The sequence below is a fragment of the Anolis carolinensis genome, chromosome 4 (assembly GCF_035594765.1).
Source record: "Anolis carolinensis isolate JA03-04 chromosome 4, rAnoCar3.1.pri, whole genome shotgun sequence".
NCBI lineage: Eukaryota > Metazoa > Chordata > Lepidosauria > Squamata > Dactyloidae > Anolis > Anolis carolinensis.
In genome coordinates this window covers 177,924,390-177,996,478 of record NC_085844.1, presented here as the reverse complement: position 1 = coordinate 177,996,478, position 72,089 = coordinate 177,924,390, and the positions used below count along the sequence as shown (strand labels likewise).

Below are 72,089 nucleotides of genomic sequence, written 5' to 3'. Positions count from 1 at the left end.
AGGTATATAGAAATAGAAATATAGATATATATATAGATATAGAAATGTTTGAAGTAACTTTGCTATGTATTATAAAACACTCATAATTGGTGAGTTGGTACTATGACACATTCACTTTTTTAAAGCTTTGGTGTTAGTTTATTTTTCTAAACTTATCCTGTTGTTTCTCTCTCTCAGCATCTGAAAGCAGAATGCCCATGGAAATCTAGCATGTTATTAAATTCATAATTTACACAACTAGGATTTCCACTTTGATTCAGATTTTTTTCACGTTACTTACAGTATGTTTTCTTTAAAACTTAAAGTCTGGTTGTAGCACTTTATAGAATAAAAATTATGCTTCTAGTTAAAATGTGGTATAAACTGCCTTGAATGCATGTTGGGGAAAATGTGGAAAACTCAAATGAATAAAATATTTTCTCAGCAGGTCTAAATGGATGTTATACAGGCAGTCCCCAAGTTACAATCATCTGACTTACAATCACCTCATAGTTAAGAACTGGAGTGAGACAACAAATACTTCGAATGAATCATTACAAATCAAAAACAGTAGCTAGTGCATACAAATATTGGTAATCCAATTTAAAATAACTTCAACCAAGTAGAGTGGGACCTCCGTATCCACAGAGTTTCTGTTCCAGGACTCATCACAGATGCAGAAAAAATATCACATCCTATATTGTTAGATGATAGCAATGTGAATGACGTTGCCCTTTAGTAATATGGAGTGCAATGATCCATAGTCAATGGAAATTGTAAATCTGGATCGCACGGATCTAGAGAGGCAACTATATTCATTTTTATATTCCGCATTTAACTGTCCTGCAGGCAGGCAACTCTCCTGTTCCCCAGTCACACTCTGTTGCAGAACTGACACATATGTAACTAGACCTATAAAAGGTTTAAAAATAAATATTTTATGGCATTGTCACCTGAAGAGTAAACAGACTTGTAGCTTCAGCCACATGCATGTATTAGAAAAAAAAAATAGATGGGGGAAGCATCTGATGTTAATTAGAGCTGTATTCGTTATATTTTTCCTCAACAAGGAAGACTGACAAATGCTCCATTTCATGCAAACATGTGTTTTCTAGCTCTGGATAATGTGGAATACACTTCGGCATCCACAAATGCACATGGACATAGAGTAGTTTTATAACTCACAGTACACTGATATTCTCATCAGGATCAGCAAATATTCCACATTAAAGTATTCAATGGAAATTGTTTTTCGTCTGCCTGGATGGGGATTAAGGCAGTCAACCAAGTTTAAAGCGAGTAAATGACAAATAATATCTGGTTCTGGATCCAAGTGACTTGTTACTATTACAGGTACCAACTGACTGATTACTAAACCCCCTCCTAGGACTGCATCTGTTGTGGAATATTCCTCAGTACTCAGAGAGGGAATTGATTTGAAAGAACAATGTAGGGGGGGAATAAAGCCTACTGTGAATTAAAAAGAGGGAAGGGAACATGCTGATCTCCAGATAATGTTGGAGTGCATCTCCTATTATATCCTGCCAGCAAAAGCAAAGTTAAGGGATGTTGGGAATTGCTGTCCAACAACATCTAAGACGGCTATCCCTGACCACAGATTACAAAACAGCAGGGTGATTTAGTTCCTTAAGCAATGAATTAAGACTGGCAAACAGGGTTCCAACCACTGCTCAATCAGAGAAACCCACCGGTTAAATCACACCCACTTGGATAAATCACACCCACTCAGCCTAGGAGGAAGACAAAGGAAAAACCCCGCTGAACAAATCTTGCCATTAAACCCCCATGACAAATTTAGCATACAATCACTGGAAGACAGAAACAATTGAAGGCACACAACTATTAGCAGCACAGGATGACACTGCACTAAAACAACCCTGACCTGGATATAGACTGCAGCAAGATGATGACATCAGTTGACTTTCCTGTCTGTTGTTTGGATTTAACAACTTCATTTGAGTCAATTAGACTTTTAAAGAACTTAACTTCAGCTAGACTCTTAGCAAATATGCAGTTAAGGTCATAACATGTCATCAGTCATGCCTGCCAGACAGATCACACAGCTAAAATGTAATCAAACTAAGAATTTATGCATTTACATTTCAGTCATATGGAAAAATACAGTCTGGTTTCAAATGAAGACTGACCAACATTGCATAACAAATACCAAATCTAATCAAGTTTAGTAGTCATAAGAAAAGTGGCTAAGATCATACTTGGTTTCCTAAAATCACAAAACTGACGATTATGAAGATAAGCTGTTGAACAGAAATGCTTTTTAGATCTTCATTTCTCGCAAAAGTTCAGACCCATAGCAATCTTAAAACTAAACCAATAGCATAATTTAGTCAAATTTAAGAATTTTAAAATCCTACTGATATCAATAGAAACATTACATCTGCATTTCACCATGTCCCTGTACAGTCAAAAGAACTTTAGAAGAACCTAATTTTAACTAAATCATATCAAGCTAATTCACATGACTTGTCAAGATCTTAGATTGGATACACATTGCAATCAAGTTTCCTGCCTTCCAGGTAGAAAAAGATCTAATTGTTCGTAGTGTGATTTGTTTTATTTTGTCAAAAATTTAAACAAATCTTGCCAAGAAAACCCTGTGACATATTTACCATACAAATTGATAATTCTTTAATATTTCAAGTATTTAAAATATTTATATTAGATATTTTCCATTAAAAAGTATTTTAATAGACAAGCTTATGAAATGGGCTTTAATTTTTTAATGTTTTTGGCTATACTTTGTTTTTTCCAAGCTGCCTTGAATCCCATGCTGGGGGGGGGGGGGGCAGGGCATAAGTAATATTACTAAATAAAGTTTGTGTGAAATTTATCCTTTACAAAACACATCCTATAAGAGTTTGTACAGGAGGAAAAATATGATTAAATAAAATCTGAGCTTCAAAAAACCCACACATTCTATAAGGGTTAATACAGGAGGAAAAGACTGTCAAGACAACTTGAATGTTTCAAATAGAAGGGGGAAATAACAGGACATGAAATGTTATGCACACCATTTGGAAAAAGATTGCTGTACAAACCACAGCATTAACTCAGCACATTCCTTGTTCAGTCAGCAAGAAAGACAAAGGTCTCAGGATTCCCAAAACACATGGCAATCAAACACGTTAATCCTAAAAGTTGAACCACCAAAACAAGGACAAATATAATATTTATATTTCAATTAGCATCTGTACAAACATAACAATTTCTACAAATATCTAAATAACATTCAAAGAGCAAAATCAAATCCTGCTGCTATCATACAACAGATAATATGGACTGTAGCTTCAGCTTCCACTTTAGGTCAACCTGCAGTGCAAATATGCATGCCTATTCATAAGTAAATCCCTCTTGGTTCAGTGGAAATTATTAAATTGATATAAACATATAGCTGTAGGCTTGCTCAAGAAGGCAGTAATCCCAGTTATATATACTTGGAAATCAATGGAGCTTATAGCTAAAAAAAATGTTATTTCATGTTAAAATGTAGGCGACCTTGGGTAACCTCTTAATTTCAATTGCATTGTATTATTTTTACACAATTTGCAAAATGGTAATGATGACTTCCTGAATGATCTTGAAGATCAGCAACTATAGATCTATAAGGATATTATACAAAATGAAGGACTTAACATTAGCACCTGAGAAATACAGAACAACCCTATGCATGGGAGTGTTGTGTAGTTTCTGGGCTGTATGGCTGTGTTCTAACAACACAACACTCCAGTGATTATGGCCATGAAAGCCTTCAACGAACGGTATGCATGTTTACTCAAAATATATTCAACTGTGTTCAGTGAACCTTATTCCCAAGCAAATGTACTGTGGGGTGCATCTTGCATTATAGTGTGTACATTTTTTAGATCAAGAACTCAGACAGTTTTGACAATGAATTTTAAATGTCCACTCTATGTCTAATTTTTGTTTTGTGTAGTTGATGGAAATATGTTTTAATATGTATATTCTACAGAGCGTTTTAAAATGTATTTGATTATGTAGGAGAGGCGAGTAAGAAATAAAAATATTATTATTACGTACAGATACATTTTTCTATCTATTTAAAGTTATCTTTTGCATGGGTGTCTGCACATTCTGAACTTTTCAATTATGACACACAAGATTTAATGCAAGTAGACATTAAAATTTCCTTTTATTAAAAAAATACTAAAATTGAACTTCAATCTGAAATTCAGGCCCGATATATAATAAAAATAATAATAAATCTTTATTTATATCCCACTTTATTTCCTGTTATATTTAATACATCAATAATAAATATAAACATCATAAAAATAAATCTGAGAAACAACTACAATGTACATTCACATTTATATAGCATCATGTCGAGATATGTTGCACTTTGCTTCAGTCCATAACGTATGGTGTTTTCTGTCACTCCAGATTAATTTCCTTCACTAAAGGCCTATCTAAACAGGAAAGCTTTTAAGTGGTTCTTAAAAGAAGAAAGGGAGGAAACTGTTTTAACTTCTTTTGGGAGGGTGTTCCACAGGATCGGGGCGGCCAGCGAGAATGGCCTCTCCCTCGTCCATGTAAGCCACATTTGGTGGTGGAAGTGAGAGTAGGGCCTCCCCTGAAGATCTTAAGGAGAAGGCCAGTTGGTATGAGGAGATGCGGTCAGATAAGTAAGTTGGACCTGAACCGTTTAGGGCTTTAAAGGTCAAAATCAGCAACTTGAATTGGGCTTGGAAACAAACTGGCAGCCAGTGCAGGTGCTGTAGCAAAGGAGTTGTGCGCTCCCTGGGTTCAACAGCTGTAAGTAGCTTAGCTGCAGCTCTTTGGACTAATTGAAGTTTCCGGGCACTCTTCAGGGGAAGCCCCACATAGAGCCTGTTACAGTAGTCTAGGTGGGATGTATCCAAGACGTGGACCACCATGGCTTCTCAAGCTACTGGGGCAGCTGGCGCACAAGTTTTAATAGTGCAAGGTCCCTTCTGGCCACCACCGATACCCGGGCCTCCAGACTTAGCGATGAGTCCAGAAGGACCCCCAGACTACAAACCCGAGTCTTCAGAGGGTGTGTAACACCATCTAACACAGGTTGCCACCCTATACCCTGATCTGCCTTACGACTGACCAGGAGGGCCTCTGTCTTGTCTGGATTCAGTTTCAATGTGTTTGTCCGCATCGAGTCCATCACAGCTGACAGACACTGGTTCAAGGTCTGTGCAGCTTCCTTGGCTTTCAGTGGAAATGAGTTATGTTGTCTGCATACCGATGGCACCGAACTCCAAAACTCTGGATGATCTCTCCTAGCAACTTCATGTAGATGTTAAACAACATAGGGGAAAGTATAGAACCCTGTGGGACCCCACAAGTCAATGGCCATGGGGTCCCACAGGTATCCCCTAGTGCCACCTTCTGGGTCCATCCTTCCAGGAAGGACTGAGTCATGGTAAAACAGTGCCTCCTAGTCCCATTCCCGCCAGGCTACCCAAAAGGATACCATGGTCGATGGTATCGAAGGCGACTGAGAGGTCAAGGAGAATCAACAGGAACACACTCCCCCGTCTAGTTCTCTGTGTAGATCATCTACCAAGGCGACCAAAGCCATCTCAGTTCCGTAGCCGGACCTAAAGACAGACTGAAATCTAGATTTGCCATAGGAAGATGAAAAATTCCTGAGTTTCTACAAGTTTCTCAAAATAATTTGCATGGTTCTGATTCTCCTAATCGTCAAAATGTGATTATGCATGTCAAAGAAAGTGAATGTTTAATGTAACGGAAGTAAATATTAACTGTGATACGCCATATAATTAACTATTGTTTTAACTATTGGTGTGGTTTGAGGCAATGACAGGTCAGAGAATCATAGGGCCCTTCCAGACAGGCCCTATATCCCAGAATCTGATCCTAGGTTTTCTGTTCATTCCAGATTATCTTGCAATGTGGACTCATATAATGCAGTTTAAAGCAGAAAACCTGGGATCAAATCCTGGGACATAGAGACTGTTTGGAAGGGCCCACAGAATCAGAGCTAGAAGAGACCACACAGGCATCCTGTCCAGCTCCCTGCCATTCAGGAAAAGCCCAAAGTACCCCCAAAAGGTACTTCTATAGGTAATATTTTTGTGATTGTAATAATGCCCTTCCTCACATCTAAAAAAGTAATTTGCATTTCTTAACATTTGAAAATATACATGTACAGCTTACCATCACAGGTCTGACCATTTTAAGTGAGGACCTTGTCCTAACAGCTTCAACAGCACATACTGTTCAATTTTGTACAGCTACACTCAGAAGGATTCAGTGAGTAAGTGTATGGAGGACTGTGCTCTTGCATGATATTAGATCAATTTCTCAGATCTTCTGAATTATACCAATAGTAGTAAATTTATTTAGAATCTAGATGAGAATAACCAAATAATCATTTCATTTTACCAGTTATGTTTGCAGTATGGGATTTGACATGTTGCCTAATAAATATGTACCCATTTAGAATCCCAATAAAAAGAGAATTACATCTTTCTGAAATTATTTGTATGGATACGGAGCAAGAGGGAAAAGCAAAATTACTTTTTAAATGATTAAACACAAAGCTTTAGATGCTGTGTTTTATGCCTGACCCAAAAGAACTAATAAAACTTTATCACAGGATTCTACATCATTAAAGATGCAATGCTATCTGTGTTTTACACAGGAGTTCATCCCATTACAAACATGCCTTTCAATATCATGGGCAGGTATATTGTAAGAAAAGGCTGTTTTATAACTATGCATGTTAATACATATATTTGGACTTAGATTGTTATCCTATGACTGAAAACAAGGAATGCAGAACCCTCAAGCAAAACACTAATGAGAAAACTGTCTTATTGACTGAAATTACAAAGGAGTAACATCAAAAAGGCAATGTGCTCAACAGACAAGGCCAACTTGCACTCAGTAAGAACTATCATTGGAAAAAAGACATATCTTCTTAAAGGTTTAATGTTAACACAAATGTCTTTCATTGTCACCCCTCTTTGGAACACATTTCTCATATCTCAAAGTGCCCTTTCACATGCTCAGTTTTAATGATATGATCCCACTATAACTCCCATGGCTACATCCAATGTAATATGGAAATAGTTAAAGACACTCCAGCATTGTTGCAAGGTCTACAGGTTTTATGCTGCGTCTGTGGTTGTTGTTATAGTTTTATAATTTTAATGGTTTTAATCTACTGTTATATGTTGTCGATTTGATATGTGATGTTTTATACATGTGAGGCACTGAATTTTGCCATTAATTATGTTGTGATCCACTTTGTATTATGTTGTGAACCCTAGGGGTGAGAAAAGTGGTACATAAATGCAATAAACAAATAAATAAATAAATCATTGAATATATAGTTTTATAAAGCACTAGCCCTCTTTGACAAGAGAACTCTACATACTTCTTCTTAAAAACTACAAATCCCAGGATACCACAAGCATAGAAGCATAGTAGTTAAAGTGGAATCGTAGTGCGACAACCATGTAGTGTGAAATGGCCTGGAACTTGTAATATAATGGCAAGCCTTTTTTTACGATTACAATAGATTATTTCCTGATTGGGGCAGTTCTAAAAGAGAGAGAGAGCGAACAAAGGTGATGAGAGATACAAACCCAAGATTTAACACCAAACACAACTGAAAAATTTATCTCTTTGTTTTCTTTCTGAGAAGGCATGCATCCACACTGTATAATTAATGTCTGACAGCCCTTTAAATGCCAGGGCTCAATGCTATAGAATCCTGGGAGTTGTAGTTTAATAATGCACCAGCTCTTTTTGGCAGACCTTGTAAAGACCTTGTAAAACTACAACTCCCAAGTTTCCATAACATTGAGCCATGGCAATAGTGCCAAACTGCATTCATTCTACAGTGTAGATCAGACTTGGGCAAACTTTGGCCCTCCAGGTGTTTTGGACTTCAACTCCCACAATTCCTAACAGCCTACCGGCTATTAGGAATTGTGGGAGTTGAAGTCCAAAACACCTGGAGGGCCCAAGTTTGCCCATGCCTGATCTACACTGTAGAATGACTGCAGTTTGATTCCACTTGATCTACCATGGCTCAATCCACACTGTTGATACAAAGGAGGGACAGCTTCCTGTTGTCTGGTTCTTGTCGTTATCCTCACACCACAAAAGCAGAGAGAGAGAGAGAGAGAGAGAGAGAGAGAGAGAGAGAGAGAATCACGAAGAAGGAAGGAGGAGGCGAGGTGGTCGGGCATCTTTACCTGAAAATCAGCCAGGATCATTTCTCTGTCCATGTTGGACGCCATTACAGCCGGCGGCGTCCCTTCCTCCTGCCTGGACCGTGCACCTGGAGGCGGCTCAAGGGGTGAAGGGGGAAGGAAGGAAGGAAGGGAAGAAGGAAGGGCTATGGGCTCATCGAAGGCGGAGAAGGCCGACCCTGGCGCACTGGGCCTCGGGCAGCTCCCTTCTCGCTCTCCCTCCCTCCCCTCAGCCAAAGGGACGTCGGCAGCCCTCCTTCCTTCCTCAGCGCCGCCGCTCAACAAGGCGAGCAGGCTCCACAGCGGCTTCCTCCCTGCCCTGGCAAGCGGCTGTCGCACATTTTGCCTGTCATTGAGGTCGCAAAGCGGCGCTTTCCGGCCGCCACGTGACTCGGGCTCCTGTCAAATGTTTGCGAGGCGAGCGCAAGGGGAGGGGGAGGGAAAGCAGAGCGGGAAGAGCGGCGCTGCTGCTGCTACTGCAGCAACCCGGGGGGCGGCGGGGCGACTCGAGGGAAGAGCCGCCATAAAGGGAGCGCGCTCAAGAGAGAGCTGGGATAACAACAAAGGATTCCCCGCAAAGGGAGACTTTTGCATACGCTGGAAGGATTGTATGTATGGGGAAGGGTGAATTGCATATTATACTGGGAGGAATGGTATGTGGGATGGGGGCGGGGGGGGGGGGAGGGTAGGACCATACCAAGCTTTGCTATAATGTGTTGTCGAAGGCTTTCATGGCCGAAATCACTGGGTGGCTGTAAGTTTTCTGGGATGTATGGCCATGCTCCAGAAGCATTCTCTCCTGACGTTTCGCCCATATCTATGGCAGACATCCTCAGAGGTTGTGAGGTCTGTTGGGAACTAGGCAAGTGGGGGTTATACATTTGTGGAAAGTCCAGGGTGGGAGAAAGAACTCCTGTCTGTTTGAGACAACTGTGAATGATGCCGTTAATTGATTAGCATTGAATGGCCTTGCAGCTTCAAAGCCTGGCTGATCCCTGCCTGGGGGAATCCTTTGTTGAATCGCATTAGTTGGCCCTGATTGTTTCATGTCTGGAATTCCCCTGTTTTCAGTGTTGTTCTTTATTTACTGTCCTGATTTAGCCCCCCCCCCTTTTTTTTTTTTTTTGCTGCCAGTGTGAATGTTGAATTAATTCACCTTGATTAGCATTAATGGCCTTGCCTTGAAGAACTTTGGGTTAGTTGATTTTATCTATTTTTATTCTTGGTATGCTTGGCTTCATGAAGAGAGGGGGGGGGGAGAGCAAGAGAGGGCAAGAGGCTGGAAACTAGGCATGCGGGGTTTATATATCTGTGGAAAATCCAGGTTGGGAGAAATAACTCTTATCTGTTTCGGGCAGGTGTGAATGTTTCAATTGACCACCTTGATTAGCATTGAATAATCTTTCAGCTTCAAGATCTGGCTGCTTAATGCCTGGAGGAATCTTTTGTTGGGAGGTGTTAGCTGGCCCTGATTTTTTTCATGTCTGGAATTTCCCTGTTTTTGAGTGCTGTTCCTTATTTACTGTCCTGATTTTAGAGTTTTTTTAAATACTGGTAGCCAGATTTTGTTCATTTTCATGGTTTCCTCCTTTCTATTGAAATTGTCCACATGCCTGTGGATTGCAAAGGCTTGCAGTTTCAACCTACATACTATCTACAGACCCACCAAAAAATCCAACAAAGACTACATACAGCAAAGGACAAGAGGGATCCTCTCGCCTCTGCAGGAGTCTACTGTATACCATGTTGCTGTGGACAAGTCTACATAGGGACCACCAAAAACAGCATTGCCCAGACATGAATCAAAGAACATGAAAGGCACCGCAGCACTTGATGGACCAATCTGGACACAGCATATTATTTGAGAACACAGAAATGCTGGACCATTCTAACAACCACACTGCCGGACTACACAGAGAAGCCATTGAAATCCACAAGCATGTGGACAATTTCAGCAGAAAGGAGGAAACCATGAAAATGAACAAAATCTGGCTACCAGCATTAAAAACTCTAAAATCAGGACAGTATATAAACAACAACATTCAGAAGACAGGGGACATGAAACAATCAGGGCCAGCTAGGATATAGTTTTGTTCCCCTCTTCTTTTTCTGGTAGGGTTTCTATGTCTACATTCTGTACAATGAGTAAAAGGCAGAAGGAGATGCCACTGGTGGAAATTAGGCCTGTTTAGAATGGAAGAAAGGCAGTGGAGCAGCACCTTTCAGACTAGTATGTTAGCATGAGCTTTCATGGAGATCAGTCCACTTCTTTAGATGCATGATATACATGTATGTTCACGTGTAAATAAAAATGAGTCTTAAAGGTGTTGCAAGATGTGTTTTTTTCCCCAGCTCTCTGTTTTCCTTTTTGTGCTACAACTAATACTGCTGGATTTTAGGGGTATTTAATTAATCTGCTACACGACCTATTCATTTTTCTGGTTTCTGGAACTGTTGAAGGTGCAAGAACTCTACCTAGAAAACATGGTCATGTTAGCTAATAAGTGCTGCTTTAAAGTCAACTGACAGTAAGATCCAGTATTATATTATAGACCACCAAAGTGATAGTGATTATATGGTGCATCACTTGATAAGCTCAGAGAAGAGTTACAAACAAGATTCCGTAGCTTCTGTAGGTTTTTTTTTTAAAGTTAAATTTCTTTGTAAGTTTGGGTAGCATAGAAAAAGGTTAATATCCCTGTGATGTTTGTTCTGCTTTCTGTGCCCCTGTTCAGAAGATTTCACCTCTCTTTCTGTTCCTGTGACAATTGATTTTGAAAAAATGTCTTGGTAGTGATAAAGCTTCAGTTGAGACACCTTTTCCCCATGATAACTCTTTGAGTATATGCCCAATTAAATGCACAATTCCAGAGGTTAGCCAGAAGAGACAAGAAACTATTTTTAAATAAGCAATGCATGGAAGCGGAAGAAGACAACAGAATAGGGTGAACAAGAGATCTCTTCCAGAAAATTAGAAACATTGGAGGTAAATTTCAGGCAAAAATGGGCATGATCAAAAAAAAAAGATGGCAAGGACCTAACAGAAATTGAAGCGATCAAGAGAAGGTAGCGAGACTATATAGAAGATCTGTATAGGAAGGATAATCTATATATATAAAATGATAAAGTTGTTTGCGCAGTGACTATAACAACAAAACTAAACATCCCAGAAATTTGAAATTTGGCAACACAATGCAAAAGGCTTGCCTCCAGGTTACAACAACACAACCACACCACAAAACCACAATCCAGACCCACAAAACTCACAACAACAAATCATGCGATAACAACACAACTAAACGCCCCAGAAATACAAAACTTGGCAACACAATGCAAAAGCCTTGCCTCCCAGTTGTAACAACACAACCACACCACAAAACCACACAGGACCCACAAAACTCACAACAACGCATCGTGACTATAACAACACAACTAAACGCCCCGTAAATACAAAACTTGGCAACACAACGCAAAAGCCTTCCCTCCAGGTTGTAACAACACAACCACACCACAAAACCACAATCCATATCCATAAAACTCACAACAACGCATCGTGACTATAACAACACAACTAAACGCCCCAGAAATACGAAACTTGGCACACAACTAAACGCCCCAGAAATATAAAACTTCGCAACACAACACAAAAGCCTTGCCTCTCAGTTGTAACAACACAACCACACCACAAAACCACAATCCAGACCCACAAAACTCACAACAATGCATCATGACTATAACAACACAACTAAATGCCCCAGAAATACAAAACTTGGCACACAACTAAACGCCCCAGAAATACAAAACTTGGCAACACAATGCAAAAACCTTGCCTCCCGGTTGTAACAACACAACCATACCACAAAACCACAATCCGGACCCACAAAACTCACAACAATGCATCGTGACTATAACAACACAACTAAACGCCCCAGAAATACAAAACTTGGCACACAACTAAACGCCCCAGAAATACAAAACTTCACAACACAACACAAAAGCCTTGCCTCTCAGTTGTAACAACACAACCACACCACAAAACCACAATCCAGACCCACAAAACTCACAACAATGCATCGTGACTATAACAACACAACTAAACGACCCAGAAATACAAAACTTCGCAACACAACACAAAAGCCTTGCCTCTCAGTTGTAACAACACAACCACACCACAAAACCACAATCCAGACCCACAAAACTCACAACAACGCATTGTGACTATAACAAATACAACATTTGACAACACAACTCATCCACCTCCCCAATCCCTACATTCACACTTGGCCTCCAAAAAAACAATTACAATAATAACAATGACAACAACAACAACAACAAGAATCAACACCATCACAGGCAAGAAACAGCCAGGCACTGAGGCTGAGAGGCCAGTCAGTGCTACACTGGGCCTCCAAAAAACAATTCAGTAGCATCTAACTTATCCAACGTTCATGACCACTACAACAACAATAATAATAAACACCTACACAGGCAAAACAAAAAAAGGACTATTGTACCACAATAAAAATATAAACCGCACTCAGCAGAATCAGACATTACAATTAACAACAAACCAAAGACAACAGGGATCTCAACCAATTATCAATCAACACAAAAATTGAAGAAGGTAACAGACTTCAAATGCTACTACTAATGTGAGTATAAAGAAGGTGGAGGTCACAGCATAAATACAACCTAATGTAGACTGAACAACACCACCAGACTAAGCCACAGCAACGCGTGGCCGGGCACAGCTAGTAATATTGAAGATAGCTTTGATGGCGTGGTGAGTGAATCAGAACCAGACATCCTGAGGAGTGAGTTTGAACGGGCCTTAAGAAGCATTGCTAATAGCAAGGCAGCAGGAGACAACGGGATCCCAGCTGAACTGTTTAAAATCTTGAAAGATGATGCTGTCAAGGTGATGCATGCCATATGCCAGCAAATACTGAAAACACAAAAATGGCCATCAGATTGGGGGGGGAAATCAATGAATATCCCCATACCAATAAAGGGAAATGCTAAAGAATGCTCAAACTTTCATACAGTGGCACTTATTTCACATGCCAGTAAGGTAATGCTCAAGATCCTGCAAGGCAGACTCCAGCAATACATGGAGCGAGAGTTGTCAGATGTACAAGCTGAGTTTAGAAAAGGCAGAGGAATGAGAGACCAAATTGCCAATATCCACCGGATAATGGAGGAAGCTAGGGAGTTTCAGAAAATCATCTATTTCTATTTTATTGACTATTCTAAAGCCTTTGACTGTGTGGATCGTGATAAATTGTGGCAAGTTCTTGGTGGTATGGGAATACCAAGTCACCTTGTCTGTCTCCTGAGAAATCTGTATAACAACCAAGTAGCCACAGTAAGAACAGACCACGGAACAACAGACTGGTTCAAGGTTGGGAAAGGAGTACGGCAGGGCTGTATCCTTTCACCCTACCTATTAAACTTGTATGCAGAACACATCATGTGGCGTGCAGGGCTTGATGAATCTAAGGCTGGAGTTAAAATTGCTGGAAAAAGCATTAATAACCTTAGATATGCAGATGATGCCACTCTGATGGCTGAAAGCGAAGAGGAGCTAAGGAGCCTTATCACCAAGGTGAAAGAAGAAGGTGCAAAAGCTGGGTTGCAGTTAAACGTCAAGAAAACCAAGATTATGGCAACCAGACTGATTGATAACTGGCAAATAGAGGAAGAAAACGTGGAGGCAGTGACAGACTTTGTATTTCTAGGAGCGAAGATTACTGCAGACGCAGACTGCAGCCAGGAAATCAGAAGACGTCTACTTCTTAGGAGGAGAGCAATTGCCAACCTCGATAAAAAAGTGAAGAGTAAAGACATCACACTAGCAACAAAGGTCTGCATAGTTAAAGAAATGGTATTCCTCGTAGAATGTGGGAGCTGGACCATAAGGAAGGCTGAGCGAAGGAAGATAAGACGCTCTTGAACTGTGGTGCTGGAGGAAAATCCTGAGAGTGCCTTGGACCGCAGGAAGACCAAACCAGTCCATACTCCAGGAAATAATGCCCGGCTGCTCACTGGAGGGAAGGATATTAGAGGCAAAATTGAAGTATTTTGGCCACATCATGAGAAGACAGGAAAGCTTAGAGAAGAGAATGACGCTGGGGAAAATTGAAGGAAAAAGGAATAGGGGCCAGCCAAGGGCAAGATAGGTGGATGGTATCCTTGATGTGACTGACTTAACCTTGAAAGTGCTGGGGGTGGTGACAGAACAAATAAACAATAAAACTCTTTCAGGAATGAATTTCCCTTCTGCGGGGTAGATTTCTCTCACTTCCTGTTTTCTCACCCCCATTCTTAATTATGAGTCATTTGTAAGATGTTTGTAACTCGGGGACTGCCTGTACTAACCATAAGCTTTAGATCTTTTTAAAAGATGGGCGTCGCTAAATAAGGAAAGGTTAGAGGAATGACAGACCCAAAATATGCAAGATTGTGCCCCCTCCTTCCACTATTGTACTTAAAATTAGTACCAGACATAATATAATGGTCTTCTCTAATTGTATGTTCTGTTTGTAGAATGCCTTCCACTTGGAGGCCTGGTTGCTGCTGCTGTTTTTGTTTGAGTGCCAAGTTATAATATAGCCTTTTAATAAAGCTTTTGTGACCTATTTCTTTAGCAAAATATAATTAGCAATATATAATCCTTAAACAGGAGTGATTTGCATAGTATATACATAATTCGTTCTTTCCATAGATATTGTATCTCCAGTTGTATTCTTCAGCAAGTCACTCTGTTTAAAGCAGTGGTTCTCAACCTGTGGGTCCCCAGGTGTTTTGGCTTACAACTCCCAGAAATCCCAGCCAGTATACCAGCTATTAGGATTTGTGGGAATTAAAGGCTAAAACATCTGGGGACCCACAGGTTGAGAACCACTGATTTAAATATTTCTCAGTCCTAAGACTCACCTTTTTCCATATAAACATCTCCCCAAAAAAACTCAGGTTGCATCTTACAATCCCAGGTGCTTTTTATGCATATAAATAAGGGTCTTTTTCTGTTGGTGGTACTCAAATTACTGTGTGTCTAACAATCTATGAAATATGGTATATCAGTGAGGAGACCACCAGAGAATGCAGTCTGCCATTAAAATTGAAAGGAAAAGCTGTAAAAATCTTCTCTTTCCTCTCAATTCTTCACTCATGCCATTATTAGAGAGAGAATAATCTGAGTTACATAAATTAAATCCTACTGATTTTGACAAACTTGTTTTTACATGACTGTGTTCACATTGTCTGGCACTGCAGTCTGAAATGCATGTACAGTAGAGTCTCACTTATCCAACACTGTCTTATCCAACGTTCTGGATTATCCAATGCATTTTTGTAGTCAATATTTTCAATACATTGTGATATTTTGGTGCTAAGTTCGTAAATACAGTAATTACTACATAGCATTACTGTGTATTGAACTACTTTTTGTCAAATTTGATGTATAGCATGATGTTTGGGTGCTTAATTTGTAAAATCATAATCTAATTTGATTTTTAATATGCTTTTCCTTAATCCCTCCTTATTATCCAACATATTTGCTTATCCAACATTCTGCCAGCCCATTTATGTTGGATAAGTGAGACTCTACTGTATATAGAATTCAGTGTCTGATATTGATCAATTTCTGGTTTCTTTGTGTGTGGACTTGATAGATTAACGCATCACACCAGAAACCTTACTAAGTGCTAGAAGAGCAATGGTCAACTATTGCAGTCCCTGGTGTGTTTTACTGAAAATAGTAGGGTATGTATAGGGATGTGAGCTGATACCAACTGAAATAATGCTTTTTACAGTTTTCATTTTCAGCCGTATTTTTTTTTTCCATTCTGGCATAATGGTGTAACCCTGCCTGTGTGGAATGAATGCGATTACCAAGCTAAGTGACAGCTCACTGTCTCCTGGTTTCACACATATTTCCTGACTATTATCAGTGAGGCCAGATTTACCTGCCAAGCAAGCTGAATTTGTCAAACAAAAGTGCTTTGTTTACACGGCTATTATATTCATGTATGAATGCAGCCATGCACTGTTAAGGCATAAAAAGGGGTTAGCAACAAGTCTTCAGTGCAGACAAGAAAATCTTTCTGCTCAGTTTGATTGGCATCTAAACAGTGTCTCTCTTTCTGATAATTTAAACATGAATTAGTCCTTTGGTAAAAAAAACAAGTAAAAGATTTAGCAAGCTCTCGGCTTTCCAGGTATGTGCTTAGACATAAGCACAGAGGACCAACACAAGAGTACCCAATGCAACATGTGTTGTTTAGATGAAACAAAGTACAGGCAGTCCCAGGATTACAAACATCTGATTTATAAACTACTCATAGTTAAGAATGGGGGCAAGACAACAGGAAGAGAGAGAAATCTACCCCTAAGAAGGGAAATTCACTCCTGAAAGAATTATGATGGAGAAAAGGTGTCTTCATTGAAACTTTCTCATCAATCCTTATTTCCACAACAAGCCAAATTTTTCAAAATCCAAATAGCTCAGGGACAGAAAGTGAACTGAAATCTTCTGAATGGGGCACAGACAGCAAACAAGTACCACATATGTGTTAACCCTTCCCCATGCAATCCAAAGCTAAAGAAAATATGTATCTTGCTGCAGTTACACTTTTAAAGTGTACCTGTTCCGACTTACAGACAAATTCGAGTTAAGAACAAAGCTACAGAACCTTTCTTATTTGTAACTTGGGGACTGCTTGTAATAGGACTGCCAATTGCAGATAGGGAGAATGGGCTCTCTCTGCCTCCTAGATTTGCATAGAAGCAAGAATTCCACCATGTATCATTTCAAATATCACTGGAGCACTGTGACGAAAAAGCCCTACATGATAACAATGTTACTTCTGTGTAGTACAGTGTTCCCTCACTTATCACGGGGGTTACATTCCAGTACCATCCACAATAAGTGAAAAGCCACAAAGTAGGGACACTATATTTATTTTAATATTTAAACCTTATTTTAGTAGTTAGGTGGCCTTTTTCTCCTTCGCAAGCCCGTTTTGCACGGGTGAGGCGGGCAGCAATTTGGCAGAGAAGGCTGTAAACCTGCAACTCCCAGGATTCCCGGGAAGCCAGTGAAGCCTTTCTGGAAGGGGGACAGGGCAAAAGCGCATGTGCGAAAGGCAGGCACCGCGGCGGTCTAGTCCACTGTCAGTTGCTTTGTGTTGTTTAATTGGTTAGCTCGATAGATACAACTTTTGATTGCATAGCATTAAGATCCAAGGCATTCTTGAGAGTGCCTTGGACCACAAAAAAAAACCCGCAAAGCAGCGAGAGCACAAAAAGCGAACCGTGAAGTAGCGAGGGAACACTGTATACGAGTCCTCTCGGGGTCATCATGTCTAGGCCAGTAAAAATAAATAAATTCTGCACTGCCGCCCTGAATATGGACAAACACAAGAGCAGAACTTTGTTTACCAGCCAATTGTGTGGATTTTTTGTCATGCCAGCACAGCCCCCATTTGGAATAAGTGGTACTGGCATGGAGATCCTAAATAACTTTAGGCTAATAATAATAATAATAATAATTATTATTATTATTATTATTATTATTTTATTTTTGTACCCCGCCACCATCTCCCCAGAGGGACTCGGGGCGGCTTACAGATATAAAACCAACATACAATAATATCAAATAAAAAAACACACAAATAAATTTAAAAGGCATATAAATAATATTGCAACACAATATCCCTTCAGACAACTTTTGTGGGGGTGACATAACACTTGAGTTGGTTCGAGAGTATGAACTTAGCAAGTAAAAATAATAGCTTTTGAAATGTCATTGACAGCAACATATTGATGAAGACCAAAGAACCGTTAAAACAAGTCTGAGATAAAGTTGCGCAGAAGCACCAGTCATGGCTGAGGTTTTTTGTTTTTTTTAATGCAAGCTACGAATATCTTCCAGGACACCATTAAATCCATTATTACAAAATGAAAGCAATATGACTCAACTACAATTCTGCTTAAATGTAGGGGTTCTTTGTTCCAACTGCGTTGCTATGGGTTTAGTCTTCACTGGAAAGAATACACCAAAAGCAGCTAAAGATACCATATATCTTTACTGTTCGGAATACAAGAACCTAGCACTACTGCCCACCTATATAGGGCCTAAGCTACGTCATAAATCACCCAAAGGCCCTGGGCCTTTCCCACATGCCAGAGCCCACCTTCTCCCATCTCAGGGCAATTGACTTTTATGGCCAGTTCATATGTCTTTGCAGCTTCGTGTCCTCCCTTTTGGCCAAAGGCCATGTGTTTTATATCAGGGCTGATAGCGTGAGTGAGTGATCATGACACTAAACTAGAGAAATCAATTCACCAAAACTCAGTGACTTTGTAAGAAGGGCATTAACCAGAGAATCAAGCGGCTACTGGTAATTCTGAAGGAGCTGGAGAGAATTGCAGCTAAGGTAAAAGAAACCATTCATGGAAGAACTGTCAACTAGATCAGGACTTCTTAAACTTTTTCCACTCGCTACCCTTTCTGCCTCAGATGTTTTATGCAAACCAAAGTAAGTTGATATATAAAATAGGTGTAAAATCAGATATTCAGTGATAATAAATCAGCATTTGCAAAGCTAGCTATACAGACTAATTCTTCCTTTTTATGAAGTACAGCTGTAAACACTGTATAACAGATTCATGTAAACGTCTAAAACAGCCACTACGTGGTGTTCAGAAATTTTTGGCTGTTGCTAAAGTTTTTGGGAACCCAACATTGAGCTAAGGGGACGTCATCTTGGGTCAGGAGCCACACTTTAAGAAGCATGAACTAGATGACCCACAAAGCCAAGCTTAAGAATGAATGGCAAGAATTAAGGCCATTGCTACAACAGACCCATCACAAACCCATTTAGATTTTTTAGAAGAGCATGTGGGAAATATAGAAAACATATGAGAAAAGGTTCTTTGATCTGCTTAGGCCAAAACTAAACTTTTGGGACTTTTGCAAAATTCTATGAAGAGCAAACTGCTCATAAATCTGAGAACATTGTTCCCCTGGTGAAGCATGGCAGTGGGTGATTTGGTTTGGGACAGTGAAAATGATTAGTATTGAAGGCAAGGAGCTATAAAAACAAATATAAAATAAAGTCGTGTAGAAGCAGCAATAATAATAATAATAATAACAACAACAACAACAACAACAACACTTTATAACCCGCCCTCTCTCCCCAAAGGGACTCAGGACGGTCTCCAAAGAATAACAAAAATGACAAACATTCAATGCCTAAAACAGACAAACAGCAATCGAGACATAAACATGAAATAAAATGAACTCAATAAAATTTATAAAACTTATCCGAAATTAAACCAAAGATTAAACTAAATGAACATAATATAACACAAGGAGTCATACCAATTAAAACACAATGTACTAAAAGCATAAAATAGAATTTCAAATCAGAGGGCTGAGGTGAGTATCCGATATCAAGGCGAGAATGTGTGTAAGGTATACTTGTTATGGTTGAGCCTTATGGCTCCGATACTGGGAGACGTGGTCGTAAGACTCCTCGAGAGTCAGACTCTCTTGAGGAGCGAGAGAGGAAACGGCTGCGGGACTTATTTGCAGAACCAACAGACGAAGATTCCTTTGAGGGTTTTACCGAGGGAATGGAGGAAGAGGTGGTTAGCTCAGAGGAGGATGACATGGAATGGACTCGTGTGAGGGAGGATTTGGGTGTCACCGGCAATGCTAGTGTGGGAGGCGACTGGCGGGTTGCAGGATCGGACCCGTGGACGAGTTGGAGGGATGGAACGGGATCCACAGCTGGGGATGCTGTGGGGCGTAGTCAAAGGTGTTTTAGCTCTGATGAGGATGATGATGATGAGGCACCTGGAATTAGGGTAACAGCTGACAGCGATGAGGAGTTGTAAACTGGCATAAAATGGGGTTTAGAATCCAGGGCTAATTGCGTTGGGCAAGGTAATCTGGACGAACGCTTGGGCTCTTGTTGGGAATTTCCTGAAGACGGGTGTGTTTCGTTTGCTGAATACGTAAGTTACCAAGGACACTGGGCATAGACGGTGGGAGGAACTGTGTGGGCTTTTGTTGTGCAACCTGTGTTTAATCTTATTAGCTTGGACCTCCGTCGTCTTCTTGACGGACATTAATTGCCTACTCTGGATTGACGCTGGACTGACTGACTGACTACGACCTCGGACTACCCCTTCTGTGGCTTTCGGTGGAATTGGTGAATTAGAGACGTCTGTACCTGGCTTTCGACCTCGGACCGGACTGGGACCCTGCTGACCGTTGCTGCCCTGATTGATGTGCCGGGATCCGGATTCCGTTTGTTGCACGGAGGAGTAACAACCTTAGTTACTCATTTGCAGCTTTCGAAGTAGCAGAGAGGAATCTGCTGCCAGCTTTTTATGTTTCTTTGAGTCTTTGTTTATCAACTTTTGTTTGTTCAAATTGCCAGGCTGAAGTAAGCATTTTCTGTTTTACCCGGATTAAACTCCTGTTTAATCCGGTTTATCTTTTGTACCGCTTTTAGTATCAGCGGAGTCTTTTTTGTGTATCTTTACACTGAAGGCAAGTGTTTGCCTAGTCCTTTGTTTCATACGGGCACTTTTTGGTTCTGTAACTTTAATAAACTGTATTGAACTTTATCTGGTGGCGTTCTGTCTTTGACAATACTAATCATCCTCCTCCTGACTTATATTTTAAATAATACAGTAGAGTCTCACTTATCCGACTTCCGCTTATCCGACACTCCGTATTATCCGACGCCATCTAGTGGCCAATTGGAAACATTGCATCCTTCACTCAATCCAAGGTGAGAGCTGTGGCTCTTTCCCTTTCGAAAAAACTGGAAGGAGGAAAGCGCATCTCCGAAGGGAAGGGAGGGAAGGGGGGTGAATCATCCCATGGGGGGCCATTTATATGCGAGGGAGGGAGGGAGGGAGGAGGGGGAAAAAAGGAAACGCATGGCTCTTCCTCCCTCTTTCTCTTGGTGCAGGCAGAGCCTCGTGTCTCCAAACCGGCCTTGTTTCCAAATCAATGATTGGAAGGAAAGAATGGGGAGGGAGAGAAGCCAAAGCAGCTGGCTGCCTTCTGTAATCTCCTTACCTGGGTGGGCGGGCGGAGGACCCCCCTTTCCTCCTGCACACACACACACATTTTGCTCCAGATCCCCCCTCTCTCTCTCTCCTTCCTTTTTCTCCCCCACGCACTCTTCTTCCTCCTCCTCCTCCCTCTTCTCCCTCTTTTACCCCTGTCAGCCTTGCAGCAACTTGCACTTCTGTCTTCCTCCTCCTCCTCCTCCTCTTTTAACCCAAGCAAGAATCATTAGAGGCATAGCACCCTAGAAACACAAGAGACCCCCTCCTCCCTTCAGAGGCTCTCCAGCCCAGCCCCGTTCTGCCAGGCTGGAAGGCACAAGCCAAGCCCTCCTCCCAACACAGAGCCACCCAGCTCCAGGTGAGATTCTGGAGACAGTTGACCAATATCAAATATTTAGCAAATTTTTGTTTCCCAGTGTTGCCATTGCTCTGCTCAATATGGGATTCTAGAGATGATTAATCTACAGTATATTAGTGTGTTCCCAGCTTCCAGGGGTTTTGTATTTCAAACAGGATGTTTTGGTGCTTAATTTGTAAAACCATAATGTAATTTGACATTCAATAGGCTTTTCCTTAAACCCTCCTTATTATCCAACATATTCGCTTATCCAACGTTCTGCCGGCCCGTTTATGTTGGATAAGTGAGACTCTACTGTACAAAATATGAAGATTTCTGATAACATTATTAAATATATTTTACATAATGGTATGAATATGGCTCAACTACAATTGTGGGCAATTTTAGATTAAAAGCTCTTTGAGTCTGCAAGGAACTGCAGACTCAAACCTTCCAGCAGGATCCTAAATATTATAGGAATGTAACACTGGGTGCTTTAATAATATGAACATGGTTGTTTTAAAATGGACCAGCCAAAGCCAAGACTGTTATTCAATTGGGAATCTGTGTCAAGACTTGAAAGTTGCTCTTCACCAACAGTCCCCATAGAACCTGACAGACCTGGAGCAGTTTTGCCAAGGAAGAAATTGGTAAAAATGCATGACCCAGATGCACATAGTACCGAGGAAGGCTTGCAGCTATAATTGCTGCCATGAGTGATTGCACCAAGTAGTAACACGGCGAGATGAATACTTAAGCAATCAACAAAATGAGAATTTCTTTTTGTTTACTTCGCTTTTGTGCTGCAATAAAAATATTTTTTGTGTCTTCAGTGTTGAGCATCTTGTGCATATCAACAAGGAGCAAAGCCAATTAAATCCATTTCAAAGTCCAGGTTGTAACATAACAAAATAATAGGAAAATCAAAGAAGTGTGTGTGAATAGTTCTAAACTGACTCTCAACCAAAACAATACATGGATTGGAAATGCCTGGTGCCAGATGTAGTGATTTTCATCAAGAATATTTAACTTGCTTGTACACACAAGTTTATAAAAATATAGGGAATAGGAAACGTCTTCAGGGTCAAATTTCAAAAATATCCCCAAAGGAGAAAAATTATTTCTGATATAAATGTATATACCATACATGTCAGCTTTTATTAGAACTGTCAGGCAATACAGTAATTACCTACTATGTGCTATATGTTGTAAATTGCCTCCATTAGTATTTGGTTTTAAATACATTTTGGATTGTGCGCAAATAAGTATATCTTTAACTCACAGAAGTCCACCCACACTTTATTACAATGTGGTTATTTAAATCAAACAAAAGACGTTGATTTTTTAAAAAAAAGAATGGGTGAAAGCCATTCAGTTCCTCTCAGAGCTTTAAAACAGTTGCATTTTTAGTGTTGCAATATCACCCACAAATATCAGCTATCACTGAATGTTACAGCTCCACTGGGCAATATAGAAACCGCCATTGGGAAGCAACTAATCTATTGGAGTGGGCCCAAAACACAAAGGATGAAATAAAACGATATGCACTTGCATCATATAAATCACATACAGTCTGGCGAATAGTAAAAGCAGATATAATTGTTTCCCCTCTTCTCCTTTAAAACTAATGATTTCCCAGAAAGTAAAGGATGCATAATTTCCCATTCAAATTAGATGGGAGTGACCATGGTGTTTCAGGTTAATTTTGTGCTATTAACTGCCACTCCTTGTTTTCTTACATTGTTTCTGTCACTGATAATTACTAGAACAAATCCTTTGGGCAGGGATCGTATTATTCAATGCTTAGTATAGTTCTTACATCTACCAGGTATGCAAACTGGAAGATTCTTGGACCTGTAGTTCAATAAATTCAATTTTCTAGCACATCATGGTGTTAAACATATAAGAATGTGAGAAGAGCTCAATTGGAACAAACATCTGATTCCAAGTTTTTGTTTCCACCAAATGTTCACAACAACCTTTTATGCTGAACATGGAAACAATAGGTACCATCTGGCTCAAATTACCTGGCAACTAGTATTCAGAGGCATACTAGAGGTATGTTACTGAGGTGGCCAATGGTAGCCTGGATTCTCTTATTAATTTTCTTAATAGCCTTTTATGGGTGGCTATTTAAGTGGTGCAGCTTCATACCACTTTTAACTTTCATGACTCAATGCTATGTAATCCTGGGAGTTGTGGTTTGGTGAGTCACAAGCCCACTTTGATAGAAGATAAATACCTTGTCAAACTACACTTCCCATTTTTCCGTAGCATTTTGTCATGGCAGTTAAAGAAATGGCAAACTGCTTTCATTCTGCAGACATAGATGCACACTACGTCATTTCAGTTTGTGGCCATCACCTTGTGTAGTGAACTCAAGTTTAATTATGCAAAGTGTGAACAAACACCTCTAGAATACTGTACTGAATCACCCATAATTTAGTTTCAATAGATGACTTTTGGCTCTGTTGTTGTGACATAGAAAAAGAATGCTTACTCCTTTCCACTATCGACATAATGCATAACTTTATAGAGGCCTAGCACATGACTCTTTACACACTTGTTTCCTAACATTAAATGCCCCAGATATTGTCACCTTTACTTACAAGAGAGGTGCTCCAGCCCTTGACTATTTGGTTTGACTTTTTCTGTACTTTTAAACATTCTACAATATACTTTTTGATGTGATGACTAAGAGTGTTGCTGAGTACTTAAAAACCCATGGCCCTCATTAATAGAAACAAATATACAGCAAATTTATGTATACTATAAACAAAATTAGATTTTTTATAAAATATTAAAATTTACATTTTTTAAAAGGCAAACCAACCAATTTCTCATTTCAGTAACATAAAAAATACTTTTGTATTTAATGTGTAGCCCAGTCTACAACATCCAAATAATTTCTATTAATTTATTCCAAATTATTCATCTTGCTGATCCAGATTCTGCTTCAGAATCAATTTATCTTAAATGACTCCCATTCATTCATCATATCACTTGTGCCTTCAAATTATTTTTGACTTATAACAACCCCAAGACAAGCCTATCACAGTTTTCTTGGTAAAGGTTTTCTGGGCTGAGAGCCTGTGACTTGCCCAAGGTCACCCAGTGGGTTTCCATGGATAAGCAGGGATTCGAACCCAGACCTACAGCATCAGAGTCTAATTCTCAAATCACTACACAGTTTTCTTAGATTCAATCCAAAATAAATATAATCATTCTCTCTGGGTAGTGGAAGGGTCAGGGATTCTTTTGAAGAAATTAAGTTACCACTGTGTCGTGGTAAACTCCTCAACCACCAGTTTTGCTTATATGTACCTAAACATAGGCAAGATGTCAATGGAGCTACTGGGGCTGTTTCTGCACGCTTTGTGCTGAAAGCATGAAAATTTTGGGGAGATAGAACGGTATATAAATAATTATTATTAAATAATTATTTAATAATTATTTTATTATTATTATTATATCAGAATGAAAATTATACAATCTCCATTAACAAGTATTTGGAGGATGGCTGCCCTCAAATGTGCTTCGATGAATATGTGTGGAAAGCATCAGTTTCTTCGTTGCATTTTGCTTAAAAATTAATATAAGCTTTTATCACACAGCTGACTAGTGGTGATATTGTCCAACTTTCTTTCCCTTTAGAAACTACAAACAGATCTGTGATTGTCCCCAAATAACCACGACTCGACCCCACCTCTCCTTGGTATTTGCTGAGAACATGTCTGGCAATGACCAAAATGTACACAGTATTTCAAGTGTGGTTGCACCATAGATTTATATAAAGTCCCGATAACACTGTTTCATTTCTGATCTTATACTAATATGGATTTTACCCCAAAAAATGGTGAATGTTTTCACTGAGTTGAGATAATGAGCTGATAGATCCTCTTAAGTGCTAGTCTACCATTAGAAAGACTCAAGTTCAAATCCAAACTCTTCTTTTAAATTAATGGGGATACTTTGGTTTGATCACCCTTTCCCAGCTTAACCTATATCCAATGGTTGTGGAAGAACATGTGGATCAAGAATAGGACTCCACAGTCATCTACATACCCACCGCCAAGACACTACATTTGAAAGGCCATCATACCTGGACAACGAGGGTACTGAAGGTAATATGGAAGAGGGAACTCAACTATGCGGCCGCAAACTTCTGGAGAAGTAGGATTAAAATGTAATTTATAAAAATATATTGTTAATAGCTATGGGGGTCAAGATACGTTGTCATTTCAGGCAATCCACATGTTATATATTAATAGCCTGAGCCTACTTCCTCAGAAGTAGCTCTCAAAGAACTGGCTTATTCCTGATGAAACATGCATAGAATTAGCCAGTAAAGCGGCAGTTCTCGACACATTGCAAGAAAGTAGTACTATAAAGGAATCAAGCACTTTGACAATGGTTTACATGGGAAGTGTTCATCTGACATATGTGATCCTTATGAGCAATTAGAGCGCAGTTTTCACAGCAGATGTCAACACTGGGAATGGATTTCAGGAAAGGAATGTTGTCAGTGCAGAAATCCCAAACTGTATCATGCCTTCTTTTATCTCAGATGATGATGAGGAGGAGGAGGACAATGAATTTATAATGTTCTTTTCATCAAAGGGCGGGACTCCAACGTAGACAATCAAGGACAAGGGCTAAAACACATCACTACAAATATATATGAAACTAAATCCCCAACACCAGCCAAACACTACCCATCTGATCAGCCACAGACACAATTTAGAAGATTAATCTGATGAATAATAATAAATAATAATACATCTTTATTTATATCCTGCTTTTCTCCCAAAAAAGGGACCAAAAGCAGCTTCCAACATATCAAAAACAGTATAAAATTAACAGCAATCAACACATATATAAGATATCAAACATCAATAAAATATAACAGAAACATAGACATTTAAAAACCATAAATAAACATTTATCATGAATCTTATCTTACAAAAACAGATAAGATCCCCCTCCAGCTGAAGGTCCAAAGGAAGACTATTCCACAGATGTGGAGACAAACCTTGAAAGGCTCACAGCCTTGACAGAGCTATGAGCATTGATGAGACAGACAAATACTACTCTGGCTTCATCTACACTGCCATATAAGGCAACTTGAAACTGCATATATGATCAGTATAGACTCATATAATGCAATTCAATGCAATTAAACTATTATATGAATCTACACCAGGCATTAGCAAACTTCAGCCTTCCAGGTGTTTTGGACTTCAACAGCTGGCAGGCTGTTAGGAATTATGAGAGTTGAAGTCCAAAACACATGGAGGGCCAAAATTTGCCCATAGCTGATCTACACTGACCATATGATGTAGTTTCAAACTGCATTATATGGCCATGTAGATGGGGTCTCTGTCTGCAGATCTTTGATTCCTAGATGGTACTCAGAAAGATTATAGCTTAGCGCCTTAAATACCAGAACCAAATGTTTGAAATGAGCCCTGGCCCAAACTGGTGACCTGTGAAGAGATCTACAGGAAAAGAAACACATGGATATTTAAAGTAACTTGGGCAGCACTGTTTGCATCAACATTGCAAACAAGAACAAGCTCCATGTGCAGTTTTATTATTTAAAAAACTGCATAATCCAATGTGCGAAAAAGCTGTCAATAAAACACAACTTCATATTCTCTAGCTGTAATTCTCATGCTCAGCTATTATATTACTGAATAATGCATGAGTAGCCATATGCATTCATAAAGATTTTTTGTGGGGATATTGCACAATTCTGCAGCAAGGTAATCTACAATTAAAGTAGAAACAGAGTGCTGCATTTTTATTTTAATCAGAAGTAAACTTAAACCGTTATTTGGTCCTACTAACTGAACCTGAACTGGAATTGAACCAAATGAAGAGGGGGTGAGCAGCAGGGCGGGGAGCACTTAGATCATCAATTAGGAAAGGTTCAATTGTTTTCTCTTCCAATCGTATATGAAAAATATTGTTCAAAGCAAGTATTATCTTGTTTTCATTATAAAACATGACTATAAATAATGAATAGACACCAGACGGCTACTAGAGAGGTCTGCATCAGTATAATGAAAGCAGAAGGCGACTTGTCTGGAACAGAAGAATTGGCGAAGGAAAGCGGTACAAGATGCACACAGCATGTGACAGCAAGCCTGAGACACCAATACCCTGCACTCAGAACGGGATATTACACTGTCTGGCCCTAGGTAAGACCAAGAAAAGAAGATGGCTTCAAGGTAATACACATTTCCTGTACATTCATTACTTGGGCCCAGATCTGTTTCAAGCCAATTCAGGCAAAGGACGTAGCTAAGTGATGGGGGAGGAGACCATTACCACTGCAATAAGAATTCAAACCCTAATTAAATGTTCCTTCAGTCCCCAAATTTCTGGCATTGCAGAAAGCGAGTCACTGGAAATATTCACTCCTAGAAATCTTCTATTTGCTGTGTTTGCATCCCCTTTTTAACTCTGCCTGGCTCTTCTCTTTGGAGACATACCGTTGATAAAGAAATCTTATTTCTTCATGAGGTGTATTTCTTAATGCTCAACGTATGTTTTAAGTTACAATATGGTCATATTGTATTTGTGGGACAGATACTGTATATGAAGTTTCACTTATGCACAGTTTCACATACAGTATTCACTTTGAGACTCCTATACAAACTACTGTACACGCTTTTCTCAGGACTTCTATCTTTCATCCCATTGAAAATAATATTGTTCACTATTTTCTGAGGTTTCCCATATCCACACAAAGTCTGAGAATGTATCCCCTGCAGGTAAAAGGATCGTATTATAATGAAAGGAAATAAGATACTAAAGGAAATTTTAATTGGGACAGGCAGAATTCATATTGGGAGGTATGCTCCCAACTACAATCTTGGGCCTATCCCCAAATGTTTTGCTAGTGGATCAAGTGACAAAAACCATTCTCCATAATACTATCCCCACCTCACTGGAGTTCTCAACATCCTTAACAATATGTTCCAGATATGTGATACGGTTATATATACCCTTGAATTACTTTCCACAAATAGTCAAAACAGCACTATTTCCCCACACTTTCTTTCAGCTTTCTCTGACCAAAAACAGAACTTCAGACCTCAGAATGCACTTGAAACAGAAACGGGTAAAAAACAAATACTCATATTGAGATTATTCCTTGTACTTTCAGAGTTTGAATTCATAACAAAGTGTCATAACTCCGTGTAGCAGTCAGGAACAATAGGCCATTAGACACCTTGAGGTTCTTGGCTCAGGCAACAGATGCTGGCGTGGTGTCACAGCTTGTTGCCCTAAACCTATGGCCATTTGCTGAAGAAGAGATCTGTGTGATTCACATGTTCATTTCTACACCTCATAGCTGGCCTGACGCAATCCTCTTCTGCAGTGAAGGGCACTGTCAATCCAACTGGCTTCTGCACATGAAATTAGGAGGGTGGGGAACCATCTTGCCTTTGCTTCGAACAGCAAAATATCTTGAGCCACTCCTAGTAAGTGCAAAAATTAAACTGGCAATTTAATGAAGGAGTAACAATTTGCATTAAATTCAATTATCTGGTAGCAGAAGTGTGCTAGAACAAGACATTCTTCTCTCCTCCCCTGCCTTTCAGTCCTCTATGATAAAATTTGTTTGCCAAGCTGACAGAGCAGATTTTGGGAATTCACAGGGGAGATCCTGCTGGAGAAGGGGAAATCACACATCTGTTCCACTGATAAAGGCAGTGCAGTCCCAAAAAACGAATGACACCATTAGATCCAACCACAGAGAACAGTTACAGGCCTGATATTAGCCTGCCTAAAAGAAAGCATAATGTATAATTAACTGAGTAGCTTACACTTTGACTTTGGTTCATGTGACCTCTTCCAGTCAAAAACAGCATTATAATTATTGTTCTGCAGTGAGCTAATCCACATTGATGCCACTTTACAGGGGGAAATGGTATCAAAAAGCACTAATCTGAAAGCTCATTGTGATGTTTGAAAGTTATAACAGTAGTTTTTCTGGCAATATCATGTATTTATATATGATAACTGGATCCCCTGGTGGTGCAGAGGGGAAAACCACTGAGCTGCCTGCTGAACTTGCTGACCAAAAGGTTGGCGGTTTGAATAGCAGGGTGAGCTCCCGCTGTTAGCCCCAGCTTCTCATAGAATCATAGAATCATAGAATAGTAGAGTTGGAAGAGACTCCATGGGCCATCCAGTCCAACCCCCTGCTAAGAAGCAGGAAATCGCATTCAAAGCACCCCCGACAGATGGCCATCCAGCCTCTGCTTAAAAGCCTCCAAAGAAGGAGCCTCCACCACGGCCCCGGGGGAGAGAGTTCCACTGTCGAACAGCTCTCACAGTGAGGAAGTTCTTCCTGATGTTCAGGTGGAATCTCCTTTCCTGTAGTTTGAAGCCATTGTTCCGTGTCCTAGTCTGTAGGGCAGCAGAAAACAAGCTTGCTCCCTCCTCCCTGTGACTTCCCTTCACGTATTTGTACATGGCTATCATGTCTCCTCTCAGCCTTCTCTTCTGCAGGCTAAACACGCCCAGCTCTTTAAGCCGCTCCTCATAGGGCTTGTTCTCCAGACCCTTAATCATTTTAGTCGCCCTCCTCTGGACGCTTTCCAGCTTGTCAACATCTCCCTTCAACTGCGGTGCCCAAAATTGGACACAGTATTCCAGGTGTGGTCTGACCAGAATAGAGGGGGAGCATGACTTCCCTGGATCTAGATGCTATTCCCCTACTGATGCAGGCCAGAATCCCATTGGCTTTTTTAGCTGCCGCATCACATTGTTGGCTCATGTTTAACTTGTTGTCCACGAGGACTCCAAGGTCTTTTTCGCACACACTGCTGTCAAGCCAGGCGTCCCCCATTCTGTATCTTTGATTTCCATTTTTTCTGCCAAAGTGAAGTATCTTGCATTTGTCCCTGTTGAACTTCATTTTGTTAGTTTCGGCCCATCTCTCTAGTCTGTCAAGATCTTTTTGAATTCTGCTCCTGTCTTCTGGAGTGTTAGCTATCCCTCCCAGTTTTGTGTCATCTGCAAACTTGATGATCGTGCCTTCTAACCCTTTGTCTAAGTCGTTAATAAAGATGTTGAACAGAACCGGGCCCAGGACGGAGTCCTGCGGCACTCCACTCGTGACTTCTTTCCAAGATGAAGACGATGCATTGGTGAGCACCCTTTGGGTTTGTTCGCTTAGCCAATTACAGATCCACCTAACCGTAGTTTTGTCTAGCCCACATTTTACTAGTTTGTTTGCCAGAAGGTCGTGGGGGACTTTGTCGAAGGCCTTACTGAAATCCAGGTACGCTACATCCACAGCATTCCCTGTATTGACCCAACTAGTAACTCTATCGAAAAAAGAGATCAGATTAGTCTGGCATGACTTGTTTCTGGTAAATCCGTGTTGACTATTAGCAATGACCGCATTTGTTTCTAAGTGTTTGCAGACCACTTCCTTAATGATCTTTTCCAGAATCTCGCCTGGTATCGATGTGAGGCTGACTGGATGGTAAACATAGCAGTTCGAAAACATAGCAGTTCGAAAACATGCAAATGTGAATAAATCAATAGGTACCGCTCCAACAGGAAGGTAACATGCTCCATACAGTCATGGCAGCCACATGACCTTGGACACATCTATGGACAATGCTGGCTCTTCAGCTGAGTCAGACATGACTAGATTTAATGTCAGGGAAAACCTTTACCTATATGATAACTATAATGAGTGTTTATGAAAAAATGAGTGATATGATTAGAATGGTGGAGGTGTTACATGTAGATTTTGACGGGATTAGAAAAGTGAAAGAGGATTGTAGAGGTTGGTTGATGTGGTAAGAACGCAGAGGAGAAGGTCAAACAAGATTTGGGTTTGAACTGAGGCTAGATCTGCTGCTGCTCAGTCGTTTAGTCGTCTCCGACTCTTCGTGACCTCATGGACCAGGATCTACACTGCCATATAATGCAATTTGGTACTACAGTATTTTATATCAGTGTAGACCCATATAATGCAATTAACTACACTGAACTGCATTATCTGGATTTACACTGACCATATAATGCAATTCCAAACTGCATTATTTGGTAGTATATATGCAGCCTGAGAAAGGAAATATCTGGCACTTTATTGCCATGGCTTTTTCCTAAAGAAATCTAGAGTATATAGCTGATTGCAGGGTATTAAAAAATTCAACTTCTCTGCTAGAGTACTCTGTAATTCAGGGAAGTGTGATACTGGGGAGTATGGTAGTGTGTAATTCAAGGAAGATAGTGGATAGAACTCTTTAGGAGACAATTCCAAGTTCTTCCCAAATTATAAATCCCAGGGTTCAGTAGGATGGATGCATTAACAGCTAAAGTGGGATTACAAAGTGCCAGTAAGTCATTTTGAATCTCCTTTGTGGAGAGAAAAAGTGGTGTATAAATAAAAATAACCACAGCAACAATAATAATACTGTACACAGTATCAATACATTGTGCATAGAGGAAAATTGTGATATATGTTAAATCTATAACTAGGATATTAAAATACAGATGGCCTGCCATATCCACAGATTCTGCAACAAGAGATTCAACCATCAATGGTTTGAAAGTGTTACTAATTTTTTTTCCAAAAATCAAAGTTTTATTTTGCCACTTTATATTAAGAACGCCATTTTATTACATCATTGTATCTAATGGGGTATCCATGGATTTTGGTACTCAGATGGGGTCCTGGACCCAAACCTCAGTGGATCAAGGCCCGTTGTACATTTATTATGGATTTCATGGATTCAATCAAATGCTTGAAGTATTATCATGAGTTCCAGAAATATAAATACACGGCTAGAGGAAACTGTAAACAGTGAGGAAATTAAGAAAATGAAATGTAGAAAATACCCAGCAATTAAAATTAGGCTATTAAAATTGACCTCTCATATAACAACCTGACATTGGAGATAAAATAAAGACATAAAGTCTCTAATTTTTGCATTTCTTTGCTCTGAGTGCTCACTTTTTCAAGCCATCCACCAAATGTAATGCATAAAATATATGCCCATATAGACCTGTAGGCCAAGATAACAGCTCATTCCATCTGCTGAAATGGAATGGGGTCCACACAAATGTATGCCATAACATGTATTTGAGTTATATGTGCTGCGATATAAAGGCAAATTTACTCAGAAGTAAATCCTGATACTATATAAATTTACTTATAAGTACTTGCACTTAGGGCAACACACAAAGCTTTTAGTTCTATATGCCTTAATTAGAAATTGGCTTAATTTAAATAGATTGAATGTATTGTTAAGTAAAGATGTTTAATGTTAGACTGTTAAGAGTCCTGTATCACCTCTTAGGTCTTTGTTTCATTTACATAATTCACCTACAAAGACAAAAGATGGAGGAGAGAAATGACTTCCAAAGATGGCATACACACAAATCCATGAAAGCTACAAAAACAAAAACAAAAATAGAAGATGTAATATTATGTACAATGGATGCAACGTAACAGGTAATTGTCCTTCCACAAGAAACATTTATCTGGGGGCCGAGCCCAAGATGCAGGCCCTGTTGGATTTTATCTGAGGCATCCAAATGACGCTTCAGGTAAAAGTGAAGAAATTTGAGACAAAGCAGGCAAACCCTACTTTGTCCTGAATTACTTTGATACTCCATTAGACCTGGAGCTTCCTAAAAGGCCCGGGTCTAATGGAGTATAGGGCCAATGGGGACTGACCCACGAGACTGCTTCTGCAGTCCTGGGATCAGCCCTCACAGCCCACCAAAAGCCCAATGAACCAAGGAGAGCACCCCCCCCAACCCTCCCAAAAACATAAAATAAAATAAAAACTTACTTGGTAGCCATGAGGCCACTCCTGCCCCCCCTCCCAATTAGGAGAGGTCTAATAGTGACACAGTAAGTTTTTATTGCACTTTAAGGTGTGGTGGGTTGGGGTGGCCCCTTACAGCATGCAGGGGCGGCTCAACCATAAGGCAATTTAGGCAGTTGCCTCTGGTGCCATTGTTTGGGGGGCGCAGTTGAGGCCTCCTTGGGAAGGTGTCTGGCAGGGAGGAGACTTGATCTGGGTTATCTGAGTCCACAATTCTATATAAAATCCAGTTCAATGCAGATAATGTGGATTATCTGCCATGATATTTTGGGTTATATGGCTGTGTGGAAGGACCCTCAGGACTCTTCCACACAGCCATATAATCCAGAATATCAGAGCAGAATAACCCACAATATCTGCCTTGATCTGGGTTATCTGAGTCCACACTGCCCTATATCCCAGTTCAATGTTTGGTGCTAAATTCGCAAATATAGTAATTCCTACATAACATTGAGCTGCTTTTTCTGTTGATTTGTTGTAAAACATGATGTTTTGGTGCTTAATTTGTAAAATAATAATGTAATATGATGCTTAATAGGCTTTTCCTAAATCCCTCCTTATTATCCAACATTTTCGCTTATTCAACACATTTATTTTTCAGTGATTGGTTTGGGGGGGCACCAAAATTATGTTCGCTTACACTTGAAAATTACCTAGGGCCGGCCCTGCCAGCATGGTAGTAACCGTGCCAGAATGGAGCCCAGGTCCTTTGGGCGCCCATGGGAACTTAAACCCACAACAAAGTGGGTTTAAACCTTGTCTGGAAGCACCCTGGGATTTATCAGGGTGCAAAACACATTTTGGATGTTGTAGTTCAGTACTGGAAAAGGTAGACATATCAACAGGTTGAGCATCCCTAATCCCAAAACCCACAATTCCAAAATCCAAAGTTGTCCAGAGGGGTGACACCTTTGCTTTCTGACAATTTAGTGTACTGAACTTTGCTTCCTGCATACAGTTGTTACAAATATTGTACAAATTTTCCTTCAGGCTATACATGTAAAGTGTATATGAAACATAAATGAAATTGGTGTTTAGATTGTGTTCCATCTCCAAGATATCTCATTGTGTGCAGGGAGGGTACCTGAAACCCCAAACACTTTGGGGTCTTCATATTTTGGATAAGGAACACTCAACCTGTAAAAGAAATGGCCCTGATCATGAATTGAGAGATTTTTTAAAACAACAGCAACATTCTTTCTTTATATGTTAACTGAAATGTCCCTGATACAAACTTGGTATGGTTTGGGACATATACCCATATTTACTCGAGTCTAACCCAATAGAATCTTATACGCACCTCAATTTACAAAACCCTGAAACCAAAAAAAGTATTTGCTGACACATGTAATGTGCAGCAGCAAAAGGTACACTCTTTGTAATATGGCATTACAATTGCTGCCTGCTTAGAAATCCTTCTTTAAAAATAGAAGTTTTTAAAACATCAGAGCTTTCAGCAATGGAAAAGAAAACCTTGAGGTGCATCTATGCTGTAAAATGAATTCACTTTAACTGCTTTTGTTCAATGCTCTGGATTTATGGGGGTTGTAGTTTTATAAGCCCTTGCACCTTCTCTGCCAAAGAGTGTGGATGATTCAGCAAACTACAAATCCCAGGACTGCGTAGTATTGAGCTATGACAATTAAATTACAGATTGTGTTCCTCAAACAGGAGCTCCAGGTGCTCCTGAAGTAGCTTCCCCTTTTGCTTTGGCTCAGCACTAAGATTACTGTATTACATGAATCTAAAGCCACCCTAATTTTGGCAAGGTGATTTAGTCTCCCAAACTCATTGACAAATTTAATGCAGTCAAAAAAGGTGAGTGTTAGACTTGAGTAAATATGGTATGTTGAACTCAAAGCCCACAGGCTGAATCCGTCTCACAATGTCATTTTATGTGCCCTCCTGATGCTAACTACAACTCCTGTATTCCTCATCATTAGCTGTTATGACTAGAGCTGATGGGAGTTGTGGCACAGTAACATTTTAATTCTTGTTTTAATGTTATGTTTTAATTGGATGGTTTTAATGTTTTTGTTTATGTACACGTGGCATTGAATTGTTGCCTTTGTAAGGCCACCTTGAGTCCCATTCAGAATTGAGAAAGGCAGGATACAAGTATGGTAAATAAATAAATAACATCTCAAAGGCTGCAGTTTGTTCTGTTTCTTCCGGATAGTGGAGTGTGCATTAGATACAAGACTTGTGTATATTCAAAGTTAGTGGGAAACCAAAAGTGATTGAGGTTATTGTCGTTCAATAGTATCTGGGGGCCCAAACTGGGTAAAAACTAAAGAGCATTGACTGCTATGTACATAAATTATAGTTGGCCCTCTGTATCCAGATTCTTGTCCATGGATTCAACTTCCCTTTGAAGGTTGATGAGGCCTTCAATGAAAATGAGTTTGACACCACAGGTTTTGGGCTTATTTTAAACTGTTGGGTTCCGCAGCTCCCTTACTATAGTTCTACGTTTTGTAACATTTGGAATAACTCTGTTATATATTTTAATGTATTGTTGAAGGCTTTCATGGTTGGAATCACTGGGTTGCTGTGAGCTTTCCAGGCTGTATGGCCATGTTTCAGACCAGAAGCATTCTCTCCTGACATTTTGCCCACATCTATGGCAGGCATCCTCAGAGATTGTAAGGTATATTGGAAACTAGGCAAGGGAGGTTTATATATTTGTTAAAGGTCCAACAGACAAGAGTTCTTTCTCCCACCTTGGACCTTCCACAGATATATAAACCTCCCTTGCTTTGTTTCCAATATACCTCACAATCTCTGAGGATGCCCACCATAGATGTGGGCAAAACGTCAGGAGAGAATGCTTCTGGAACACGGCCATACAGCGCAAATAACCCACAGCAACCCACTATATATTGTGGTGTTGAAGGCTTTCATGGCTAGAATCACTAGCCACGTTCTAGAAGTATTTTCTCTTGATGTTTCACCCACATCTATGGCAGGCATCCTCAGAGGTTGTGAGGTCTGTTGGAAATTCAGCAAGTGAGGTTTATATATGTGTGGAGTATCCAGGGTGGGGGAAGAACTCTTGTCTGCTTGAGGTAGGTGTGAATGTTGCAATTTGCCACCTTGATTAGCATTTTAATGGCCAGCAGTTTCAAGGTCTGGCTGGTAGCTGCCTGGGGGAATCCTTTGTTAGGAGGTATTAGTTTTTTCCCCACTTTGGATACTTTGGCTGAAAGGGGAAAGGACGGGGCCTGAGGTTGTGAGGAATGGTGGGAGTTGAAGTCCAAAACACCTGGAAGGCCCCAGTTTGCCCATGCCTGCCCTAAAGTGTGGCTGCACCCTACCTTGCTTCTCTTTTTTTCCCCTTCAAGGTGCAGTTGGCACAAATGGTTGCTGGAGGAAGCACAGGTTTCTCTTTTTGCCCAATCCTTGGCCTTGTCTGGGCTGCCTGCTTAGAGACAAGGATCCATAGACAGAGCCCGCCACCTGCCTCCTTGAGCTACCTTTCCGAGGCCACGACTGGGCAGCAGCATCTATGGGTGGAAAGGCGGGGAGGGGGAGGAGAGAGGATTGTGGCGCGGAAGACACGGCCAGTCATTCCACGTAGCCTTAACTTTGGGCCCCGCCCACGCTCTGGGTCGATCTCGCTCCCTCCCTCCCTTTCCACCGTTGAGCTGATTGCAAATCCACCCCAGAGCTCTTCCACACACTGCACGGAAATGCACTGTAACACTTGGACTGCCCTCAGGAGAGCTATAGACTCGTGGGAGTTGTCTCTGTGACATAGAAAGCAAGCTAAGGAGGTTGTCAAACCCAGAGTTGGGTTGTTGCTGTGAGTTTTCCGGGCTGTATGGCCATGTTCCAGAAGCGTTCCCTCCTGACGTTTCGCCCACACCTATGGCAGGCATCTTCAGGGGTTGTGAAGTATATTGGACTAATGTCATTGAGGTTTATATATCCCTGGAAGTCCCAGGGAGGGAGAAAGAACTCTTGTCTGAGGCAAGTCTGAATGTTGCAATTGGATACCTTGATTAGCATTGAAAAGCCTTGCAGCTTCAAGGCCTGTGGAGGCAAGTTGAATGTTTCAATTAATCACCTTGATTATCATTGTGGCTTCAAGGCCTGGCTACGTCCAGCCTGGGGGAATCCTTTGTTGGGAAATATTAGCTGGCCCTGATTATTTATTGTCTGGAATTCCCGTTTTTGAGTGCTTTTTTAATTTACTGTCCTGATTTTAGAGGTTGTTTTTTTTAATACTGATAGCCGAATTTTGTTCATTTGAATGGTTTCCTCCTTTCTCTCAGGAGAGAATGCTTCTGGAACATGGCCATACATCCCGGAAAACTCAACCACCCAGTGATTCCAGCCATGGCTGATTCCTGCCTGGGGAATCAGGAGAATAAATAAAGAACAACACTCCGAAAAAAAGAGGAATTCCAGACAAGAAACAACCAGGCTTAAGCGGCCGAGGGGGAAAAGGAAGGGGCCCGAGGCTGTTAGGAATGGTGGGAGTTGAAGTCCAAACACCTGGAGGGCCCAAGTGTGCTCATGCCTGCCGTAGAAAGAGGCGAGGCCGAGGCGCGTTCCCGCTCTTCATCCCAGGCGCGCCCCCGCCCGGGCCTTCCTGCTTTGCTTGCGCGCCCCCCCCCCCTTTCCTTTCCCTCTCTCTGCCGGCAACTAACTCTGTGGCGCCTCCTTAAATCTCTGCCGTTAAAATGTGGGCGGGTGTTTCAAGTCAAAGAGCGCTCAAATGTTTTTCCTTTTCAAAAAAAGCTGCCGAGGGTTAGAAGTTGGCGAAGGGAGGGGAAGGCAAGGAGAGTTTGAGAGGAGGAAAGAGGGAAAGGAGAGCCAGGGCGGCGGGGAAAGCAACCCAGGAACGGACAGAGAGAAGGAAGCACAAGAAGCAAGCGCTCTCTGGACTTGTACGTTATTTTTTTTTCCAGCAGCGAGGAGAGGAGAAAAGCAGTCGCTTTTGCCGGGCGCCGCTGCTGCTGTTGCTTCCGGTGTGCGTTTACACTGCAGCACTAACGCAGTTTGACACCGCTGTGGAACCAAATGGAGGAACAGTTCGGAAGGAGCACCAGCCCAATGGACAGAGAAGGCTGAAGGACGGGTCAAACGGCATCTCCCTCGGCAGTTCATATCGGTCCCAAGTTGTGGAAGGCGACGAAGAAAGGCCTCCCTGCCCCGGAAGACGGACACGCGGGAAGGAAGGATGCAATCTCGCGTGGGGATGCCCACTCGTGCCCGTGATCAACGGAGAGTGAGGCCCCTTCTACACCTTCCATATCATCCAGATTGTCAAAGCAGATAGCCCACACTATCTGCTTTGAACTGGTGCCCCTTCCACACAGCTGCACAAAATCCCACATTTTCTGCTTTGAACTGGAATATATGGCCGTGTGGACTCAGACAACCCAGTTCTAAGATGATATCTTGGGATTTTCTGTGTTGATATGCTGGGATATAGAGCTGTGTGGAAGGGCCCTGGATTATACGAGTCGACACTAAAATCCAGTTCAAAGAAGATTTGTGTGTGTGTGTGTGTCTAGGATGACTTGAGAAACTGCAAGTCGCTTCTGGTGTGGGTGAGAGAATTGGCCGCCTACAAGGACGTTGCCTAGGGGACGCCTGGATGCATGGCGTTTTACCATCCTGTGGGAAACTCCTCTCATGTCCCCGCATGGGGAGCTAGAGCTGACAGACGGGAGCTCACCCACGCTCTCCCGGAATTCGAACCCGCCATCCTTTCGGTCAGCAGTCCTGCCGGCACAAGGGTTTAACCCACTGCGCCACCGAGGACTCCATCATCCAGATTATCAAAGCACGGAACCCACTTTAACTGTTTTGAACTGGATCATATAAATCGACACTATAATGCAATTCAAAGCAGATTTGTGTGTGTGTGTATGTGTTAGGAGCGACTTGAGAAACTGCAACTTGCTTCTGGTGTGGCCGCCTGCAAGGACGTTACCCGGATGTGTTTTTTTTTTATGTTTTACCATCCTTGTGGGAGGCTTCTCTCATGTCCTCGCATTGGGAACTGGAGCTGACAGACAGGAGCTCTCCCTGCGCTTCGAACCACCGACCTGTTCGTCAGCAACTGCCGGCACAAGGGTTTAACCCATTGCGCCACTGGGGGCTCCGTGATCCAGATTATCCAAGCACAGAACCCACATTCCCTGGATTGTATGAGTGGAGACTATAATCCAGTTCCAAGCAGATCGCCTGGCTGTTCTGCGGCGGTGCAGCGAGAGCGCGAAAAGATCCTCTGGAGAGACTTTGGCAGGCGATCAGCTGCCGGCTGGGCTTAACCCTCTCGCTGCCGAGGGAGCGGACTCGCCTTTGGCGGACCAAAAGGAGAGGAAGAAAGTGGGGAAACGTGTCAGGAAAGCCAGGAAACAACCTACCCTGCTGGATCCCCCTCTGGACTTGCGTGGAAAGCGGCGCTGGAAGCGGCAAAGCAACCGGTGGGTGTTTCTCCCCCTTCTCCCTCGCCTCCTTTTCCTCTTCCTTTCCCCACCTTGGGCTTCACCTTCTCGCCTTCCCTTCCTTTCTCCGAGGAGATACAACCCGGTCCCGCCCGAGGTCCTTTTTGGGGGTTTTGGGGGTGTCTTTAGCCGGAGGTGCCTGCCTCTGCCTCGCCTTTGCTGCGGCGAGCGTCACGTGTGAACCCGAGGGGCGGGCTCTTGGCACGGAGCTTTTTTACGAGTATTTACTACCAGAAGGTCTTCTACTCCAGGAGAGTAGTAGCTATCGCAGCACAGCACATCCCCGCTGGGGCTGTCACTTCCGATGGCCATGCCCGGCTAGAGAGCGAAACGGGGGCAAGGAAGGAAGGAAAACAAACCCCAAAAGCTCACCGTAATAACAATAATAAGAGGGGAGGGAAGGGGGGATATAAATCCGTCCCCAGAGCAAAAGGAATGGCCGAGCCTTTGGCGAATGAGTTGTCCACCGCCGCTGCCCGAGGCGACCTGGAGAGAGTGACTTCTCTGCTGGGGAAGATCGGCGACGTCAATGCCAGGAATGGCTTTGGCAGGACGGCGCTGCAGGTTGGTGTGTCCGCAGATTAAGGTGAAAGGGGGAGGGATTTTTCAAAGGGGGGGGGGGGGTTTAAAGCAGAGGGGGTAAAAAAAAAACCAGCTTTGGAAACCATCCCCGACTCGGTTGCCATATTTTAGAACTCGAACCGCTCCAAAAGTGACGTACTTTTCAGGAAAAAAATGGCTCGATCCTGAGTTTGCTTACAGAGAGAGATCTAAATCTCAGTATCCACTCGCCCCGATTATTTTTGGTTCCTTCCCCAAAGCAACCCCCTCCCTGTCTCTCCTTCCCTTCCCTGCGAGGGAGGAAAAAAGCAAGTGGCAAAAGGGGAGGGAAAAGGAAACCATCCGGGCTTGTTTCGGAGCAGGTCGGTGTAAACACCTCGCTGCTTTTTTCCTCAATGCAATCCCAATTCCGTGTTTGTTGTTTGTTTAAATAATGAAAACGGGCACAACTGCGGCTCCCCCTCTTTTTTAACTCTCATTTTCCCCTGCCGAGTGTATTTTTCCTCCCTTCTACTCGACTAAAAACTCCGAATTAGGTTTTGCAACGCTCGGCCGCCCTCAATCCCCGGCTCGAAAGCATTACCCATCCTTCTGGATCAGTACTGTGAGTTTTCCGAGCTGTTAGTACAGAACCAACCTAACTTTAGTCTCCTTGGAATAAATGCCAGTTGTATTGTCGAAGGCTTTCATGGCCGGAATCACTGGGTTGCTGTTAGTTTTCCGGGCTGTGTTCCAGAAGTATTCTCTCCTGACGTTTCTCCCACATCTATGACAGGTACCCTCAGAGGTTGTGAGGTCTCTTGGAAACTAGGCAAGTGAGTTTATATATCTGTGAAAGAACCAGGCGAGAGAAAGAACTCAAGTGTGAATGTTGTATTTAATCACTTTGATTAGCATTGAAAAGCCTTGCAGCTTCAAGGCCTGGCCGATTCCTTACCATTAAATGCTAATCAAGGCAATGTATTACAACATTCACACTTGCCTCCAACAGACGAGTTCTTTCTCCCACCCTGGACCTTCCACAGATATATAAACCTCACTTGCTTAGCTTCCAGCAAACCTCACAATCTCTGAGGATGCCTGCCATAGATGTGGGCAAAACGTCAGGAGAAAATGCTTCTGGAACATGGCCATACAGCCCGGAAAACTCACAACAACCCTGTGATTCCGGCCATGAAAGCCTTCGTGTTTCAGTCGTGTTTTGAATCCCTTGTTGTGTCGCTCCCTGGCGAGGCTTCCCTGCTTTAGGTATAACGTAGCCGACACCCTTTCCCAGTGTTTAGATTCGCAGGCAGTGCCTGGAGCGCCTCCAACTAACTTCTCCAAACCCTGGACCCGCTGGGAGATGTTTTCTTTCGAGAACCACCGTTCTCGAAAGTGTTACTATACACGGAAAGAGAGGGGAAGTAACCCACGGCAAAGATGGGAAACGTGGGTGAAAGTCTGCCACTGTTCCCAGCGCCAAGCAGAGGATCCAGAGTGCATTGGGGACCCCTTGAAAGGAAAGCCATTTCCAAAACGTTGTCAGGCCAAACCAGGTTGGAAGGGGCTGAAGGATTTGTGGGACACAAAAATGAACCCCCTTTGACTTCTTTTAAAAATAGAAATAACCAATCTGGTGGTTAGTTTGTATGGTGCTTGCCTCCTGTCTTCCAGTACAGTTCAACAAGTGTCTATTTTCTCCCACCCTGGATACTCCACAGATATATAAACCTCCCTTGCCTACTTTCCAACAAACCTCACAACCTCTAAGGATGCCTGCCATAGATGTGGGTGAAACCTCAGGAGAGAATACTTCTGGAACATGGCCATACAGCCCGGAAAACTCACAGCAACCAAGTGTCATATATATATATATATATATATATATATATATATATATATAGTCACATATATCCTCCCTGCAGCTCTTCTAGGCCAAGGCTTCTTAAACCTTTCCCCCACTGACCTACAGAGAAATATTTATGTGAGCCCAGTTATATTGGGATATAAAATAGGATTGTGTCAGCAATTGCAAGGCTTGCTAAACAAGCTGGTTTTCCCTTTTTTGTGAAGTGCAGCTGAAACATTTTCTACAGAGTCCATATTGTTGCCAACAGATTTGTGTAAATGGTTGACTTTCAGAAACCTAGTTGCCAAGTGAGCTAAGGCAGGGCTGGGCAAACTTGGGCCCTCCGTGTGTTTTTGGACTTCAACTCTCACCATTCCCAACAGCCCCAGGCCCTTTCCTTTTCCTCCTCAGCCACTTAAGCTGAAAACACCTGGAGGATCCAAGTTTGCCCATACCTGAGCTAAGGGGACCCCATTTGGTTTTCAATATTTTCTATGGATGAGCAGAGCACAGTTAAGAGTAGTATATGGCATTTGTTATGTATCTCAGAAACTAGATCTGATAGGGGAAAACTAATGCCATTTTTGGGAATCTGCAGGTCAAATATACCCAGAAAGAGGGCTAACATTTGAGGCATTAAAATGTGTGTTGGCCAGTGTTATTTGAGACATACATAACCTAAATTTTTTTAAAAAACTAAACCCAACTGCACAAGCTGACTGTTCATTTTCGATCTGCATGTGCTGAGATGTAGTGGGTGGATGACAAAACTAGAGAAAGTTGATAGTCAACACATCCTCCAATATTAATATTGTTTATATTATACCAAAGTGGAAGCAAATGCTGTCTTCTCTCATCTCATTCAGACACCTTTTCACTAAGGTTGGCTCTGGGCTATTTTCTCCCTCCTTTTTAAAACAGGTGCTTTTCAGCAGGCCTACTGTTTGGATTTGGTTAAGAAAAATCAGAGTTGTTTGTGTAGGCCCTTTCTTTCCTAACTATACCTTTCCACTTTTGAAATAATGCATTCAAAGGTGTTTCACATTTGGACTGATATACAAAATCCCACTTTTATTAGTTTTTCTAGGGTGTAACTATTACTCCATAGCATAAGCACACTTTACTCTTCACTTTTTAGACTCCTGAAAGGGCTTTCTTTGCTAGCTCCCCAAAAGGTCAAATTTTGCAGGACAAGCTGGGCAAAAGATTACCAAGAAATCTATGTGACATTTGCCAAAGTGGTGAGGGAGCCACATTATGAGTTTCTAAAATAAATACAACTCTACAACTCTCTTGATGCCTGCAGTGTAATTCTGAGAGCCTTGGGCTTTATTTTCCCTCCCCTAGCTATGTCCCAGAAACTCCCCTGTTCATATTCAATACCTTTTTACATTCCTGTTGCTGAACATTTGAGGGAGTTCTTGCATTTTCCCCTCACAAAACTTTAACTTCCTTCTAATTTTTACTGCCCTTTCCAATATTGTGCTGCTAAAAGTGAAGGCAGAAGGCAGAGTTCCTTGTAAGAGAAAAATAGTATAAGTCAATGTGTGTTGTGCTTGTGGTGAGTGTGTGAGCATATTCCTTCAGAAAAAAGGGCGGAGGAATAAGACAGGGATAAAAAAGTATTGAAACCAAAGGAACATATTATCCTTTAAAACCTGCCCTTTCCAAAAAGCAAAGAACTTGACCTAAGCTTAACCTTCAATGTGTGATATTACAAAAGATCTAGCTGCATCTTCTTTTTTCTTTTTTAAGTCAAATGGACTAAAGGATTCAGGAAGCCCAAGGGGTCTTGGATCTGGGCAGTCCTGCCTCTGTGCTGAAAATATTACACATATGGCCTGTGACAGTTTTATAAAGCTGTAATATCCAGACATTTTTGGGTGAAAGAGAAGCAACAGGATGAGACTAAGACTCTTAAAAGCTGTGCTTTTAGTCATTATCGCACAGTCTTGACACAGCAAAGAAAGAAGGGGAACCTACGGGTCCAAAAAAAATTTAATCAAATAAAACATGAGAATTTCAGAAAGGATTTGGCACACACACAAACACATATATATGGTAAAACTAACATGTTTCATTAAATAGAAAAGTAACAATAAGAAATGAAACTGTGACTGCTAGATCCTGGTTACATTACCCACTGAATTCTCTGATGTTATTCAGAGAAGCCATATATTAGGTTCGGAGTTCATACTAATGGTCATTCACTACTTGCAATTATTCCAATGCTATCTTTTAGTAATCTTTATGGCCTGTGTTGCATAATACTGTAAATGATTCTATGAAATAGACTGTAAATTATTTTTGTATTCTAAAATGCATGAATGGTGGGATTGTTATAACAGCCTGTTTCCAATATAGAAGTAAAACTCTGTAAGTGTGTGTGTGTACACATACCAGTAATCTTCCTCCAGTTTCTCATCTTATTTAGTGGTTCAGACTCTGTTGTGGATGATTAGTTCCTTTGGTTCTTTGCCTTATGGCTGAGAAAGGTCTTAATATGCCCTGGGTAAGTCAGTTTGGTTTAAAGTATTGTCTCAGCTTGGTCTCCATCCTTGGTGTAGAAGGCCTTCTGTTCTGATATGACTAGTATGGTTATTAATAAGAAAACAATAGTAGGGAGTGCCACTTTGAAGACTGATAAATTTATGATAGCATCAACATTTGAGAGCTATAGCTTATTTCATCCAAAGCCTAGCGTCTTATCTAGATGTGGATATCTAGATATACACACCTGGTTGGAGGTGAAGATTTAGACTGAAAATAGGGGGAAATTTAAACGCACAATGACTAATGATGATGTCGATTGTCACTGTCAGGACCTTGTGCATTTGATATTACTGTCTATAGTCCCCCACACCCAAGCTTCTGCATGGGTATCTAAGTTGAAATTTGAGGGCAAGACAATATATACATTTGAAATTCTGGATTTCATGCATCTAGTGAAGTTAGTTGTAGCCCAGTAACCTTTCCATGCGACAATATATTCCTTAGTCCTTCAAATGCCACCGTTTATTTTGCTCCGGGAGCCTTACTCCTTGGAAGCTGCTGCAATGAGAAAAAAATGGAGGTGTTATAACAACGGATTCTCAAATATGCGTTTGGTAAATAAACAGAGGATGACATACAGTTTCTTTTCTCCACACGTGATGTGGACAAAATATTGAGATGAACACTAGGACTATTCATCTCCTGTCCCTTTGATTTCTTTGGGAGTGACCCTCGTCTATTAATCTACCAGATTTTAATAATAAGGAGGGTAAAATAGGTGAGGTTTATATCATCACTGGGGAAACACAGGTGGAGGTCCCTTGCGATCCAGTGGAGATTATCCCAGCATATGTCGAGTTTATTCCATCCTATCTGTTCTGTGTTCCTCTTACTACGCTAAGCCTTGAGCCTCCCCGGTCCCTGGGTTTTCTTGCCCCCACATCCCGGATGGGAAGGGAAACTTCCCGGCGTTTGTGCCTCTTCCTCCCTTTTCTCTGCGAGAGGCGAGCAGGGCAGGTGAAGCCCCTTCCTGGGCGCCTCTCCCCCGAAAAACCTTGGCTTTCTCCCCACAGAAGCAGAGTTGGCTTCCTCTCGCCTCAGAGTGAGTTGGAGAGGCGGCATCCTTAGGAAACGCAGCACCGGGCAGGGAGAGAGAAGTTCAGAACTGGGAGTAGACAGCAAATATTATCCCAAAACCAAAGCTAGGAAAAACTACTCCCAGAATATCCTGCCCACCCTGGGCACTTCATGAACATCCGGTGCTCAAAAAGGTTACTAAGGGTGTATCTACACTGGAGAATTAACACCCTTCGGTGCACTCTTAAAGCTGTAGAAACTTTATCTCCTTTTTTTCTTCTTCATCTGTTTTTCTCTGGGTACACTGTAGAATTAATGCAGTTTGGGACCTCTTGAATTGCCATAGCTCAAGATTATGGAATCATGGGAGTACTGTCTCAAAGTGCTGGTGACTAACCAAACTACAACTCCATAGCTTTGAGCCGAGACACTTTAAACTGTACAGAGCTGCATTAATTCTGCAACGTACACGCACCCTTCAAAAAGGAGTAGGAAACTTAATAAGGGAGTCAAGGCAGTCATTGGCCAATCATAATACTGTATGTATTCACCTACTTCCTTGGAAGCTTCTAAACAGAGACTGGTCTGTCAGGAGTACTTTAATTGTGTTTTTCCTGCCTGGCAGGGGGTTGGACTAGATGGCCCATGTGGCCTCTTCCAACTCTTTTATTCTTTGATTCTGTCTAGATATATGCACTCTGTCTCTGAATACCAGTTTCCAGGAAGTATGGGTAGGTGAAGGTGACTCCACCACACGCCCAGGCAGCCTATTTCATTGAACAGTTCTTACCATTAGGAAGTTATTCTTAATGTTTAGGAGGAGTCTTTTTTCATGCCATTTGAATGTATTGCTCCCTGCCCTGGTCTCCAGAGCACCAGAAAACAAGCTTGTCCCCTCCTCAATGCGACCTTCTTTCAGATATCTATCTATCTATCTATCTTCCTTCTATCCTCTTCCATACCTGTGATTATTTTTGTGGAGCATTTGGTGGAAACAGAATCAGAAACAGCCTTAAGTCTGTGTGGGTTCATCCTCCCAGAATACCCCAGCCTCTCCTTGAAGTTACAGATAATCTGGAACTTGTAGTAGTAGTAGTAGTAGTAGTAGTAGTAACAACAACAACAACTCAGCCCAACAAAGCTTTTCTTGGTGTCTTGATTTTTAGGCCTGTTCCTGTAGCTATTTGGGATGCTGATGGATAGACTCCATCAGCTGTAGTTTCTTAGATATGCTCATGGTTTTCTACAGGCGAGCAGATGGTGACTGATACATGGCATATGTTCTGTATCCAGAGTGGTAGATGGCATATGTTCTGTATCTCAAAAACTAGAGCCAATGAGGGAAAACTGGTACCAGTTTTGGAATCAGCAGAAGCAGGGCTAACATGGGAGGCATCCAAATGTGTGTTGGCTAGTGAATGATGATGATGATGATGATGATGATGATGATGATAAAAAATCCAAGTCACAGCTTTTCCATCCTTTATTCTTTTTCCTCTTTCCTTTCAATCTTATTCTTTCCATTCTTTCTTATTTTCCTTCCTTTATTCTTTCCTTCTCCCTTCTTAGTACTCCTTCTTTTCAAATCTTTCTTTCCTTTCTTCCTTACTTTTCCTTCTTTTTCAAATTGTAACTGAAAGGGATTTGCTTAGGAGCATGAAAATGTGACCGAACCTTTTTAAACAACCTAGAACAGAGCTTCCCAAACACTTCACTTTTGGTGACACACTTTGCAGACATGCATCCTTTTGGGACACAGTCATTCAGTTTCTCTAGCAAACTAGAAGTTAAATCAACACCTTAGATGAGATATGGGTGCATGCATATATTGTAACAAGGAAATGTGTAGGGACTACAAAATATCTAATGAAAACCTTTCATGTATATATATTTAAAATATATTGCTTATGTCACATATATGTTGAGGTTTCTTGCTACTTTCACATGACACACCTTACACACTACAGCAGACACACTTTAAGTGCTGGATTTAGGACAATTGAGCCCCTGCTCTGGTTAAGTTATGAGGCTCCTTACTTGGTCCCTGAAGGAAGTGGGCCTGGTAGGCCTACTGTTGAGTTTCATCCCTGAATTTCACAAGTCTCAAGTTTCCAATCCTCAATGAGTAGCTAGGTTAGAGACAGGGCTAAGCTGAGAGACTCCTTTCCTCATATTTCTATGCATGTTTCCCAAAAGGGCTTTGTCTTTACTCTTTCTCTTAAAGAGAAAGGGAACTTTCTCTTTAAGTATACCCAGGGATGGCCACGTGGCCATTCCCAGTTTTCATTCTTCTGCTTTTCTTTCTACCTATGAGGATGCACATTTTGCCTCTCTCTAATATAGCAAAATATAGCTGCATGGACTTTTTACCTTTATATCTTTTAAAAGATGAGATTTAGTAAGCTAGTAGCTCCAAGACCCTTTTATCTATCAAGAATGTATTTCTTTTACTTCAGTAAATATTTTTGAACCTAAAGTTCAACTCTGCAATCCTAAACCATCCAAATGAATAGAAGCTTATCCCAGCCCATCACAGGTAAGTTTCTACTGGTTCTGAATTTTACTTCTCGTACCCTGCTATATTTATGGTTGAATCACCCCAATGGAGGATTATTTTGGGCCTAACAGCTCTAATTCCCCAACAATATGGTTCTAGGTTGACCATATAATGCAGTTCAAACTGCATGATTTGGCAGTGTAGAACCAGCCATGGTTCTATTCACTTTCCAAACGGCTCTTCCCTTTTCTCTTCCAAATGCATTAGCAATTCACCTTGAAGACCTCTCCTCCCTTACAAGGGGTTACCTTTTCAAGACTGAAATGCAAGAGGCAGCTCCTATGGCCAAGCTTTTCCCCACCAGCCAGAACATAAATGATTATACAGCCCAGCCAAAGGGAAAAACATCATGTGTCTGGGTTATTTTTTTTAGATATGGTTTTCAAGATTTTCGATGGGTGAGCAGAGTTAAGAGTGGTATATGGCATTTGTTATGTATCTCAGAAATTAGATCTGATAGGGGGAAACTGGTGCCATTTTTAGGAATTAGCAGGTCAAATATACCCAGGGACAGGGCTAACATTTGAGTGTTATTGTTGGGGAATCTGTGGCTAGCAGTAAGGAGTCAAGACAAAGCCTTTTTGGGAAACATGCATAGGAATGTGGGAGAAGAAATCCATCAGCTTAGCGCTGTCTCTAGCCTAGCTGCTCATTGAGGACTGGAAACTTGATCACACAAGAGACTTGTGCAGCCCAGCAGTTATTTGAGACCTACAGTTGGGAAAGCTCTGGACTAGAGGGGAGGGGGTGAGTGCGCAAGGTGTGGGGCCCATCTGACAGTGCCTTCTTTCCTTCCTTCCTTCTCCGTGTCCCGTGGGCAGGTGATGAAGCTGGGCAACCCGGAGATCGCGCGGCAGCTGCTCCTCCGCGGCGCGGACCCGGACCTGCGCGACGCGGCGGGCTTCTCGGTGCTGCACGACGCGGCGCGGGCGGGCTTCCTGGACACGCTGCAGACTTTGCTGGAGTTCCGGGCCGACGTCAACGCGGAGGACGGCGGGGGCAACCTGCCGCTGCACCTGGCCGCCCAGGAGGGGCACCTGCCCGCCGTGGCCTTCCTGCTCGAGCGCACCGCCGCCACCCGCCTCGGGCACCGCAACCACCGCGGAGACACCGCCTACGACGTGGCCCGGCTCTACAAGAGGCACGCCGTGGCCAGGCTCCTGGAGGGGCGCCGCGGGGAGCAGGGCGGAGGAGGGGACTGAACCCGGCCCCCACTCGGACACGCCTCGCCCGCCTCCCCTTTCCTTCTCAAATGCAGACATGGGGGTGGCTTGGTTTGGGCGCCAAACCGGCCACGCCAGTAGCAGCAGCAGCAGCTTTCCGTCCCTTCGCTTTTGCTCTCTTCACTTAAAACTGTCCAATCCAGGCACTTTAATTCCCATTGGCTCAAGGCTACAGGACCCGAAGGTTAGCCCTGTTTCTGGGCGTATTTGACCCTCTGTTTCCAAAAATGACACCCGGTTTCCTCCTTTTAGTTCAAGTGTTTGAGATAGATGGCATCTGCCAGTGAGCTCATTACTGGCAGATGCCATCTGTCTCAAACACTAGAGTTAATACAGTTTGGATCCACTTTAAATCCACTTTAGGGAGGGGCCTTTAAACCGCTCAGCCAGACAGGTCCTGGGCCTCACCAAACTACAAACCCCCGAATCCTGCAGGAGGCAGAAACCGGATTTAACGTGGATAAATAAATGCTCAAGTGAGATGAGACCTTCCAGTCTTCATCTGCTGACCTATAGAAAACCACCTAACCATATCGAGGGCCCATCTGCACTGCCAAATAATCCAGTTTGAACTGCATTATAATGGTCAGTGTTGACTCAGGCCCCTTCAACACAGCTGTATAGAATTCCACATTGTCTGCTTTGAACTGGATTATCTGACTGTGGACTTGGATAACCCAATTCAAAGGAAATATTATGGATTATCTGCCTTTTAAAAAAATAGAATTTTATTTTAAAATCATAAAACACCCACAATACACATTACAAACATATACACATATATACAACCCTCCACCGACAATACAATTACACAGTTCAAAGTAGGGGTTATCTGACTTGATAATTTGAGTTATATGGCTGTGTAGAAGGGCTCTCAGGCCCTTTCTGAGCCTTCTACACTATCATATAACCCAGATTATCAAATCTGACAATCCACATGATCTACTTTGGATTGGATTATATGAGTCCACACTACCGTATAATCCAGTTGAAATCAGATAATCTGGATTTTTATAACAGTGTAGGAGGGGCCTCACAATGCAGATTGAACTGGATGTATGAGTCCACACCCATTTCCTTCTTAGCATCCCTTCCAATTTCTGATCTGGTTTCTTGATTACAGTCTCAGCACCCCAAATAGCCCCAGGAACAGGCCCCAGAACCAAGAAATGTTTGTTGTTGTTTGTAAGGCCAGATCTACACTGCCCTACAGTGCAGTTTGAACTGCATTATAGGGGTCTACAGAGACCATATAGCTCAAACTGCATTATATGCCTGTGTAGATCCAGCCTAAGACTATACCTCCCAGGATTCCATAGCATTGAGTGATGGCAGTTAAAGTACATCTTTAATCCTATCCTGTACATCAGGCTTGGGCAAACTTGGGCCCTCAAGGTGTTTTGGACTACAACTCCCACCATTCCTAACAGCCTCAGGCCCTTCCTTAAGCTTAAGCGGCCTAGGGGGAAAAGGAAGGGTCTGAGGCTGTTAGGAATGGTGAGAGTTGTAGTCCAAAACACTTGGAGGGTCCAAGATTGCCCAAGCCTGGTGTAGATGCACCAACTCTCTCTCTCTCTTTATCTTTTGGATTTATTCCCAGAATTGCCAAGCCAAATCTTGAGGGTTCTAGAAAGGTATACCTCTATGCTTGCCTATGTTCTGTGCTTGCTGATGTCTTTCTTTCAAAAAAAAATTTACTGTGATTACCATCCCCTCCACATACATACCCTTAAAGAGAATCAAGGCTAAAATAATATGAAACTGCATGAAGGATTGTGCCATGCTGTGAAAGGGCTTTGTGCCCTGAAAGGGGTCAAGTGGGGGGGGGGGGGCAAACAACTGCAAACTTCTGACGGTGTGGAAAGCAATGCTTGATGCAATGTGTGACACTAACAAAAGCCTGCAGAAGTAAGGCATCCCTGAAGCTGTTTACTGGGGATGGAGTTGTAATTATTGTGGTTTCCCTTTCTTTCTTCAAGAATCTGTATTCCTTAGGAATGAAGTTCTGTTGAAGTCCAAGCAACTTTCATGTGAACCTATGAGTACTGAAGGTGATTTCTTCAGTATTTCTCCTTGGGGAGGAAAGATGGGAGGCTGCGGAGGAACACACAGGTATCTATAGCTGGATCTGCACTGCCAAATACTGCAGTTTGAACTGCCTTATATGGTCAATTACATTATATTGCATTATAGATCCAGCACATATGTCTTTACTGCCAAATAATGCGTTTGAACTGCATTATATGGGCCTATAAACAGTATTATATGAGTTTGTGTACCAATGTAGTTCAAACGCCATTATTTGGCAGTATAGGCTACTGACTATATAATGTAGTTTAAACTGCATTATTTGGCAGTATAGATATGTGTTGGAGCTACAATGCAATAAAATGCAATTTTAAATGCCTTATATGGTCAATGTAAATCCATATAATGCTTTTTGAACTGCACTATATGGGTCTATATACTGACCATAGAATGTAGTTCAAACTGCATTATTTGGCAGTATAGATATGTGTTGGAGCTACCATGCCATATAATGCAGTTTGAAATGCTATATATGGTCAATGTAAATCCATATAATGCTTTTTGAACTGCACTATATGGGTCTATATACTGACCATAGAATGTAGTTCAAACTGCATTATTTGGCAGTATAGATATGTGTTGGAGCTACCATGCCATATAATGCAGTTTGAAATGCTATATATTGTCAATGTAGATCCATATAATGCTTTTTAAACTGCATTATACGAGTCTATATCAGGTGGGGGGCAAACTTCAGCCCCACAGGTGTTTTGGACTTCAACTCCCAGAAATCCCAGCCAACATACTGACTGCTGGGAACTGTGGGAGTTGAAGTCCAAAACACCTGGAGAGCCAAAGTTTGCCCATGCATGGTCTATATACTAATGTAGTTCAAACTGCATTATTTGGCAGTACAGATGTGCTGGATCTACAATGCTACACAATGGTGTTTGAACTGCATTATATGCATTATATGGTTCTGTACATCCATGCCATATAATGCAGTTTTAAAAGCATTATATTTCTTTGTAGATCCAGCCTCAGCCTCGATTTGAATTTGTGTTTATGTTGCAGATTCAGGACAGAGCAGGTTTTCATCTCTCACTGAATTGTTGCTATAGATGTTTTTCGGTGATGCCTACTTTCAGAAATCTTGAGATATTTAGGGGTCCTTAAAAGTATCCAGTATATTAGTCACCCTCATTTCGAGAACTGGTTTTGAAATCACAACAGGACTAAGATCCCTTTTACTCCCTTGGTCGGGCTTTTGGGGAGTGGCCCAAGGTCCTTTCCAGGTCTGGTTTGCTTCAGAAAGCTGTCATTCCACTAACTCTTGGAACATTTCCCTTTGTTCAAATTTTAAAAATAATCCAAATGAAGCATTTTTTTAAATTTTGCATCAGGACATGGCAATGTCACTTGAACCCAGTCCTGCAGGGTCAAGGAATTGCCCTGAGTGTGTTCGTTAAAAGGTGGGGGGAGTTAGTGAAATTGTTTTAGTTCTGATGTTTTGGTTTCTAAGATTTCCAGTAGAAAAAAAGATGTTAAAAAACAACGTATCTAATTGCAGGGGAATAAACTACAGCACATGTAACTCTGACCCAGTATTTCAAATGCTGTCACCTCTCATCCTGCTACGTTTTCTGATTAAAAACCTCATTATATTGCAAAATCAGAGCTTATTGATGTTCATTTTCGTTCTCTTCGTCAAATCAGCTTTTTAGAGGGTATGTGACAAGCGAGAGGCTTGAAAGATGGTACACAACGGAGGATGTGAAGACTACAAGCCTGGTGGAGTTTCATTTTAGTTTGGACTCATAACGTTCAAGGGGATAAACACGCCATCTTACCGTCTTCACTGCCCGCAAAACTCGGCTGAAAGCGGGGAGCTTTAATTCCCCCCCTTCCCCACTTCTAAAAGGAGAGGTTCTGAATAACAGGAAAGGTTTGCTCTTGACTAAAACTGCACCAACTTCGAAGCTGAAGTTTCGAAAGGGTCAATTAAAAAACAGCCCGTTCCACTGCTAATAAAAACAACGACTTTGTCTGCAAGCCAGGGTTTAACCCACTCATCTCCCTTTCTTAACGGTTTCCTTCCTAGTAAAAACAAAGCCTGCATCTTAAAAAGCAAATTTCACAAACAACCCACCTCATCTTTGCCAAGCTCTCAGAATCCTTGAACCTTTTTAGAAAAGGCTAGGCTAGTCCTGTTCTAAACTGGCTTTGAAAACTGAGAAGTTTTAGCAGGTGAGAGGATTGGAGCTGGCTAATAGACTCCAAGGCAAAACAAAAGAGAACCCAATCCTTTGGATCTGTTAACACAGAAGAAACGGTAGGAACTCAGTGTGGTTTCAGAAATTAGACTTATGGTTTTCCATGTGTAAGGCCAAAAGAACAGGAACATTCATTTCTTAAGAAACAAAACAGGTTTCTTTAAACTATTTTTATTTCTACTTAATAAGAAACCTTATTAAGAGTGTACGAACTTAAAATCAAGTAATATTATTGTTGCTTCTCTTAAATATTACCTGGAAGAGGGAACAGCGTTATACTGTTACTGGGCATTACATGTATGAGAGCAAGTTTAGGATAGAGTGAGACAGCCAGTCTCAAAAACGGAGAGTAGTCGATGTCAGCCCTGCATATTGTTCTGGCACCACAAGTGCTAAGGGTTGTTTGCGAGGCTGGATCTGCACCGCCATGCAATATCCGAACTGCATTTAACTTCATTATATGGGTCAATATTGACCATATAATGTAGTTCGAACTGCATTATTATAGCAGTGTAGGTTCAGTCTGAGAGAGAGAGAGAGAGAGAGAGAGAGAGAGAGAGAGAGAGAGAGAGAGAGAGAGAGAGAGAGAGAGAAAGGACAGAGAAGTTTACTGTAATGATGTTTGGACTCTGCAAAAGGGCAAGTGGCACTGATCTTAGAAGATGCTCCCCAGTATTATCATTTCCACTCATCATTACCAGGGAAAGATGTTTAATGTGTTGTCGAAGGCTCTCATGGCCAGAATCACTGGGTTGCTGTGAGTTTTTTCGAGCTGTATGTCCATGTTCCAGAAGCATTCTCAACTGACATTTCGCCTGCATCTATGGCAGGCATCCTCAGAGGTTGTGAGGTCTGTTGGAAACTAGGCAAGTGGGGTTTATACAGTATTTAAAAAACTCTAAAATCAGGGCAGTAAATAAAGAAAACCACTCAGAAAACAGAGGAATGTCAGACATGAATCAATCAGTCAGCTAACACTTCCCAACAAAGGATTCCCCAGGCAGTAAGCAACCAGACCTTGAAGCTGCAAGGCTATTCAATGCTAATCAGGGTGGCCAATTGCAACAGTCACACCTGCCTCAAACAGACAAGAGTTATTTCTCCCACCCTGGACATTCCACAGATATATAAACCCCACTTGACTAGTTTCCAACAGACCTCATTATCTCTGAGGATCCCTGCCATTGATGCAGGCGAAACATCAGGAAAGAATGCTTCTGGAACATGGCCATACAGCCCGAAAAATCCACAGCAACCCATGGCCAGAAAAGATGAATACTGAAGTCGCATTAATTATCGCTTTTCTTCTCTTTGAATTGTAGCCTCCCAAAGACTTTCCTTTTGCTGGCTGGAACTTTTGGCAGGAGCATCTAGATATCTCGGGGTTAATGCCCGGGAGATAGCCTAGTATGTTTTTGGAAAATAAAGCGGAGTTGACTGCTTGATGCCCCAGATGAGCTTGAATCCGCTGTGGTTCTCATCTCCAGGAAATGAAAGGGGGTTCAGGATCTCGGTACCGGTTGCTTTTAAAGAAAACCACCACCTTTGCCAGTCCTGCGATTTCGCCCTCCTGAATCATTTTCACTTGGGGTCAAGTTCTACTGACTTCCAGCCTAGGAGCAACTGGCATTTGGGTTGCTGAGTGTTTTCTGGGCTCTATGGCCATGTTCCAGAAGCATTTTCTCCTGACGTTTCGCCTGCATCTATGGCAAGCATCCTCAGAGGTTGGGATGCCTGTTGGAAACTAAGCAAGTGGGGTTTATATATCTGTGGAATAAAGTCCAGGGTGGGAGAAAGAACTCTCGTCTGTTTGAGGCAGGTGTGAATGTTTCAATTGGCTACCTTGATTAGCATTGAATATATTGCTACATGACCTTGGAGGTGTCTACGGACAACGCCGGCCCTTCGGCTTAGAAATGGAGATGAGCACCAACCCCCAGAGTCAGACATGACTGGACTTAACGTCAGGGGAAACCTTTACCTTTTATATTGCCTTTCAGTTTCAAGGTCTGGGTGTTTACTGCCTAGGGAAATCCTTTGTTGCGAGGTGTCATTTGGCCCTGATTGAGTCATGTCTGGAATACCTCACAACCTCTGAGGCTGCCTGCCATTGGTGCAGGCGAAACGTCAGGAGAAAATGCTTCTGGAATATGGCGATACATCCATGTTCCAGAACATTCACACTTGTCTCAAACAGACAAGACACCCTGGACCTTCCACAGATATATAAACTCCACTTGACTAGTTTCCAACAGACCGCACAACTTCTGAGGATGCCTGCGACAAATGCAGGCCAAACGTCAGGGAAGAATGCTTCCGGAACATGGACATACAGCCCGAAAAACTCACAGCAACCCAGTGATTCCGGCTATGAAAGCCTTCGACAACACAATTGGCATTTATTCCAAGGAGACTAAAGTTAGGCTGGTTCTGTACTAACAATGTGATGCAGGCTGAACTGTATCATGTGGTCAGTATAGAACCAGATAGTACAATCTGACCGGCATTATATAGTCTACAATATAATGCAGTTCAATGAAGTTCAAGCTGTATTATATGGTCAGTATAGAATCAGTCTCGGCTGCGTTAAGGGCTTGGCGAAGCTGACTGGATCGGCAGCCGTTTTCCACTGATGCTAACTCCAAAAGATAGTAAGTTGGGGAAACCAGAAGCAGAGTATTTAGTAGCCCATCCGCACTGGCTCCATGTGCATGAGGTTTGTGCCCAGCGAACAACAGCCTGCAAGAAGAAGTCCAGAAGGTTCCTGACAAGCTGGAGAAAAGGGAATGGGGTTCCACGACTTCGAAGCCAAGGCGCAAAACTGGCCCCCAAAATGCCGGAGGCGATCCTTTGCTGAGCGCTTCACCCTCGCGTTTCTCAGCCCGCGTTCAAGCCCGGGATCCGGACCGAGGAGGAAAGGAGGCGGCGGCGGGAGAAGGAGGCCAGGAAGGAGTCCAAGGGTCCGAAGGGGAGGGAAGAGGCCGCAGATTCAAAACCGTTAGGTCTCTTCTCCCCGCGCCCGCTCCATCCCCGTTACGCGCCGTCCCTCCCCTTTACGGTTTCTTTTTCCACATCTCTTCCTGTCCAAACATTTTTAAATTTCCGCGCCTTCCCCAACAGTCTGGTTTGTTGTTTACTGCGTTTCCTCCGAGGCCTTTCAGGTCGAAGCCCCTTCTGGCGCCGGACAAGAGAGAGAGAGAGATTGAGAGAGAGAGACCCCAAAGGACGCGCCCTCGCCCACCGGGATACTGCTACTGCTGCTGCTTCCTCCTCCTCTTCTTCCAGAAAGACCCCGATCCCCCTCGAAACCTCCCCCCAGCTCGGTCAAAAATGCCGGAAACGCTCCTAAGGAGAAATACTCCATCCCTTCGCCGTTTTCTTTCCTCGGAGAGGATGCCGGAGGGGAAAAGGCGGCGGCGGCGGCGACTGCGCCTTTGCGCGCTCCTGGCAAGCTCTTGCCTTTCTTCCTGGAAAAGCCTCCCTTCGCCAAAGAGCCAAAGGCAGCTTGCGCATCAGGGCTCCAGGTAGGCTCCTCACTCGGTTCTCCTCGCTATCTTCTTCCTCCCTTTGCTTATTCTGTGTTAAAATGGCCCTGTTTTCCTTCATTTCCCCCATGAAACCTAAGCAGCTGTCAGTGGAAACCAAAGATGCATCTACACTGTCCAATGCATCCAATTGGACACTACTTTCACTACTATGGCGGCTTAAGACAGCTGAGTATGTTTAACTTGGAGAAAAGAAGTCCGAGAGGTGACATGATAACCACCTTGCAATATTTGAAAGGATGTCACATTGAGGAAGGGGCAACCTTGCAGGAAAATAGATCCCAATGAGTTCAAGTTGCAGGAAAATAGATTCCAATGGGTTCAAGTTGCAGGAAAATAGATTCCAGTGGGTTCAAGTTTCAGGAAAATAGATTCCAGTGGGTTCAAGTTGCAGGAATATAGATTCCAGTGGGTTCAAGTTGCAGGAAAATAGATTCTAGTAGGTTCAAGTTGCAGGAAAATAGATTCCAGTGGGTTCAAGTTGCAGGAAAATAGATTCCAGTGGGTTCAAGTTGCAGGAAAATAGATTCCAGTGGGTTCAAGTTGCAAGAAAATAGATTCCAGTGGGTTCAAGTTGCAGGAAAATAGATTCCAATGGGTTCAAGTTGCAGGAAAATAGATTCCAATGGGTTCAAGTTGCAGGAAAATAGATTCCAATGGGTTCAAGTTGCAGAAAACAGATTCCACCTAATCATTAGGAAGAACTTCCAAAAGGTAAGAGCTGTTGGGCAGAGGAATGTGCTGCCTCAAAGTTGGTGGAATCTCCTTCTCTGGGGGTTTTGAAGCAGGGGCTAGATGCTCATCTGTAGGGAGTGCTTTGGTTGCCTTTTCCTGCATGGCAGGAGGTCAGACTGGCTCTCAGGGTCTCTTCCAACTCTATGACTCTATGAATCATGGCTGTTGTCATTTTACAAGCTTTTTTGCCTCCCCTGTCAAAGAGTGCTGAGGCCTCACCAAAGTACAGCTCTATAACATTGAGACATGGCAGTTCAAGCAGTGTCAAACTGCATTTATTGGACAGCGTAGATGCACCCAAGGTTAACTCCACAGTGTCAGGTTTTGTCCAGAATCTTGTCTTTCTCCTAAATAGGGATGTGGTCTCTCATTTGAAATGTTGGAAACAACTGGTTGTTTTTCCAGTCCCCTCCCCAAAATTTCAGGATTCTGATTTTAGAAGATAGGTGGGGTATGAAAAGAAAGAGGTTAGCTCAAAAACTAACCTTCTATTCTAAATAGCTAGAAAGAATATTCTAAGGTCTGGCAAGTTTGAGTTGCATGAATAAACCTATGCGATGACCCAAATCAGGCACCTAAACAACTACCGAAAAGTTTAAATTTTGCATCATCTTTGAAAGTCAATGGAAAATGTCAACAAGCAGAAAATTGCCACAGGCAGCAGTTTATATCCCTTCATGGTTTTGAGCCTGGAAAGAGACCAATGTCAGAAGGTTACTCCTAACAAAATCCTCTGAAATGTAAGCTATGCTTTATCTTAATTAAAAGTTCTGATCCCCTTTTCAAGCACAAACTAGTAACTATTGCAAAACTTTTCTCTTGGAGGAAAATAGTGAATGCTATAAAGAATACCAGGGAAGAAGGGCAATCCACTCAACATATTTTGCTCTCCTATTTACTTGTTTCTGTGAATCAGCCATATTAAAAATTAGAGACAGTCTGAAAGCCCAATTTTGGAATCCTGCTTATATTTAACTTGTATCCAAGGAAATTGTAAAGGGGGATAGTTTTTGCTATCTTCTCTAGCACAGCAAAATATTGTTGTTCTATTTTATTGCTATAATATGGACAATAAAGGAAGATGTCAAATATGTAACTACTTTGAGGGGTGGAGAAATCAACTCACTCTTCAAAATCAACAGTTTGCAATCTGTAATTATCTTCACTATAATTAATCACTCAGTTGCTTTATTTATAGCGAATATTTTCCCCCAAGAGATTAAAACATAGGAGACCAGTCTGAATTTGAGAAGGCTAACTTATGTTAACTATGTTTACAGTTTTCTGCACTAATTTATTGATATCTAGAGAATTTTACAGATAAAATGATGCCTTTAAGATAATAAAGCAGGCAGCTATTTAGGAAGCCAATTTTAAAGTTTAGAGGATCACACAGTATAATATATAATAGAAATTGCCTTGCCCCTGTTTCCAAAAATCAAAACAAATGCAGTTAATAGATGCTGGTGTTATCAGCAACTTTTGAGAATGGTCCACATTAAAATGTTGTATTATTAACAACACTAGTCATTCACAAATATTGCCCATTGTAAGTCTCATTGCCACTGTTGCTGTAAATACTTCTCTTTTTAATTTCTATATGTCCTTCACTGTTTATAATTCTACACCAAAGCATCTTTATTTTATATGTACCAAAATTCTGGATAGTATTTCTTATATATAAGTTAATGTAATAATAAACCTATTCATCTGTAAGGTGCACAGGGATTTTTTTTTAGTTTTTGCTGTAGCGAAGTGACAGTGCAACCCTTTTGGGCGCCATTTTACTAGAGCATTTTAGTAAGAACTACCATTTCAGGCCTTGCAGTATAGTACTTGCTTCTAATTCTAAATGACATAAACATGGCATTTAGGCCCAGATTACGTCCTTGCCAAGGACATTTTCTTTGGCACATGAGTTAATACAAAAATGATGCAGCATTATTTTGTATGATTACAACTTTAACCTACAATTATAATGGAAAGTGCATCTTGGCAATATATTCAAGCAAACTGTTACAGTATTTCTATTTTTGGATGCTGCTGCACCAGGATGATTTCTAAGTTTCCAATGGAAGAATGAAAAGCAGAGTGATCAAGCCATTACTTAAAACTCCCCCAATTAATCAATTGTATTTTTGGATTCCTCAGTTCTTCTTATTCCAGTCTTCTGACAACAACCAATCATAGCAAATTAAAGTATAAGGCATATTAGAGATTCAGATTCCTGGAATCTTTCAGTGTATGCATATGGCACTTGAAGCCTGTATTTATTTCATAGTACCGTCAGTAAAAATGGAGAAAGGTGAACAGTGTTTGGGTGCTATGAACATTCTAATTTTGGCTGCAGTTTTAAGCATTTCTGTTTTAAAAGCAATTCTCTTTAAAATAAATGGGGCCTGCCTCCAGTTAATTGGCCATAGGGACTGGATATTGAGAGAGTAAAGAAATTAGAAGGCAGGCAATTAGATCTATTAATTTACTTTAATTTATGTTCTTTAGAGGCAAAAAGGAGAAGCCTTTAATTTTAATGTGCACATAGAAGGAGAAATAGAAGTACTGTTGCCATTTCCGCATATATACAGTGCAGGTTGAGCTTCTCTCCTCGAAAATACTCCAAAATCATTCACAAGTAACTGAAACAGTGATCCCTTTGCTTTTTGATGGTTTAATGTACATAAACTTTGTTTCATGCATAACATTATTTAAAATATTATATGTGAATCATATATTATATAGTAATATAATATAATAATAATAATAATAATAATAATAATAATAATAATAATAATAATAAACTTTATTTGTATTCTGCCCTATCTCCCCAAGGGGACTCATATTAATTTCATGTTTAGACTTGGATCCCCATCTCCAAGATATCCCATTATGTGTGTATATGAAAATGCAAATATTACAGTTATTCCAAAATATGAAAGCTCTGGTACTCGACTTCTGATTCCAAGCATTCAGAAAAAGGATACTCAAGTTATATATCCATCCCAGTTTGGAAAGTCATTTTAAAAATGTGCATTAAAATGGATTCCATTGCCTAGAACGTACACAGCTTTGCAGTGCTGTATTATATTACTATAAAATGCTTAATTGTTTCTGTTATCCCACAAAATTGATTGTTGTGATATGAGCTTTAAGGACTGGAGACCATTTAATGCGATAGCTATAATTTTGTCCTCCTACACACATACCTGTCACACAAATGCAATCCATAGATTGGTACTTGTGCTAATGCGTGTTATTTAAGAACCAGCATGGTGTAGTGGTTTGAGTGTTGGACCAGGACTCTGGAAACCACATTCAGTTCCCCACACAGCCATGCAAACCTATTGGGTGACCTTGGGCAAGTAATAGTCTCAGTGTCTGAGAAAGGAGATGGCAAATCCCTTCTGAACAAACCTTGCTGAGAAAACCCTACAATAGGTTCAACATAAGTCAAAATGACTTGAAGGCACATACAACAACATGTTATTTATAAATTGGTAACATGTCTATACCTTAGTTCTGAATGCATATGCACATATATGTGCAAGAGTGCAATTTCAGAATTACTGGGCAGAGTTTCATTTTTTACTGGGCAGAAGATTCACAGTAATATTCAAAGGCCTGCTCTTTGATATATGCAACATCCATTGCCCCAAAAGTTCATTTTAAGTGCATTTATATCTCACAATAAGCTTGAGGAAATAATGTTTGTGTATGCATGTGAATAGGCCTATCTTGATAGTTGGCATCCCTACCTACATGATAGGCCAGCAAATCAACTGGATGTCTACCTAAATATTTTGATCAATGTATGACACTATACGCAGGAAAATCTGATATAGTATGGCATGCATTCCCATCCATACCTTCATGCAGCATCACATTCATTTTAAGTGTCTGCATGTATTTTTCTTTACATAGTACCAATTCGTATTCAAGGCCTCTTTGCATCTATGAATTTGGATCAGTTGCCAAATCCTTTTCCATCACTCATCCTTTGAATGGCTCTGTAGTTTCCTCCTCTCTCTTTCTCATCTATAAGCTGACTCAACAAATAGTATCACTGCAAAGAAAAGGAAAAAATAGTTCCTAAACCCAAAGGGAAAAATAGGGCCTAAACCATCCACCCTGTCATTGCAATGTGAGGCCCTCATAGTAGTGTCCCTATTTTCAGGTTGCGATCAGAAAAAGGGGCTTTTTAAATCATGATACCACTTTTAGGACACATTTCAGAGGAAGGCTTGCCTGGCACCTACATTATATTTTTAAGTGCCAATTTAAAACTGCTTTATCCTCACAGGGATCTGAGTAATTGAAAAGTAGCTCTTTGATTATTTATTATGTTGTTTTTGCTATTTTTGTGGTTTTGTGACTGATGTTGCTAGTTGTTCTGAGAATACTTGTGAACTGAGGTCTCACAGGTCATGCACTTGATAAAAAGATAAGGAGAAATAAATGATAAAAATGTTGATATTTCTGAATGATAAATTTACAATCTGCTATGTTGCAGAAGAATTCTACAAAAGATAGGAATGAATACTAGTTCTATCCTAGTATTTGCTTTTATAACAAAGATACATTCTTCTCGTCCTAAGTAGTAGTATGATTGTGCCATTTAGGCTAGAAATACAACCCAAACGAAACCCTGAGCACTTCTGTGTTGGAAGAAAGCTGTTGAACTAATATAGAACAACTTTCTGAAACAACACTTCTGTTTGCCAAATGGGGGGGAAAGGGAGTTTGCAGGGTTTACAGAAATCAGATTAAAGCCTTTACATAGAGCCTTACAGCTGAGATATGACTGCCTTCTGCCTCTATAATATAAACATTTATTGCTGTCTTCTTTTGTTAATGTACCTGTTTGCAATGTGTAAATAAAACTAATTTTCAAACACTGTATAATATCTTGCCCTTTCTCGTCTGACGGAAACTACTCTCCAAAGCCTGTTGTGTAGGTCTCAGCATTGAAGAAAGAGGAAGCAAAATCATGTTGTTATATTTTAAAGTAAGTGGGGATTTTTGTTCTGATCTGAAATATTTTTCACATTACTTCTCAGATGGGGAAGCATAACTGCTGCATTAACATTTACACATGCACAGTTGGTCTCTATTATTTTAAAACAGAAAGTTTCTTATACGTATTATTATTTAATTAGGACATTTGCAGACTTTTGTCATCGCCAAGATTATTTTTCTGTCCACAATGATATACTGCAAAACTGTTATGGCATTATTTAACCGAACATCAGAGAAGATTATATCATCAGCCAATACCTTTAATATTGGTACTGTACAAAATTATACCCATAGCATCATTCAGGATGAAATGATGCAGCTTAAATCCAATCTATTTAAAGCGTATTTCCATTAAAAGGTCCCTTTAAGAATAATCAACATCCAAGGGTGCATCTACACTGTAGAATTAATACAGTTTGACAACACTTTAACTGCCATGCCTCAATGCTAGCGAATCATATAAGTTGTAGATTTAACAAGATCTTTACCTTTCTCTGCCAAAAAGTGCTGGCGCCTTACCAAACTACAACTCTTAGGATTCCCTAGCATCAAACTATGGCAGTTACAGTGACATGAAACTATGTTGGCATGTTTTTACCCTGTTAGTTTTAATGCACTTTTAAAACACATTATATGTATGTTATGTGTAGAGCCAGCCCAAGGTAATTTTCAAGTGTAAGCGAACAGAAATGTTGGTGCCCCCCCCCCCAAACCACATAAACGGGCCAGCAGAGCGTTGGATAAGCAAAAATGTTGGATAATATGAAGGGCAAGTATGAATAACTAATATTACTAATAATATTGCGATATAGTTGTATAATATAATATATTGTATGTATATATACTTGTAAACCGCCCTGAGTCCCCTTCGGGGTGAGAAGGGCGGTATATAAATGTCGCAAATAAATAAATAAATAAATAACTGCAATTGATCATCTTGATTAGCATATAATAGCCTTGCTATGCATGGTTCTGGACCAAGCATTTGAGCAATAATTCCAGCAGTGCAATACTTGAGGTCTTTTTAAGTATTGACCACTGGACTGATTCTGGACTATGATTTTGAACTTGTGTGATTGTAATTGTTGTTTTTAGTAGTTTATGTTTTAATGTTTGAGTTTAATTGTCATAATATTATTGGAATTTGTATGTTGGCCATCGAATTGTTGCCAGTTGTGAGGCCACCCTGAGTTCTCTTTGGGTGAGAAGGGCGGGACAGAAGTATGGGAAATAAATAAATAAATAAAATCAGGACAGTAAAAAAAAAAAAGAACACTCAAAAACAGGGGAATTCCAAACATGAAACAATCAGGGCCAGCTAACACCTCTCAACAAAGATATACAAACCCCACTTGCCTAGTTTCCAACAGACCTCACGACCTCTGAAGATGCCTGCTGTAGATGTGGCCCTCCTCTGGACACTTTCTAGCATTCTTTGGCAGAGAAGGAGAAAGAATTTGGGCCCTTCCACACAGCTCTATAACCCAGGATATCAAGGCAGGATAACCCATATTACCTGCTTTGAACTGGATTGTCTGAGTCCTTACTGCCATATATCACAGTTCAAAGTAGGTAATGTGGATTATTTGTTTGAAGCCATTCTTCCACGTTCTAGTCTCCAAGGCAGAAGACAACAAGCTTGCTCCCTCCTTCCTATGACTTCCTCTCACATAATTATACATGGCCATCATGTCTCCTCTCAACCTTCTCTTCCACATGCTAAACATGCCCAGCTCTTTAAACCGCTCCTCATAGGGATTGTTCTCCAAACCCTTGATCATTCCAGTCACTCCCCTCTAGACATATTCATGTTATCATTTTATTATTATTATTATTATTATTATTATTATTATTATTATTATTATTATTATTATTATCAGAATTATAGTCAAATATTGTAAATTGTGCATCTGACTAAAAACCCACATTACCTGCTTTGAACTGGATTGTCTGGGCGAGTCCACACTGCCATATTTCCTAGTTCAAAGCAGGTAATGTGGGTTTTTTGTCAGATGCACTATTTACAATAATTTACAATAATTCTGATAATAATAATAATAAATGATAACATGAATATGTCTAGAGGAGAGTGACTAAAATAAACAAGGGTTTGGACAACAAGCCCTATGAGGAGCGGTTTGAATCAAGGTAAATCAGGATGGTGGTGATGAGGAGAGCAGTTAGGGAACATTTAATTTTTTTTATCATACTTTATGCATTGCTGCTGACTGACCTGAAGGTGGGCACTGGGCAGGCAGGCAGTAGTTCAAGCGAGATGGTTCAATCAGCGAGATCGGAGCTGCTCTGATCAGTCAGCCAGGCCCCAGCACCGCCGGGCCGGCTGTCTCACATGGGTGGCTGCAGTGCTGGCATGCCTGCCTTACGCACACGCACAGGACCAGCCAAAATGGCCGATGGGACTCCTGCGCACACGCGCGGGGCTTCAGTCGCTCGTGCGGACACGTGGCTGGCGTGTCCGTGCAAGCAATCGAAGCCCCGCGCGTGTGCACAGGAGTCCCATCGGCCATTTTGGGCAGTGGGACTCCAGTGCGCATGCGCAGGGCCTCCATTGCCTTGAGGAAGCAATGGCGGCCAACGGCAGCGGTGCGGCAGCACCTGGACAAACACCGGTGCTAAATTTACACGGGCGCTGTCGAGGCCTTGACAGCGTCCCCCCTTGATGTGCGCCCAATGCGGCAGCGTAATCCGCTTCCACGTTGGACCGGCCCTGGTTATGTGGCATCGAATTGTGCCTTTTGTAAGGCTGCTCTGAGTTCCCTGCAGGGTGAGAAGGGCGGGATATAAATATGGTAAATAAAGAAAGAAAGAAACTGCATTAATTCTACAATGTAAGTGCACTCTTAGCTAGCAGTCCATGCCTATTATGATTGTTTACATTGTTGAGTGTGATTTCTTAACCAGGCAGTTCCTGAACCACAAAATACACTGGATAAAACTATAAGACAAGCAGTTCTATGCTCTACCATTAAACTTGCTGAATTCCACTGGACTCCCAGTATTTCCTAAGTATATAAGGTAAATAAAAGCTTCCAGCTTTTTTGGATAACCTTCAAACTGGTATTTAATGTCTTGATCCATTTTTTGACCAGGCAACCTGAAAAAACATTATCTTTGTGTAATTTTTAGATGCCATAAGGCACAGCAGGTTAAACCACTGAGCTGCTGAACTTGCTGACCGAAAGGCTGGCTGTTCAAATCTGGGGAGTGGGGTGAGCTCCCACTGTTAGCCCCAGCTTCTGCCAACCTAGTAGTTCAAAAACATACAAATGTGAGTCGATCAATAGGTACTGCTCTGGGGGGACGGTTACGTGCTCCATGCAGTCATGACTTAGGAGGTGTCTACAGACTCTTCGGCTTAGAAATGGAGATGAACACCAACCCCCAGAGTTGGACACGACTAGACTTAATGTCAGGAGAAAACCTTTACCTTTACTATTACATGAAGGGTAAACCATACCTTTGAGCTTCCTATTTACTTTGTAAGCGTTGATGCTCCATGGTGCAATGTCTTCCCACTGATGTCAGTTTGTTCAAGGTCCTAACTTTTACGGGTTAGACTTTGAATATATTTTAAGGAACAGTCCTACCAAAGCAACAAGAGCACTGGAAGAGTGCACTGTTGCTTCTCCACCACAATGAAGGGAATATTCCAAAATTAAAGAAGGAAAAGAAATAATGAGAAACATAAAGACCTGGTCCCCTCCATCCCAGTTCCCATAATTCCCAAATCCCAATCTTTTTCACAGGGGCAATTGGCCAGTCAATGCCATCCTGGGTTACAATCCTAGAAGCCTGAGACAAGAGGGGAAGGCTCTCAGAAACCTTTCTTCTGATTGCAAGGTTTTCTTATGTAGGACTTATAAGAATAATAGCTTAAAAGGAATGGAACAAGAGCTGTAATACGTTAAATTCAGTAAGGAGAAAGCTCTCTCTTATCCAGTATTTATCCCATACCTGCTCCAACTAGCAGTGAAGATGATGTCATTCTCAAAATCTGACAAAGGGCTAATAGTATATGCCAGGGGTCCCCAAACTTTTAAAACAGGGGGCCAGTTCACGATCCTTCAGACCGTTGGAGGGCCGGACTATAGTTGGCCACCAAGCAATAATAATTAATAACAATTAATAATAATAATAATAATAATAATAATAACAACAATAATAATAATATCAAAGAGGGTTGGAAGAGATCCTTTGGGCCATTGAGTCCAACCCCCTTTTGCCTCTGGGCACCAAATGCACAAGCAAAGCATCCCTGACAGATGGCCACCCAGCCTAAATGTTAATAATAATAATAATAATAATAATAATAATAATAATAATAATAATAATAATAATACATCACACAGTCCTAGACACTTGGGAAATGTTCGACTTGTGATTTTGTGATACGAAATCCAGAATATCTATCTTGTTTGCTGTGTCATAATTAAATAATAATAATAATAATAATAAGAAGAAGAAGAAGAAGAAGAAGGGTTGGAAGAGAAGAAGAAACCCCTTGGGTCATTTAACCCAACCCACTTCTGCCCTTGTGCCGTGGGGGCCGGATAAATGGCTTCGATGGGCCGCATCTGGCCCCCGGGCCTTAGTTTGGGGACCCCTGGTATATGCAGTAAAAACAATGAGTCAACAGTTTCTATGCCCTTGAGGTCAAACTTTCCACGGACTGAAAGTAGCCTATTCTTTTTACACACAGGATTTGTGGTTATTAGCTATTGCATCATACAGAAATGTGCAGTGTCAAGATAACAGAGCAACAAAACATTTTTTGTTCAGAGTCAGAGCAAAGAAAATATCTCTGAATATTTACTGTGACAGAAGGGTTCAAATGTTTTTGAAAGCAAGTTCTTAAGCCTGGGTTTCTTGAAACACTGTAAACTTGCCCTTCAAAAAGCACTGGATATAAGAGTTGCAATATGTACGCTCAGTAATGCTGAGCACATCCAACCTCCTTTAAAGAAGAGTTGCTTAATACATTATTTCTTAACGTCCCATCTCTGGGTGGGAATCCCCAGAAATATTAAATCAGTGTTTCAAATAGCATGAGGCAAGAAGTCATTGTTGTTTTTTGGTAAATGTAACATCATTTTATCTGAAAATTAAACAGAGATTATTTTACCCACTCGCCTCTATTGCCTCTTGAACTCAAGTGGGTTTAGCTCTGTGTATAGGTTTGTGCTACTAATATGAAAGGGAGCTTTGGGTAATTTGACATGCCACAACAATTTCTTTCCTATGTAAGCCTATTGGTAATAAAATCTGCTGGGCAAATGTTTTTGCCTTCTGCATCTGGCAAGTCAGAGGACTGCCTAAGCCTTCAGCACCATTGTACTCTACTTTTCATATAACTGTAATGGAAAACAGAACAAATTCTGGTGGGGAAGAGAGATGTGGCATGAATCAATGTTCTTTCAATTTAGAATATAGATGTGGTAGATATCAAATCATAGAGATGGAAGGAACCACATGCATTCATTTTAAAAAAATTAAATGGATATATTTCAAACATACTCAGCATCTTTTCTTCTCACTGCTATCAAATATTTGGAAGTTTAGCAATTTTTTGTAGGATGCTTGTAAAGAATCTGTTCTATATTAATATGCAAATTGAACTGGCACATTAGAACTCTATCAATCACATATTGGCAGGCAAATTGTCCACCAAATTACATGCAGATTCAGTTTTCATTATTGCTTCTTGGCCTATGGAGAAGCAGCATTTAGTTGGATCACAGCTGAAGCCTTCAGTTTGCTGGAAGTGTAACTCATTCAAGATATGCAGCTATTTCACTCCAGTCTCATGCTTCACTGGGCTAATAATTGCATCCTAACACTATGCTTTTAAACAGTGGTTCTCAACCTGTGGGTCCCCCGGCTGTTTGGCCTACAACTCCCAGAAATCCCAGCCAGTTTACTAACTATTATGATTTCTGGGAGTTAAAGGCAAAAACATCTGGGGACCCACATGTTGAGAACCACTGCTTTAAAACTACCATAATAATAATAAAGAAGAAGAAAAGTCTCGACAGATTAATTCAAGATCTGTCTAGCACTAGTTGGCTCTGTTTTCATCTGCCAAGTTACCAAATTTCCTAGTCCCAGGGAAGTCAAGAGTTTTACCAGCTTAGATTGGTCAGAAAGATCTACTGGGTATTTGTATGTAACAAAGTTCAGAAACATTTCACTTGAACCATGACAAACTATTAGGACACCAATTCGGCTAGGACCCCCAAAGTTAGTTAATCCCTTTTTGCAGCTCACAGGAAGAATTTGAAAATATCTCTTCCCATAAAATCTACAGGAGTTGCTTGAGAAGAAACACAGTAAAGAATCAGGCTTTTATTTAGCTGCCAACCATGGTTTCAGGTGCCTAACTTGGGGCACACAGGTGTTAATGTTTGCATTACGGCTAAAAAAGGAAGAAAAACAACCATAAGAGGTTCTTTGGCACACAATCTGAAAAGGCATGTATATGGAATTAAAGTTTAGCTCACACACTATAGAAGCACAGCAGAGTGTGAGAGTATTTCAAGCAGCACCATACCCTTTCCTGAAGTACTTTGTCATCAGAGGACTTTACCATAAACTCAGGTTGCCAGTAAGCTCACAGTACAAAGTGCGTTTCTGGTTCGTGATTTTAGTTTGTGCTGAAGTATTAGGAAAATTGCATTATAAACCTATCACACATATGAAGTTATGCTCATTGGTCTCTTTCTGTGTTGCACTTTAAAAGAGTCGATCCATCTATTCATTTGTTTTTTGATTATTATTACTATTAACAGAATTTTATTAGATTCACATTTTTTTCTACTGTTGGATATTGAGTTATAAAATCCATCTGAATTTCTTTTAAAATAGCAACCAGCTGTAATCTGGGCAATGTCTCTAGACCACAATATGCCTGTAATGTTGCGGGGGTGGGGGTGGGTGGGAGAGATAATAAGAAATATAATAAAAATCTATCTTCGGTGTTAGTTGTTTACTTATATTCTATTTTAGAAGAGGAATATATTTAAGGAAAACACTGATCTGGCTCATGGAAGAAATCAGATTTCAAGTTCCTCAACTGCTGCTACTAAATAATATTAATGAGAACAAAGAATTCAATTTATAATATATAATTCAGGACAGTATTTACTGATAACACAAGCATCCACAGTATCTGCACAAGAATTAATGGCACTATTTCAAATTCAGATATTTGTTACAGAACCTTTAATAAATTACTGTAGAAAGTGAAACCTTTACTGAAATGAATTATTTTTACTCATATAACATTGTGAAGATATAGACTACACTGCTTTAAAAAAGAAATGTCAGAAGAAACCAATCAAACATATGAATCATTTTTGTCACTTGTTTTGAGTGGAATAATACCATTAATGTCAGTAATGGTAAAAAATCATATTGAAAGACAGCTCTTCCCAGGTGTTGAAAGCTCAGGGCCTCAGTTGAGGTTATCAGCTCCATAACATATTTTCAAGAAATCTGACTGGTTTAAGGAGAATTATGTGGAACATATGGTTTAATTTGTGGTATTAAAGCTCCAGAGCAGTGTTTTTCAAACTGCTCCTCCAGATGTTTTGGACTTCAGTTCCAGAAATCCCACCCAGTTTACCAGCTGTTAGGAATTGTGGGAGCTGAAGTCCAAAACATCTGGAGGAGCACAGTTTGAGAAACACTGCTCTAGAGTATCTCCCATAGAGAACGTCATTAAAGCACTTAATTATTGACTTTTGGAATTGCTGGTAAAATCTTATCTGATATGCCATATGACAAGGAAATGTCTGATTTTGTTAACAGGTTTAACTTAGTGAATGTATAGATGGTGGAAGATTATGATTTTAGTTAGAGTAATGTTGTCTTCTTGTCCTCTATTTAATATAATACTTCCCAGTTACATTTCTGTCACAACTAACTTGGATCATAAACATTAACTAATAACCACAAAGGCATTTGAGAAGTTACTTAGATTAATTACAGGAAAATACAGTACAGTATTTAAATATTTGGCATCTTGTAGAGGCTTGTCTACATCGATGAAAAAATCCCGTTTGGCGCAGCATTTTCCCAGCATGTAGTGACCCCTTCGTTATGTAATTTCAGAACGTGGGTTTGGAGGCCCAGCGTGTCAAGATCCCAAAGGACCTAATAAGACTCAGACGGGATGAAGGCAAAGAACTGAGGCATTTATTCAACTTGGCCGAAACAGATGTCAACAGAGTCTGTGCTTCAAAAATGGACAAAAGTGCAATTGCAAACATACAGATTTATTTATAGCATTTTGACAGCTATTCAAAACAAAGACTTTGCTGCACTGGCCACTAATTGGTCCAGATCGGTGCCAGCTAGAATCCACTCACTGATAGGAGCAGGAGCACCATTTGTCATTGCTGTTGATTGGTTTGCAAATGTGGCACAAAATTTAATAAACTGTCATTGCTTGATTTGAAATCTAGTGGCTGTGTCTTGGTCTGACCATGGAAGGTGTGGAGGAGGAATGGAATGAGGCTGAGCTGGAGTAAATGGATTGATGGCTGTGTCCTTGTTCATCCGGAACAGAATGATGAGTTTTGGTTGGCCATACAATGGGTGTCGGGGTGGCACAACCTCAATTGAGACCCCAGGAAGGTGGTCTGATCTAGTGATTGGGATGAATAAATGTTCCCAGGCATAGAGTCAAATAAAATATTGAAAAGCCCTTTGGCTCTTCTTAAATCCAT

The 72,089-nt window shown here is 41.2% G+C and overlaps 2 protein-coding genes and 2 long non-coding RNA genes across 4 annotated transcripts in view; 3 read left to right on the top strand and 1 right to left on the bottom strand.

The window, feature by feature from the left end:
• faf1 (Fas associated factor 1) overlaps positions 1-8,636 on the bottom strand; it is a 234,135-nt gene extending 225,499 nt beyond the window's left edge. The window contains exon 1 of the mRNA XM_062978316.1: positions 8,244-8,636. Coding sequence (XP_062834386.1) covers positions 8,244-8,288 — 45 coding nt within the window. The 5' untranslated portion in view covers positions 8,289-8,636. The remainder of the gene's footprint in view (positions 1-8,243) is intronic.
• LOC134298374 (uncharacterized) lies at positions 8,613-20,882 on the top strand. The gene is made up of 2 exons (XR_010005413.1): positions 8,613-8,848; positions 20,348-20,882. It is a non-coding gene; the product is annotated as an uncharacterized LOC134298374 (long non-coding RNA).
• Positions 20,883-38,257: 17,375 nt separating this feature from the next.
• cdkn2c (cyclin dependent kinase inhibitor 2C) lies at positions 38,258-53,448 on the top strand. The gene is made up of 2 exons (XM_003220281.4): positions 38,258-40,570; positions 49,347-53,448. Exons 1-2 carry the CDS (start codon positions 40,442-40,444, stop codon positions 49,725-49,727), a joined length of 510 nt encoding a protein of 169 aa, XP_003220329.1. The 5' UTR covers positions 38,258-40,441; the 3' UTR covers positions 49,728-53,448.
• An 82-nt stretch (positions 53,449-53,530) lies between these two features.
• On the top strand, positions 53,531-71,820 carry LOC103278697 (uncharacterized). The gene is made up of 3 exons (XR_010005809.1): positions 53,531-53,567; positions 56,766-57,573; positions 71,473-71,820. It is a non-coding gene; the product is annotated as an uncharacterized LOC103278697 (long non-coding RNA).
• Positions 71,821-72,089: the final 269 nt, after the last annotated feature.

What these genes read in the sequence shown, in the direction of transcription:
- cdkn2c (XM_003220281.4), top strand. Translation starts at nt 40,442, where the DNA reads ATGGCCGAGCCTTTGGCGAATGAGTTGTCCACCGCCGCTGCCCGAGGC. An exon ending in TTGGCAGGACGGCGCTGCAG is followed by an intron (nt 40,571 to 49,346) that starts GTTGGTGTGTCC and finishes TCCCGTGGGCAG; the next exon opens with GTGATGAAGCTGGGCAACCC.